Raw genomic sequence first — 72,089 nt, forward strand, 5'->3', positions numbered from 1 at the left:
TTTTTCCAAAACAAAATGCATTGATACATGCACATGTTATTTAATAAGCATGTAAGAGTTTTCTTGATTTTGGATACCTATTCATGTTTTATTGCTGTTACACACAGAGGCGGTTTAAATCATGTACATGTGTCTTTTGGGTTTAATGTCAAAAATTGACGATGACCTCACTAAATTTCAATTAAATGGAACCTACCAGTTTATGATTTGATTTAGGTATTTTCGATTGGAAGTTCTGATATTGTGAATTTCACCAATTTCACGTTGTAGATACAAATTTTAACAAAGTAAAAAGCGAGTTTCTGTGATAATTATAAAAAACATTTTACAACAAACACACAAGTGAATAGCACCTTTGATATTAAATTAGAGTTATGTACAGGAGAGCCAAACAATGAATTAAACTGTATCATAAAGATGTCTTTTCCTTCTAGGACATATCAATGATGCTAAGGAGCCCAGGAGGCAACCGAGAAAAATACAAAGTGATCAAAAGAAAAGTTAAAATCTAAACTGGATTGAGCACTAACCCCAGATAAGATCATTTTATAACAGCGTCAAGTACATGTGTGTTTTCTTTTCTGTGCCACTATTCAAATGAATGAAACAACATTGGAGTTATTATGATGAAACCTGTAAATGGAGTAAAACCGTGAAAGAAATATGTTAAAATTTATAAAAACAGGTAAGAATTCTCCATTCACTGAAATATAGAAGTTTACGTGCGGTTTTTCCTCTAAATATTACCAAATAAATATACAAATACCTTTTTTTTCTCATTTCTAAATTTGCATTCAATAAAATATTCACTTGTATGTCTCTTGTGCAATCTTCCCATAGATTTCCATTAAAACAAAGGAATAAACCTATTATTAGCATCGAAAAGGGAATGATAATTATGAGCAAACGGAATTTCTGGGACGAGATTTCTGAAGCAATATAAAATGTTAACATGTTCTGGGCCTGAAATTCAAACGTTTTCGTGATTGATAACATTGGCGTCATATTCAAGTAGTGCCATGATTCTCCGCTCTGGCAAAGTATTTGATCTGTTTCCAATATACCAAAGGTCGTCATGCTCCGTCTTTGAATAAATCCAGGTCATATTGATGTATTTATTCTTTTATTATTATTTTTTTCTATTTTGAGGGTGTGGCTTGTTTACATAGAAGAAAAAGCTCATACATGATCAAACACGTCGTTTTACAAATGTTAGAAGTAGAACATGTAACAGCCTATTGACCTTTTTAACGATGATGTCGATTCATGATTATCCTTTCAAAAGAAAAAAAAAAACAGATAATCAACAGGCTCCTGAATATCACTTGTTACAATGCCATTTTATCATCTTATGTCATTTGATAAAACGAAATAAGATCTATTGACATTTGGGTCCAATTGCCTTATTTTAAGATGGCAAATGTTGAAACAATGTCTGGAAACATATTTCTAGTAATATCGCTGTCAGCCAGTGGTTAATAATTAAATTGTTTTGATATCAACGACCAACATTCTACAAATAAACTATATGATTACCTGACCTTGGGTAGTTGAAAGTTCTGTGCCATTTTTTCTCCAAGGAGGCCATTATGTTATGTGATCACACGACATTGAACTATAGCCAACTGCATAATTATGTTTCTTTATTTCGAATTTCGATATAAACGTCAAAGTTACCTCATCCATTGACGACTCCAAGAAGAGCCTATATCGAGTGTCATTTTTAGCGAGTGGAAATGATTCTAGAAATACATCTCCAACGATTTCACTAAAACAAACAAGGAAGCCTCCAAGGCTAATGACAAATTGTCAAAGTGAATGGCAGTTCTACATTAATTCATCAATTAAGCAAATATATTGGTAGCTTGCATCGTACCACTGATTCGTCCTTCCTGGTCTCGTCAGTGATGCTAGGGCATAAATATTGAAAGTTACATGGCGACTGAGGAAAATCCCAAGTGATTGAAAGAAATATCAACATATAGATCGGGGCATGCAAATGTCCACACATAGACTAAATTTCGATATTTCCATATATATGATAATTTTTGAAGAATGTAAAGTACAAGATACGTCAAACATCGATTTCTAAAATTCAACCAGCAGTGATCTCAATCTCTAAAATCATGTAAAAGACAAAGAAGTGATAAGCTCCTTTTAACAGGAAATCGAGATCAGTTTTGGTTCAATTCTAAAACATGTATATTTCCAAATTTGCGTCTTATAAAATCATATTTTATTATTGCCCATTGTTAGATCAATTAATTCATAAATAAAGGGGATAAAAATAATTTATCAGGTAATATTTAAAAGCTGACGGTACTAAATGCTCACCATGATAATTCACATGTGTAGACAACTTAACGTTAACAAAATTGTTGGCAGTGAAATAAGGACTTGTCAAAATGCCATCACGTTACGCCTGTTATAGTCAGTAATTATACTTATAAATACAGCCCTGTAATCAACTGATAGTCGGTATCATTTTGTACTTGATTGTTACCATTTCTATAATTACGGAAAATTATTAAATTATCTGCTAATAACCTATAGACAGAAGGATATAAAGACCATGTGATTGGTGATTTATCGTATTTATTGTGTCGGCAAACATTTGTACTTTTCTTTCGAAAGGAAAAATTGGCCATATTCTGAATGCCTAGGTCGGATACGTATAATTTGATATCCCACCGCTTTGCTTGTGAACATGACTTGGATTCAACAGAAATTTCGTATCTAATGTATTTGTTTTCACTTGCTGTACAGATACCTTTTATAAGAAACCAAGTTTTCATATGATAAAGAACAAGCTACAAGAGTTCATAGTATATATCTGGTATACAGCAAATCAACGAAGTTTTAATCTTCTTGAAATGACAGTAACAGAAATTATTAAAAATATAGATATTATCTTTCTTCATTTCAGGTGTCCAAATAGTTTTTTAACGATATTTAATTAAAGCGACTATAATCTTAAAAACCAACGAGAAAACGATAAAAAACGTTCTATTTTCCAATAGTCATCATCTCTTTGTTTCCTCATTTCTGAGATACATACATATAATGGTAATAAGAAGGTAATGTACATTGCCCAGTATACTTATGTTATAATTATAAACTCTGTTATTATACTGTATCTTTAAGGAACAAGTTGTTCAGGTACACACATATATATATATTTGTCACAATTATATGTGTATAAATACAAATGTGTATAATTGAATTATCTCTTATCTTCAGAACAAGCTCGTATCCAGTATAATAAAGAACGTAAACAGTGCGGTCATGATCTAATTCATACATTACCGCTCAAAACCCTGATGTTGCGCATTCGTATAGGCCTAGAAAGAAGCAATATGGCGGACGCAAATACGAAAAGTCGACGAGGAGCCAAAACAAAACGAATTACTAAGATTGATTGTTAAAAGATATATATCAGAACACTATAGAATAATTTACTGCAAAACAAGAATTAGGAGAAAGGCGCAAAAGCAAGTGTCATACATAAGACACGAGCGTTTGTTTACACTTTCCTCGTAATCCATTTTTTCTTTGTGGCGGAAGTAAATGACTTCGTCACGTGACAAGCCATATGACCCACCCGGCTTTCCTCGTGATAAACTGAGCGTGAACATGTTAATAAACAATAGTCCAGATAAACAATGTTCCGACGACGCAAATATGTACAAAAATAACAGATCTGACGTTATAGACGCGGGTATCGCTTTATTATAGATATATTTTATTATTCATAAGCCAAATTCTCTCCGATGTTGAAATCTAAGGTAATAACCGCTTTAAAATCTGATAACGTTAGACAATGTATGTTGTACCACGTGAAACGGAAGACTGGAACTCAGATTGAAAAAAACAACTCTCAAGTCTGAGCGACAAATATATGAAGGTTTATGAATGGTAAACTTTTATATAACTAAAAGTTATGTGGATGTATATAAAATGTGAGAAAATTGAAACCATACACACTTACGCGACGAGTGTGCGTTGCCATAAAGCACGATATTAAAATGTCATACGGACAACACCAGAATAATGATATTTCTACCAATTCACCTTTCTCAACACTCATAAATAAACGATAGAAAAAGTAAAAAGAACATGTCTGGATTTATTTTCAAAGTTTGTTTGATTTCTGGAAATCCTAACTGGCTCAACTGCCAATCAACTCTGTTAAAATCCCATAGGGTAAGATTTATGAATGATTTTTATTGCTATAAGGGACTGGAGTATGTTCGGTTGCATAATCTTCAGATAATTGTCCATATGGGATTTCATTTATCTTTATTTTTTTCGCAAATTGATAAAAGCACGGTAATTAGTTTTGTCATGAAGTAACGGAGATTTCAGCTTTAGCCAAATTTTCATCCCTCAAAGGAGACTTATCAGTTTAGCTTGGGAAACAGTTTTGTGACAGAGACAACTAGGTATTATCAGACAGCCGAAACGATGTGTTCATGGCTACATAACCTGGGTGTACAAATCCAATCTTTAAGAGATAAAGTCAGTACTTAATCGGGTTTCGTCGTTTTTTTTTCTTCGGATAAAATGGCTTTAATGAATCGAAAAAGTGTCGCCTACAAGAAATACTTTACTCATTTAGCATTTATTTCTACAAGAATGTAATAAGCTTATTTCATAAAAATCGCATGTTCACCCATATGACAAAACTACAGAATGTCAAAATAGATTGTAGACATAAAGCGGAGCATGTAACCAAACCGTGTCGGACAGAATTGAAATCATCTGAGGCATTTTAATTCAGTTTTTTAAGATAATATTTATGTGAAAATCTTATTTTATGCTCTAGATTGAGCTATTTTTAGTTTTTAAACTCGTATTAAAGATGTTATTAGGAAATCAGGCAGTTATTTTCCAATATGGGGATGTATCTGTACTTAAATTCAAGGTCGCTGAAGATATTGATTCCTCGGTGGGTTTCCTTGCTTAGTAACGCGAAAGTAATACGAGTAAAAGTATATAGGTCAGTATATCACAGAACTACAAATCTAATATGTTATTTTATTTTAAGGAACGAATGCATTTTAAAAGGTTTCATTGAACGATCTTTTTAAAAATGGACAAAAAATATCTGAACGCATTTTTCCTATAAATAGAAACAGCTCATACATGATTATTTCAATTAAGGCAAATTTGTGTGTGTGTGTGTGTGTGTGTGTGTGTGTGTGTGTGTGTGTGTGTGTGTGTGTGTGTGTGTGTGTGTGTGTGTGTGTGTGTGTGTGTGTGTGTGTGTGTGTGTGTGTAAGGGTGTGTGTGTGTGTGTGTGTGTGTGTGTGTGTGTGTGTGTGTGTGTGTGTGTGTGTGTGTGTGTGTGTGTGTGTGTGTGACATAGTCATAAGCAGATATATGAATATGATTACTTGAATCTGGACTGATTATGATACAAGCCATTGTAAATTTCCGCCATATGTTGAACGAATATTCTAGTATCGCTATTGTTACAGAACGTTTTAGAAGGATAATCTGAAATGTCAGTGAACACAGTCGCATGACTCTTAAATTCAATTAGACCCAACATGTATATCCTTTAGATAAGTCCGAAACAAAGTTGCGAAAAGCTTTGGCTTTGACGGGCTGGTAGCAAGTCTAATTCTAAGGTCAGAAACAGCTAAGGTCAGAGACAGCAAATCAGTAACAGTCCGGTAATGAATGTTTGAAGTTATCTATCTTGATAGGTCGCCAGAGGGCGGACGTTTTACAGTTCCAGGGTATAGAGGCCGGGCGAAACAAGATTTTCAAAAGGGATTCAATTTTCGTAGTTTAAAAAAAAAACCTTTTGTTGACACTCTATTTCGTGGCTAAATGTAGCTCAGTGAATTTACTTATATCAATAAGTCAAATTAATATGGAATTTTGAATTTCGCGCAAAGTTCGCCCCGAATTTGGTCAACACCCTATCAACTTCTGAAACAAGCACGATGCCAACCGATGGTCACACTATGTCACCCGAACCACACACGAATGTTACAAAAAGATGTTAATTTCTGTTAAGAAGCTTTCCCGAAGGACACATGAAAGTCACATGATGGATACACTAAGTCGTGTTGAAAGTACGATGCGTTCGAACTAGGTCATTAAGGCGTTATCTCTTGATGGTATAAAACCGTCGGTCGACCAATGGAAACTACTGAGCGGAGATTATTGGAACCAATCGAACACACAGAACATTTTATGTTTTTTTTTTTTTTTTAATTGCATCAACTTAAGTGTAACTTGAACGTGTCACCCAAGGCAGGGATAGGCAGGGGGAGAATTACGCTGGTAAATATAGAACTAGGATTTCGTCTTGGGAATGAACAATGACCTATGATATTTAAAATGCTCTGTTACAAAGTTGCACAGAATTGAATAAAGGATGACGTATACTGGGACAACACCATGAAGTCAGTGCATAAGGTTCAAGGTCACCAATAAGGATGACAAATATGACATAAAATGAGGTCGGGTAACACGGATGTGTGTATCACAATGATACAACGATAATGGTGATGATGGCGGAGATGGCGGTGGCAACAACGACGACGACGACGATGACGATAATGATAATGATGAAGTGAGTTTCCATGAATTGTGAAACTTCAACAAAAAAAAAGAGAAACGATTTAAATTAGACTTATTTCTCCATCGAAAGAATGCAGTTTAAACCGAATATTTAGCCTGGATACACCAGATAATTACAAGCTCACAGCTGAAATAACTTCATTGTTACCAAATTACTTCAGAAAGTAAGAAACGTTCCGCGATACTGGAAAATTTTAGTTACTGGCGCTGTTTTGACATAATAATTTCTTATTACATACGAGTTATTCCTGCACTAAATAATTTAATTGCCTCATTTGGACGAGTTGGATGGCAAATATGTCTCTTCCAATGAATAGATCGGAGAATTTGTTTACGCAATTAGCTCAGTAAACAAGATAAGGAACTTGACACCAAGCAATAAAAGCTCACTTAGAATGTCTTTTCTCTCCATTTCGGGGATTTTAACTTTCATCTTTACTGTGAGCAGATAAATTATATGCAAATTGATTCAAATGGAAATACCCACCCATCCACCTGTCAACCACTTGATACTATTCAAGGTATATCCATCATGAAAATATGATAACTTAACAAAAAATATCATTCATAGATATTATACAAAATTTGTTACAGAAGAATTTGTACATACATTTCAATATTACAAAGACTTGATACTTTATTTTATGTAGACGAAGTAAACATTTCACAATACTACAGCAAGGATAACTTCCTTGATTTAAATGTTAGTCTCTTTATCGGTATTTATTTTGATAATGATAAATCCTTATATCTAAGATGCAAAAATCGTTTTATGTAAGAAAAACGGTAACAACAAATACGACATCATTCAACTGGCGGGAACCAAATTGTTCAAATTGTGTTTGCATTCAGTACTGTGCATGCCTTTTAATATACTGTAAAACCATGAATTTTTGGGGTTGATGCATTTTCATTGATTTCGTGAGTTCTTGTAATCTACGTCATCATATACATGTTCACAAATCGTTAAAATTCCAATAAGTAGATTTATTGAAATAAATCTACGCACGAAATCAAGTATCAACCAAGAACTATTTTTCTAAAGGAAAAAATACACGAAAATTCAGCCTCACTATTAACATATGATTTTGCCGTAATCAACAGTGTCTCTCTAACAAGAAAGGCACGGTAGTTATCAATAACGAACATGTTATTTGTTTGATTTGTTTCGTTATCTAATCGGAAACACTTAACAAAATATCAGCAGCCCACGTAATGTGAAGTTCTCAAATTAAGAACAATGGCAGTGAAAACGAAACCGGCAGATATACTTGAGGGAGTGTAAACACTTTCAATCTCATTTAGATTGGAATGTTCTCTAATAAAAACAACTCAACAAAAATCTCGATCATAATGTTTTCAGTTTATCATCATTCAAATACAAATGCACTGTAAACAATTGAAAGTGACACTTTTCAGAACGGAGGGATGTCATTATCAAGCAAATGAAATTTTTAATGGTAAATTGGAATCCCTGTTGGTTATGTTGTAATTAAACTCGAGGTGAGTGGCAGATTTAACGATAAGTAAGGGATGTATTTTAAAATTGTTATACAGACGAGATTTCAGAGCTTCATATCATTCCAAATAATTATTCCTATGTCGCGATCATAAATGTCTCCCTCATGACAATTTGATTTATGTTTAAAGCACATGGAAAATTGCTTCTACGCTTGTAGATGGTAGAAGCAGCACAAAAGCATTACTCAATGGAGATTAGAATTTACGATTGGTCATTTACTATATTCATAATGTTTCAATGATTTTGTGATATATTCATCGTTTTAACATTTATTTTCATAAATTTTGTAATCCATTACAAATTGGAAACCTCTATGCATATTTATAGCTCATTTGTTTTTGTTTTTCTTTCAAAATGATTTAAGAAGCATAGTTTGTAAAATTCTTTGAACTACCACAAAGCTGACATTACTTTCCCTGATACTGAGGTGTTATTCTACTGCTGTTCGCGTGCCAGATTTTTTTATTGTCGTCTCCACCCCCACATGGAATAATTAGTTTGGCTATAACTACAACTTTATCGGACACTAGAGATACATAAATCGAAAATTAGGATTCTGAAACAAAATAGGTTTTCATTCATATCAGTACAATTAGAGCAGGTTTGTTATCGAAAGAGTCGATTTTTACCAGTAAGATGTAACCAATCTGGAATTGTCTTTACTTCCAAGACCCTACAATGTATATACATATGTCTGTACGAGATCCGAGTACAGCTGTGCGCTTCACCAGTTAAGTCTTTTCGATCTGTCGAATTGTATACATCTACGATCTTTCCAACTCCCAGAGGTACTTCCGGTATGTCCTTTCGGTTTAATTCCAGAGCGAGGCTCTCTTTAGTTACTATAGTGGCTATATTAAGTTGTTCTTAGTCGGTCCCCTGGTAGTTATTCAGCAACAAAAAGCCCTATCTTGCAATGTAAAGTAAGACCAATGTGTAGTGTGTGGTGTGTTGTACAGGATTTGGTCTTTAATAGAGGAACATTTCTACTCAAGTATAGTTCAAGTCCACCGAACACGCATATAGTATTACATTTATTTTACGTTTTAAATCTCGCACATTACATCTTAATAAAAAAAGCAATGTTTTCTTCATATTCAGTAGAGAGTAACTCGAGTTCATATCGATAACTTTACTCCTGCTTTCTGGGAGCAATACGCGAAGATATTTTCTGTTAAGTTATATAATTAAGCCCAGAAAGCATGAAGAATGCTATAACGTTTACATTGTACGTGATTTTTTCCGTCGCTGTTTTCTGTAATGACAGTTTAATTGAAAGTCACATTTTACATTGTTATATTCGAGGGACACGTGCGAATTTAGCTGTCATCTTTTCATCTATGCGGCGTACAAATATCTAAAGTCATTTAAAGAGATTGAAGTTTCCTTCCAACATACAGCAACAGAACGCTAATTGGAAGTGAAAATATAGACAATTTACTGCGTTCATTTGACATTTATGGGTATTTAACAAGGGCAAATTTAATGGAGCGATTCATTTAATTTGCCCTTATCTTGTTGACATTCATACGCCCATGAATGCCAACTGAATGCAGTTCAACACGTAATTGTAATTGATGAAAGAGACACGAATGAAATGTGTTTACTCTGTTGAATTGGTGATGCTATGACGACAAATGCCAAAATTGAAATTAGAAAAAAAAAGATAAGTACGAGCACCCTTATCTGTTTTGTTATGATATGTGTCCAATCTTAAATAATTAACTTTGTTTTTGAGAGAAGAACGGCATCATTAATGTTATATAGAGTTTGCGTTTGAAGATAGGAGCTTTCAGTTTTGTACCGTACAATATATGTAGTATATTACATACATAGTATTGACAAATGTGCGTGAGCAGTTATCAGATATGTGAACAGAGATCAATAGGTACGGAAACATTTCAAAAGCAGAAATGAGGCCAGTGAACAAATAAGCGTGCAAGTGATCTTGATAGCATTTCAACATGCATCAAAAAACACGCTTTATCACACACAACACAATCCAATAGAGATTCATTAGTGTTGTCATTCAATTTTGTTGTGATGTGAAATTTCTATTTTAGAAACAGTAATACATTGTGTGCGATATTTGACAAAAAAATGGATTTTTTATTTCCATTGCTAAAATTGATTTCGAGAAAAGTTGTCGATGAGTTCGTTTTCTATCTTAATCGCCAAGTGCACACTGTAGTTACATCAGCATGGTCGGATATAGGAATGTCATTCACGTTCTTTAGGCGCCTATACAAGGTCAAACTGTTTTTGTTTCTAGGATTTCAAGGTCGATGATATACCGTTTTGACTTGGCCGAGTGTTAGATTTATATACAAGCATTTGTAGATAAGAATAGAGTCTGTATGTATGTATTTTCTAACATCACATTCTTGACTTCCTTTATTTACACAAGGAAAGATAACTCATGTATCTTCTACACTTAAAGATCGCTACTCACAATCGGTACTCCCCTTTATGCAGTGTAACCATTACAGGAATCGAATAACATCAATTCTATTACATATTACATACGCCAATTCATAACGCTACTATACCTATGTACATCAAAACAATTATGACTATTTAAAAGGCATGAAAGTACAGGTGTGAGAAATCAATTTTGCACCTGTATATGTTGTCAACAGAAAAATATCGATATAACTTTAAAAAGATTAACATTTGACTTCAGATTTTGATATCGCGTTTAGATACGTCTTCTCCATAAGCGGAAGTAAATTAGCACAGTACTTCCCCGGTTACCAAGGCTACAACACACCTTAAATAAATAAAGGACCTTACATACGTTTCAATTGGATATGAAATTAACGAAACAAGAGAGAGATTTTTCATTTTACCATGTCTCTGGCAAGATAACCTGAGCATTTCTGACAAGTTTCTTAGATCTGTGAATAAAGATATGATTTCTTTTTGAGTTTTGATCAAATCCTGTTTCAAGTTATGAAATCGTTAATGGGGTACTCAATACCTCTTAAAAGCAAGGATCAAACAAGACCCCTTGGCGAACCCCAGTTAACAGAATAATATGCACGTGTTTGTACCTATTAGTACAGTATCTAAACATAACAAATTACAATTTGTATAGATACTTTAAAACGTTATGTAAGTGAACTCCGATAAACCTTTAAATAATGGAAGAAAACACACCAGCTATCGCCATCGGTATCTCAACACAGTATTCACAAGGTCGCTATGGCAAGTACATCACTGAGATTATCAAGCCAGCAAGAATATTGCAATTGATTTCATTACGTAAAAGATGTTTTCTGGAGGGACAAAAACACATTCCATTATATATCTGTTCAGGTAGAAATATTTCAACGCAAGTTTTGGTATTTACTAAAACTTCATGATTTGCATGCCAGAAAGACGAGATAAAATGTTTCGAAACGGATTCACGTCAGCGTAGAAATATCAGTGCATGATTAATATCTCTATAGACGACAGCGTCAGTAATAAACAGTAAAATTGACCACAGTTATCAACAATGATACCGGAATAGAAAAAAAAATGGTTTCTATTCTGACACAGACATAGGGATATCAGTACTGAAACAGTCACAGGGATATCAGTACTGAAACAGTCACAGGGATATCAGTACTGAAACAGACACAGAGATATCAGTACTGACACAGACACAGAGATATCAGTACTGAAACAGACACAGGGATATCAGTACTGAAACAGACACATAGATATCAGTACTGAAACAGACACAGGGATATCAGTACTGAAACAGTCACAGGGATATCAGTACTGAAACAGACACAGGGATATCAGTACTGAAACAGACACAGGGATATCAGTACTGACACAGACACACGGATATCAGTACTGAAACATACACAGATATATCAGTACTGAAACAGACACAGATATATCAATACTGACACAGACACAGGGATATCAGTACTGAAACAGACACAGGGATATCAGTACTGAAACAGACACAGAGATATCAGTACTGACACAGACACAGGGATATCAGTACTGACACAGACACAGGGATATCCATACTGACACAGACACAGGGATATCAGTACTGACACAGACACAGGGATATCCATACTGAAACAGACACAGAGATATCAGTACTGAAACAGACACAGAGATATCCATACTGAAACAGACACATGGATATCAGTACTGACACAGACACAGGGATATCAGTACTGAAACAGACACAGAGATATCCATACTGAAACAGACACAGGAATATCAGTACTGAAACAGACACAGGGATATCAGTACTGACACAGACACAGGGATATCAGTACTGAAACAGACACAGAGATATCAGTACTGACACAGACACAGGGATATCAGTACTGAAACAGACACAGAGATATCAGTACTGACACAGACACAGGGATATCAGTACTGAAACAGACACAGTGAGCTATTTTAATTGGGGTTGAAATCCCTGCATCTCACCAACAAGGAGGATGAATAATTAGTTTTCTCGTCTCCTGCCGATCTTCTTAAGTATATGTTTTCGTTGCCCCAATAGCATCGTTCATTTGACCCAAAGATTTGAAAAGGAAACCACCACACTTAATCTTACAGTGAGACAAGAAACACTTTAAACATTTTCAAATCATGGATCTACGTGTCAGGAGTAAGATCCGTATTTAAGTGTGTTTTTGGTGTACTTAAAAAGGAACAAATTACAAGATGTGGAACATTTTCATTGTGCCATCTTCAATATACCATTAAATGTACGCCGAAATTGATGACGTTTTTAACTTCCGAGGTGGTTACACTACATAAAATGATGACGTTAACCCCACTACGAGTAACGTGAAAGCGAGTGTTAGCTGTCCCTACCAGTGAATTATGAAAGATTAACATTTCAATAGAGCTGTCTGTTACAAGAAAACAACATGTCGATGAACATTAGATTTACCAACATGCGTTCAAATAAATTGTTTATTAACCTGCCGTGCAGTAATATGATACATAACATTAGTAACCAGTTGCTGTATAACCTAATGGCTGGAGTATCCTGTGTTGTTAGATAAATTAGATATTGAATACATGTTTACGATATACATTTTATCTAGAATTCTATTTTACAGCGATAAGCGCGAATAAGTCACATCACATAATACTATTGTTAGCCCGGTTGTAGGCGAACGAGATATAGTAATTGGAGAGCACGGACGAACGTGGTAGGGCAGGTGCCCTACCTTTTCAGGTCCGTTCAGGAAATTGAACCTCAGACGGCTAGGAGAAAGGCAAGCGCATCACCACTGTGTCATCCGACCAATCAAATGAATTAAAATACCATTAGCAATCTTGTTCTTTCCTTTTAGTTTTTTTTCTTTGGACAACTGAATACTGGAAAAAAAATGTCCTTCTGCGAGCAGCGTGATGTTTGGTCTGTTAGATATATCATCTTGTCGACAGCCTCGGTCACCTGAGGCTGTGCTTCCTTGTAGTAGTCGGTGACAACCTCACTGAACAACGAGGATGTCGACGAATTTCCTTCGGAGTAAATTAATTGGCATCAGGTCCTGCACACGGACGCACGCTCAACAGCACAAAGCAGTCCATTTTTCAGGTTCTTGAGAAATAAAACCCGCGACAGATATTGAACGCCGATGTACGTATTTTGTCGGATCTCGCATAACAATTGAACTTCGATCGTGCCACGGCATCTGGTTCCAAATGAAAAAATAAAAAGAAATGCTCTATATCTATGACAGAATATTGGTTAAAATTCGATGCGATGTTGTATGTCGTTGATCCGACAAACCCTACGTGACAATCTTAATGACTTGGGTTTTTGTCCAATGACGTTTGATTTAATATCTTTATAAATCACAATCATACGTTTGTCACGTGACAATTAAGTTTTATCAGAACGTAATAGTTTAAACAAGCCCCAAGGAAGGATTTCGTTATTCTTGTTGAAAATAATTTTACATGTAACTCACAATGTCATTGGGTTTCATCTTTAAATCCGATCAGACTAATGTCAGTCGGCAGATTTTTCAACTATATTTGTATTTAACAATGCAGTTTCTACAGTTTAGATTAAATAACCTGGTATTCAGTACGACACAGATATCGTAACATTCCTATACTCAAAGGCTTATCATTGTTTACATTTATTATTTCTGGTAGTACAAACTAATTAATGACATACATAAACATAAACAAAAGATGGTATCTGTTTTACATACAACACAAGAATAATTTATTATATTAAGATAATAATGCATATTATGACGTACTTGCTGTTTACATATGGTCATGAAATGACGTCACACACTCGTTGATTACGTCATTATGTTACCATGGCAATAAAAGATAAAGACGAACACCTTAAGAATCACATAGTAAAGCATGTAACCTTAAACATCTTTAAAAATCGTAGGAAAAAAAGTTTTCGGTCGGAAGCGATTTAGGAAATGTGAACTCTTGTAATATATTATATTTATGTAAATTCAAGTCGATATAAACGAAATGGTTTGCAGGTAAACATCATATTGTATGATCATGTTGTTAGAGAAGCGGTGACGTTGACGTTTCTATGGCAACAATACTGACGTCATAATCACATGTTCCATACAATTTATTGTGCATATATTAACATTTCTGTTGATAAGTTAACATGGTCGTATTGTTGTGCATATGTAGATCCTAAACCAAATTATTGTAAAGTTATGGATTGTATAACAGGCGTGAGGCAGATTTCAACCACACACATGAACAGTACTTTCCTTCTAAATAGTTGAAATTCACAACGTGTTTCTGTCTCGTGACGTAAGTAAACGAAAGTTTCCTTAGATTTACGTGTAATCTGCCTAAAGAAAAAAACGTCCCTGATCTTAGTAGACATAGGGTTAAGTAATTCAGTGGAAATCAAGATTATGTCTTACAGATGTATAGACCAGTAACAGGTGCCCGTCAGTACTACAGACAATAAATCATTACTTCCATACCTAGTCCTCACTCGATCTGCATCATCTGCCTCTCAGTATACACAATATATTAGACCTAATTCCATAATTAGATCTTAGATGGGTAAAGTAGAAAGAGGAAGTGACGTAATAGTCATCTTCAACATATGTTTGGCCGCAGAATATAAGGTACGGTAGCCTAAATATCAATTAGACTGACGGTGACGCAAGACTAGCACTTGTACTCAACCTACTACTAAATAGTAGTCGTCAAAAACCTTCTGTTTTCCAGTTTTGTTTATTGCAAAGAAGGCTAGTTTCTATTGTATTCACTTCATATCCAAGCAGAGTCTTTAACCCGGAACTTAGTAGTAAAGTTTAACTGCTCGATGATTAAAGCCACTGTGGATTGGTGTAGAACGCGGAAGTTTGAGTTCGGCTATTTCCTATTTTTACTTATTCGTCAGTTCAAAGTCATCATTTACAGTGACATTGTTCCGTCATAACAAAATAAATAGGTCATGGCTGTAACACGATATCCACATTTTACAAGTGGTTGAAGTCATCCCGCTTCACTTAAAAATGAGCTACTTCTTAGACTGACAACATGTCTAACTTAGACAAAAACAAAACTAGATTCCTACGAAAATTTGTTTGTTTTCTTTTGTTTGCGTTGCTAGGTTCCTTGCCCCGTGAACAACCGGATTCATTCTTATGGTCGCTGAGGGCTACCTCTCTGAATATTTTACAGAAGGTGCGTCGCATTTCATCCAAAGGATTTTAAGTAAAGTGTGGTGCCAAATGACACAACTATGTAAGCACAGACCGGTCCGTTTCTCGGCTTCCTGAGAAAGGCAAACCGCCGTGGGGAAGGAACATCAGCTACTGCTTTCTATTATCACGTGACGTTACGTTCGCCGCCGTCGGAACCTCTAAACAACAACAGAATGGGTGATAGGTAGGCAATACATGCTGCAAAACGTGTTTGTTTCGTGAAAATCTATTTTCATTCTTTCCCAGGATGCAGTATAAACTCGAAAAGACAATAGAGAAAATAATGGTGTTTCATGATTACCACGAAAACTACATCATATTCTATATTATTTAAAATTTAAATATAAAAAATTTAAAACATTTTAAAAGTGATTTAAAAGATCACTTTTGACTGTAATAAACTTATTTCGTTATTACAACAATAATAGTGCTGGGATTGGGAAGTCGCTAAATCAGCAGTCACGTGACTGATACTATGGACCTGAATGAGGTACAATGTTAACAACGGTGTGATGTTCATAGACTTGATAAAAGCCAGATCTATAGACGTTTCCTTTACAAGGTAGTCTAAGAGAAACTGACATCATACAGGTAAAATCTTCTTGTTTTATGCTTAAAAGACTTTCATACGCAAGAGCATCCCTGTAATATAATTCCCCCGACTGGCTGTAACATGGAACTTATTTCAAAATCAAACCCTTTGAAGTTTAGAACACTTAAACGTTTTGTTTATACTAAATAGTTTGATTCGTGCCAGACTCCAAAGCTTTTACACTATCGCCGTGTTTTTGCTCTGGTCCGTTTTTCATTTGTCATAATGAATTGTACGAGAAAGCATCCCGCGAAAACTGAAAAATACATTAGCACAAAACAGTTTTCCCAACGAAACTCTGTTACCTCGACCCTCCACATAATCGAATGTTATTTCATTTTCTGGACTTTTCTTGTTTGTTTGTTTGGTTTGATGTTTTTTTTTTATTTATTGTCTTAATTTTTTTAAATTTTTTCTTGGCATCTGTCGAACGATAGACAGGGATTGATAGTGCATGTAGCAGTACAGACCTTATTGAAGTATTACTGAAGCATGTATTATACTGATGCATGTACATTCATCTCTTAACACAGTTCAACCTTATAGCTTAATCCTCCACGCAACTGTTTCTGTAGGTGGTTCAGCAAACCCTATCCATCAACAAATGCATTCATTATGAAATCCATGAGAGGTATGTACACCATATACATTATTGTATAGCTGTATACGTGATAAAGATCAGAGTACTTACGAACGGCATGCTGTCTGTTTTTGGTGAGCGAGAGATTGGCGAGAGACTAACTCCTACATCCACCTGAATGTCCTATTACCTCCAATCATTGTTAACTTAACTAAATCCATAATGTTACAGATGTACGTTTAAGACTACTGAGCCTACACAGATAACTCATAGTTCTACATACTCCAAGATCGAGAAGACCAACAGAACACAAGCAGCCTTTACTTTTTAAGATGTAACGTAGAAGATGTTTAAAGATGTTATACGAACGACTTAATAGACGCTCTACTGCGATGATGGTTTTTCATAGTTGGCATTGTGCCAACGGAGCAAAAAGCAACATTGCTTTTTCATCATAGCTTTATTTCTATAGCTTCTGTAGGAAGGTAAGGAGTGACTTGGCTTAACATTTCTCTTTTTTTTAATATTGGTATAAAAAATTAAGGTATGGAGCCGATACGTCATACATGTCAGATTTACTGCATTCTATGTTGAATAATATGCCAAACCGAACGAAGTACAACATATTGCAGGTTACAAATCCGATAGCAAGTTAGGATAACTTGAATAAATCCGCTTCCAAAAATTATCCGTTTTATGTAACTTGTTTCGAATCTATCTTTTTTGGTTAGCTGATCTAATCAAGACAAAAATGACATATCATTGTTGTCATGAAACCAATTTTCTATCGATCTATTTTGATTTTTTATTTTATTCGACTCTTACATTTAAACCGAATCAATGACAATGTGTACTAAGTCCTGTAAACTGGGTGTCTGATTAGACACACAGGGAGGTCACTCTGTACTTGAAATATAGAGATATTGACGGAATATTACATTGTGTTTATTGTTTACCATTCGCAAAATGTTCAATCGCATATGTGTTTTATTGGGAGACAATGTCAATTCCCCCTCCCTCCCTCCGAGCCACCGAATCGTTTCTCACGTTGAGACAAAAGACAATTTCGATATTTGAGCGATATCAGTTGAATATAATACTCAAGTTGGCTGACGTCATGGAAAAAAGCAGTTTCAATCAAAGATGACTTGTTTCACAGATCGAGAAAAATATGGCGAGTGTTCTGTGAGAATCTATTAGAATATTCATTTGATCACTGTCAACTTAGGAATAACGAACATCAGCACTGCAGATAGATGTAACTTAAATGTCAACTTACGGCCAGTCTGATTACTCCATTGTACAGAATATCAAGGAGGTCCCCTGACGTTGATGCTTGCAATCTATTTGTTTCTGCCATGGTTACCACTCCTCGCTGTTGTCAGCAGTGTTTTGTATAATTGACGTATTATAAAAACAATAATTGGTTATTACCAACCCTCGGTGAATATCACTTTTCTAGAACTGTTAATAAATATTGATAATGACCTCGTATAAAGTTAATAATTGGATAACGATCACACAAATGTACATGCAGAGACCTTTATAAACATGTAAAAAACACCGTGTCAAATCTCTTAACCCCTAACCAGATTAATTGATTATATGTACAACATGAAACCACGCAGAATCCTGTGGAAGATCATTTTAAAAATTGTAATACTAATTGGATATCACTAATGTATTATCTATACTGGTGTACAGGTAGTTCGGAAGTGTATGGTTCCAGTTGGTATGATCAAATCTTACTACAATGTTTGTTACTGACAGTTTTACCTGTACATAACTTCAGTCAGATTTTTTTTCTGACTATGACCGACAAAGATAAATTTTACACCCGTTGATTATATGCTAATAACTTTCCAAACTTGGATTTTTATAATCCGGATTTGTGCATCAATAGTAAGAATTGACACCAAATGACGTCAATGTAAAAATTTTAACCATGACTCGTGACACCGGTAAATGTACGGAAGCCTATAAAAGCAGTGTCTATCACGACATCTAGCTTTTATCCTCAGGAAAAAGTCCACCTCTGCCCAAACGGGTTTGTTAATTTGATAATTTCAGTTATGAAACACAAACGTACATTATCAGGATCATAACATTTCTATTTTAGCAGAAAATCTTTCATTTCATTTCTACTTGCGTGTTTATAGAATGTGTCTTGTCTTTTAAGATGTCAATGAGAAATTACCTGTTTAAAGAATGTTTAATGAGTTTATCGCCCCGGGAACAACCGATGTATTTCTGAGGCAGGATTTCCCAGTAATGGCTGGTTATTACCTCACTGAGAAACAGATGGGAGGCCCATTACAGGCCATCCAGCACAATCAGAGTAAAATACCTTACCCCACTGAAACAAGTGTGTCATCACAGACCGGTCCGCTAATCTTAGTTTGAAGCTTGGCGGGTGGTGGTGGTGGTGGTGGAGGGGGGGGCGTTAATGTAAAATGAGAAATGTTCAGATCAAGATTCCAGTCTAGTGTCGATGCTGTCGTTTTATTTTCCTACTATCTACATTGTAACGCAGCTGCATACTGCAAACGACTGAATACAGAAACGGTAAATATTCATGTATTTGCTTGTGGTCTACCGAAATACATTGCGAGGATAAAACACATGTCATGTTTGATGAAAATACCAAAGATTATAAAAGCGCAAACGTTTACAATTTCTGAATCACATCAATAAACAAATTATTCAAAATATGAGATAAAATATGTATAATGTGCATGTTGGTAACTTACATGTCAATCATACGTGTCGTATGTATATGACGCCTGTCACAATATTATAATCACTATCACTTCAACAAACATCAACAAACTGCCAGATGTACATACTCAGGATGCTTGCACTGAAATGTTCTGTCAAACCACGTGACGCAATATTAAAAAATTCGGCTCTGTTTTAAATATTTTTAATTGAGTTCCATTTCAGCTGACGTAGAAGTTAAGTTTCCTGTGATGTATTAGTAAAAGTTTTACACGAATCGTATGATATACACAGAGATTTTTCTTTCCGAAATAGTGGCTTCGTTATGAAGTCACAACTTGATACAAAAAAGGCTAAAAAAGGCTAAAGCGATGATGTAAACTTTAAATGGTATAAAAACAAATTAGATGAAATAGAATACCAGCTGATATTTCTATTCAGACACTCTTTGAAGAGAGTAATTCATAATACGTTGTTTATCCACGGGGACAAATGTGGTTAAAATTTGGGATCTAATATTAGTCTAAATGTACAAAACAAACAAAAAATGAACGAAGATTTTTCTTTTTCTGTTTAAATTTTCTTTTTATCTTTTAAAAGTAATACGATCTTAAATGCGTGATATGATTTCAGAACGTATCACGCATGAAGAAATCAGTATTAAAATTACCATAGGTTCTAAAAATAAATAAAATTTAATAGTTTTATGACGTAGGTAGGACGGTTTTATGAACGTGGGATACATTACATGTGTAGTGTTAATTGACATCGGGTCAACAAAACAGCTTTTGTGCTGTTTCGGGTGGCACAAAAGCATTTATGTAGGTCATAGTTCTAAAAAAAACTCAAACTTCAACGTTTGACGTCAGAGCCTTTAGACCCGGGTATCACATTGACAACCGCTTCAATTGTACGGAATCTCATAATCGCAATGTACAAACTAACAAATTAATATGCATTTTGTTTGGTCTGATGATTACGGAATTAAGGAAATGAATATTCCGAGCAAAAGAAACGGGTTTCAAATGTACTGACATTTTTCCTTTCTTCGTTTACTAAGTTCGTCTCCCTGAAAACGGCCAGGGCGATTTTTGAGGCTGGTGGCTACTTTACTGAACGACATACAGGAGGCTGGTCGAATGCGATCCAGATTAATTAGGGTTAGTCGCTTTGCCAAAGACGCAATAATGAACACAGACATTTTGTTTTTCCTCAGCTTTTCATGAAACACAGAGGGTCAAGGGTCGGGAGTTCGAAACACTTGTCGGATCTTCACCTCAGGTTATGTTTACCAATATTCAAACCGACTAGGCCGTCGCAGCTTCACATGAACCAAGATATTGTTAGCTGATATTTTATCATGTAAAACAAACATTGCAATTTTTGCATGTTTAAATAACAAACATTTTAATGAAAAAAAAATAAAGGCATGAAAAGGTGTTTTTAAACACATAATGAGAATTAGTCATAAAACAATGCTTTGATATCTGCAATTGTGAAAATTACCAAGCACGTTTAAACTTGTTGATACAGCAAAACTCCGATTAACAGTGAATATATTCTTAATTATTCGGATAAAGGAGACTTCATTATTCAAATATATTCATTTATCCAGATTAGCAAGGCAAAATGATATTTTGTTCTTTCAATTGAAAAAAATTCTAGGAAATGGAATATGGTTGTAAATAAACATCTGATTGCCCGCTCTAATAAAGTCATAATGCAAATAACAAAAAGGATCCGGATTAATACAACCTTACCGTAAAAAAAAGTTGGATCCTGACTAATACAACCTTACTGTAAAAATACATCACAGGATCCGGACTAATACAACCTTACTGTAAAAATACATCACAGGATCCGGACTAATACAACCTTACTGTAAAAATAAAACAAAGGATCCGGACTAACACAACCTTACTGTAAAAATACATCACAGGATCCGGACTAACACAACCTTACTGTAAAAATAAAACAAAGGATCCGGACTACTACAGCCTTACTGTAAAAATAAAACAAAGGATCCGGATTAATACAACCTTATCGTAAAAAAAAACAGCAACAAAGATTCCGGACTAGTGATGTTAGTGAATACACCGTACTGTAAGTATTAAGAAAATATCAAAATTCAATTAAAGAATAAACTTAATAAATTCTAAAATAATCGTGAACTACTTTTTGCGGCTTTTGATTTTCACGAGTGTGTGAAGAGCCCTTACCTCCGAATTGTCCCTACATTATCTATGAGTAAATACAAGGTACTTTCTGGTGTTCTTTAAGGCGCTGTCACACATTAGTGATTTGCAGAATTTATGCCAACGTTCGATCAAAATTCTCTTATTCACTTAAATGTTGGCATACACTGAACTATCGATGTTTTCTCCAGTTTTTGGCGCATGCGTACCGTATTTGATCGTATACATAGCGTGTAAGTAATGACAGAGTTTAAAGGTTCACTGGGGGACTCCGTCAATAGTCCATTTTCATTACAAGTCTATCAATAGATTTTGAATTAAGTGTTATTGATTTTTTTTCTTTTTTCTTTGAAGATCTATGTAACTTTCCAGTTTGTATATAATGATAGATTCATGACATCTTTATTTGACTAACGTTGTAATTGTAATCTATATTGAGAAATTGTTTAATTAACGTTGTGATGATTGTGTCCAATCCTGTTGCTGATAATTATGGCAATAAAATATGTTTAAATAAAACATCTATTTTATCCAAGAGAAAGAATCCGGCAAGAATATTTACTATCTAGTATCAATGACCCCACTGATTTTCAATTGTACCAGTTGCGTATTAATTGAGCCACGAGAAGATTGGGCGAAGGGCGGGGGTCAACTGGATGAAACAAAAAGGGATTTGGCACGACTTTCCGAACTACGGTACATATGTATGTATTATATTAACACTAAATATATCTATATATACCACGGATAGAGTATTCATACCAAATTTCTGTGGGTGAGACATTGCGTCAGAAGTTTGCTATATATGGCCAGCTTACTACGGTAGAACTACATGATGAGGACCATGCAACTGGTCGTCGGCGAAACGCTGTCACACGCTTTGTAGGGATGACAACAAACTTCAGTATTTGTTATTCACTTCCTAGAAACAAGTTTTGCGTAAGGTAGAAATAATATAAACGTATTTGGACGCACGCGTGGCTTCCCGGTAACGCAAGTGAGCGTGTGGCTACAACCGTTTACACGGAACATATGAGCCATACGCAAACATACGTTAAAAATACTTTAAACAACATTATTCAGCAACTTCGCCATACGAAAACTAATCGGCGTATACCAGAGTTCTTTTAATTATGCAAATTACACAATTAAACACGCATCGACATACACTGGTTAAACCGTTAGCTTAGCCAGTTAGATCAATCGAAAATCCTTTAAAGTATTGTCAGTCATAAAACAAGAGAATCAAAAGTCTTAACTCTACGGGGTTTTTTTTTAAATACTTAATTAACTTACACGTGGATTAATTGAAAGATTTTGTCAAACAACAGTGGTAATGCTTAAACGATACCTGGCGAGTTAAATAACACCCAGCTATTGGAGTAGAAAGATTTTATCTGACTAAATCATCGTTATCTACTGCCGTTGTAAGACAAAGGGACATAACTCCTAGAAATTCGTCTACAGTGATATTAAGCGTGCTATATAGTCAGCGTTCAGGTAGCAGTACACAGTTTCTCGGTGTGGCCATGGTGACTTTTTGTTCATTAGATTACCCCATTATAAAGGTTTTAATTAAAAATGAAAAAATAATCCTTGCTAAAATTGGTCCTGTCATGTTAAAGTGGACAATGTGAGGTTTCATTTTTTTTCAGAATAATATTTTAGCTTTGTGTTGGAGATTACTATTTGGGCAGTTTCGAATCTGTGTCTAGGCACCAAAAACAAGCTTTACAAAAAGGGAAATTTTCATAGTGTTTACATATGGTCAAGTTATGAAGGATTTCCGAGTTGGAATTTGCTGAAATGTAAGTACTTTGTAACCACGACAGTGTTGTTGATTTTAAGATAGGTGTTTAGAATTAAATTTCTTCTAGAAAGGTGTAGTGTTAGGTTGGAATTAACAGCAATTTTGCATTTTAAGCAGTTTTTCAGGAGGTAAACATGGCAATCACATGTCAGAAAACAGGAATTTTTTTATTTACACAAATTTCTTCTCTCTACTATTAATGCAATTGTTATGTTGTTTATAAATATATATATATACATGAAACGATGTACATGTATTTTTCTTAACCAATCTGCTATACCTGTATATCTCAAACATGACCAATAATTTCAGAAAAAATGCAAATCAACTGTTTCCTGCTACCTCTTGTAGAAAGGAAATGACTAAAAATAAGACAATACCGGATCAAGAGTTCCGGAATATGATAATGTTTCGTCATGTGATTCACTTTGTTTGATCTTTAAACTTATTTATGTCATGTTGAAGTGAGAAATATCCGGCTTTCCTATGCAACCTGTCACTTATATTTTGTCTTAATTAAGCAGTCATCCAGGGTTTATCTTTGGGTCTAGTGATAACTTCTGTTGTAGGAATATAAACATTGGCAACATCTAAATAGATTTCACAAAACTGTTCACATACAATATCCTCTGACTCACACTATGCTCAATCATCGTTTCCCAATCGTATGTAGAAATCAGCTCATTAAAATGGTTAAAATCAGCATGTTTAAAGATTAAAATTTTATGTATATAGATAGGAGATAGGATAAAAGTGACAGAAACATTGCTATAACTATGGTTACTCACTGATCTACATTTGTATCTATAGTTAAAACAGAAGAATCAATATGTTTTACCAGATTTCTCAAAAATACGGGGTCAGTTAAACTTGATCTGGTTATGCCGTTTCAAGTTGGCTCATTTTCAAGATCAAAAATTCCAATTACATCAGAAAATGAATTTCGTGAAGTGAACATTTCAACATTTAAATCACCATTGATAACTAAATCAGGACAGATATGAAATGTGTTTTGTCAATAGAAGAATGTGGATTTTGTCAGAAAGGGTTAACATCAGGTTTGCTTACTGTACATATGAGTAGAACGGAAAGTTTTAATTCAATTTTAGTTAAAAAAAATTTCTCCAACTTCCAGAAATTCCAGCTCACGGAGACATGTTGTCTCAAGTTTTGGCTCATGTACAAATACAAGGTTATCACCAACAGTAAAGGTTAATCAGACTGATTGTGATGACCATCCAATTAAAATCTGACATCCCAAAAAAAACTCTCTTCCGGTTCAAGGCCTCTACGGTGTGTAAAGGGCAATAATTGCGTTTAAGAATTGTTATCCGTTGTTTCTAGGAACGAAGGCACGAATGTATTTATATACCGTTGAAGATTCTATACACTGCATTTTGTCACGTCCAAGAAAAAACAGAAATCGATCGCAGCTCGGTCACTCCGTGTGCACGACCTCACATGCCAAATTATCACCGATCTAGTTAATTATCTATACTGATAACCACACAATCACCGATGTGAGTTTTCCGGACGAATCAACTATTTCTTTCGGACCACTAAGTGCATCTATACGTGTGTGTATATATGGATAGGAAACCACACTTTTAAATTAGGCTTTCACCACCACTTGCTGCCGCCTGGACGATTCTCACTGATCATTAAACATTTTCCCGAAACTGACCAGTGGCCAAGGTTACAGAATAGGACACAAAATGTAGCAGAACGTGATCATCAGCGGTTACACTGCCTATACATTGAAAAAGATGTTTTATTAGTAGCACAGTTCTGTAACACGTTCTATATATTTGTACTGTTATGTTACACGTTCTATATATTTGTACTGTATGTTACACGTTCTATATATTTGTACTGTATGTTACACGTTCTATATATTTGTACTGTTTTGTTACACGTTCTATATATTTGTAATGTATGTTACACGTTCTATATATTTGTACTGTTTTGTTACAAGTTTTATATATTTGTACTGTTTTGTTACACGTTCTATATATTTGTACTGTTTTGTTACACGTTCTATAGATTTGTCATGTATGTTACACGTTCTATATATTTGTACTGTTTTGTTACAAGTTTTATATATTTGTACTGTTTTGTTACACGTTCTATATATTTGTACTGTTTTGTTACACGTTCTATATATTTGTACTGTTCTGTAACACGTTCTATATATTTGTACTGTATGTTACACATTCTATATATTTGTACTGTATGTGACACGTTCTATATATTTGTACAGTATGTTACACGTTCTACATATTTGTACTGTATGTTACACGTTCTATATATTTGTACTGTTTTGTTACACGTTCTATATATTTGTACTGTTTTGTTACACGTTCTATATATTTGTACTGCTTTGTTACACGTTCTATATATTTGTACTGTATGTTACACGTTCTATATATTTGTACTGTTTTGTTACAAGTTTTATATATTTGTACTGTTTTGTTACACGTTCTATATATTTGTACTGTTTTGTTACACGTTCTATATATTTGTACTGTATGTTACACGTTCTATATATTTTTACTGTTTTGTTACAAGTTTTATATATTTGTACTGTTTTGTTACAAGTTTTATATATTTGTACTGTTTTGTTACAAGTTTTATATATTTGTACTGTATGTTACACGTTCTATATATTTGTACTGTTTTGTTACAAGTTTTATATATTTGTACTGTTTTGTTAGAAGTTTTATATATTTGTACTGTTTTGTTACACGTTCTATATATTTGTACTGTATGTTACACGTTCTATATATTTGTACTGTTTTGTTACACGTTCTATATATTTGTACTGTTTTGTTACACGTTCTATATATTTGTACTGTTTTGTTACACGTTCTATATATTTGTACTGTATGTTACACGTTCTATATATTTGTACTGTTTTGTTACAAGTTTTATATATTTGTACTGTTTTGTTACACGTTCTATATATTTGTACTGTTTTGTTACACGTTCTATATATTTGTACTGTTTTGTTACACGTTCTATATATTTGTACTGTATGTTACACGTTCTATATATTTGTACTGTTTTGTTACAAGTTTTATATATTTGTACTGTTTTGTTACACGTTCTATATATTTGTACTGTTTTGTTACACGTTCTATATATTTGTACTGTTCTGTAACACGTTCTATATATTTGTACTGTATGTTACACATTCTATATATTTGTACTGTATGTGACACGTTCTATATATTTGTACAGTATGTTACACGTTCTACATATTTGTACTGTATGTTACACGTTCTATATATTTGTACAGTATGTTACACGTTCTACATATTTGTACTGTATGTTACACGTTCTATATATTTGTACAGTATGTTACACATTCTATGTATTTGTACTGTATGTGACACGTTCTATATATTTGTACAGTATGTTACACGTCTATATATTTGTACTGTATGTTACACGTTCTATATATTTGTACAGCATGTTACACGTTCTATATATTTGTACTATATGTTACACGTTCTATATATTTGTACAGTATGTTACACGTTCTACATATTTGTACTGTATGTGACACGTTCTATATATTTGTACTGTATGTTACACGTTCTATATATTTGTACTGTATGTTACACGTTCTATATATTTGTACTGTATGTTACACGTTCTATATATTTGTACTGTTTTGTTACACGTTCTATATATTTGTACTGTTTTGTTACACGTTCTTTATATTTGTAATGTATGTGACACGTTCTATATATTTGTACTGTATGTTACACGTTCTATATATTTGTACTGTATGTGACACGTTCCATATATTTGTACTGTATGTTACACGTTCTATATATTTGTACAGTATGTTACACATTCTATATATTTGTACTGTTATGTTACACGTTCTATATATTTGTACTGTATGTTACACGTTCTATATATTTGTACTGTATGTTACACGTTCTATATATTTGTACTGTATGTGACACGTTCTATATATTTGTACTGTTTTGTTACACATTCTATATATTTGTACTGTATGTTACACGTTTTATATATTTGTACAGTATGTTACACGTTCTATATATTTGTAATGTATGTTATACGTTCTATATATTTGTACTGTTTTGTTACACGTTCTATATATTTGTACTGTATGTTACACGTTCTATATATTTGTAATGTATGTTACACGTTCTATATATTTGTACTGTATGTTACACGTTTTATATATTTGTACTGTATGTTACACGTTTTATATATTTGTATGTATGTTACACGTTCTATATATTTGTAATGTATGTTACACGTTCTATATATTTGTAATGTATGTTACACGTTCTATATATTTGTACTGTATGTTACACGTTTTATATATATGTATGTTACACGTTTTATATATTTGTAATGTATGTTACACGTTCTATATATTTGTACTGTATGTTACACGTTTTATATATTTGTACTGTATGTTACACGTTTTATATATTTGTACTGTTTTGTTACAAGTTATAAAAATATGTAATGAAATGTAACACGTTCTATAAAGTTGTACTGTATGTTAAACATTCTATATATTTGTACTGTATGTTACACATTCTATATATTTGTACTGTTATATTACACGTTCTATATATTTGTAATGTATGTTACACGTTCTATATATTTGTACTGTATGTTACACGTTTTATATATTTGTAATGTATGTTACACGTTCTATATATTTGTACTGTTTTGTTACACATTCTATATATTGGTACTGTATGTTACACGTTCTATATATTTGTACTGTTTAATTTCACGTCCTATATATATGTCACACACAGATTTTATCATTATTTTAAACTGAAAAATCTATATTTTTCGCTGGATGATTAAAAAACATATTTGATTAAGAAAATCTGACCTGGTGTTACCAATTTAACTTTGCTTATTGATGACGTTCGCGAGACCAAAGTTTACCATTTTGTCATTATCAGTCACTGCACGTCGTACAGTAATAATCAAAACAGTTTTTATTCTATATCATTCACTTGAAAAGAAACCATATTTCACCTTGTCTGATAAAGCCCAATGCTTTGTAAATACACAACACAGCGATTGCCGGATTTCTCACGATCAAGAAATAAATCTGGACAAAGCAATAATACACTGTAGTTGTTATTGAGTGGAAACGTCTAACTGACTGGGAATCACATCCGGGTAATATAATGGCGGCTTATAGGGTTGGATCTACATATTGTATACGTGCAATATAATCTGCTTAATTTGGATGGATCTTTAACAAACACTTCATGTTCACGGCCGAATGACTAAATTAGAATGTCATTGACAGGACAAAATGTTCATTTTGTTGAAAATTGCGGAAATATCTGACAGCTGCAGACTCGTGTCTGATTTGGTATTTTTTGTAATCCATACTATTATGAAGACAGCACAGACTCGTTGACATAATTCACACAGGTCATTGACCTATAATCAGGGTTTTTTTGTATTTTTAATTCTTATTTTATTTTGATACCGTTCTATTTGCATTAATACATTATTCTGTTTCTTCTTCTAATTTTTGTGTTCTTTTGTTTGCTTTTAATTGTGGATTTTATTTCCGTTATTCCCCTCCCCCCTCCAATCCCCCCTACTTTTTTTTTATCTCATGCAATTAAAGACTAAAGTATACTAGAAATCTCAGAAACACACACAAATAATGTCGAGTAATTTCTTTTTAAAAAACTGAAGCAACCTGACAATTTATTTTGTTTCTGACTCGCGAAAATGAAAATATGTTTGGTTTGGGGAACAATTATGGGACTCGAATGTAACAAACTTTGACATTATCTTGTATATTACTTTTAGTATCTTGTTATCTTAGTTTTAAACTGAAATGAAACGGAAACTGTTGGGGGAAAAGAACCTCGAGAATAGATTCTGTTAAACAGGAAAGATTACACAGCTGTCTCTCACTGGTATTTTCTATTGGATTAGAACCCGTATAAATGAGGGAGAAATCCAATCGACTACACAAAACAATTACATTGTTAAGTTGAAGTTTACAAAAAGCGTCTGGGAAAGTACATTTTTGTCGTTAAAATAATTATCTAAAAATACCACGGGATAATGGGCGCCATTGGTTTCCAGTAATGCCACATGTACGCGCTTAAACAATGATTGTTGTAAATCACAACGTAATTGATGACGTATGCCTCATTTCGTGTACGTCGAACATTACTGTGTACTATCAAAGCGGCAAATGGTACGTTTCGTTTTAACATGAATTCCGTCGCTGACAGCGAATGAGTTGTTAACAGGAAGGACGGAAACTAGGATATGAAGCCTCGTTTAAGAGATAAAAAAGATAGACACACGTGTTTCGCCTACAGCATCGTATGCCGTCTTATTTGGCACTGATCATTTTGGAAGCTCAAAGAATTGTCGTGATGAAATGCGAATCGTTCTCTGGAAAGATTATTTAACAAATCTGATATAATCTTTATGAGTAAATTAAAAACAAATATTGATTTTGTTTGCTTTGTTCTAACGACGGGCACTCGTTAACTAAGTGATCCCTATGTGCTTAATGCTCTGACTTGTATACTTCTTTCATATTGAAAACACCATTTTATCAGACCTTCTACTGTAGTTAAGTGCTGTTGAAAATTTACGAAAACAAAGCCTTGGTTAAACTCCACGGTGACATACAGATCGAATTGTTCGACTGATATGACGATTTTTTATTACTTTTATATGTGGTTCAATACTATGATATGCCGCTTTAGCTAAATATTACGTCCTTGAGTCATTTTTTTCAGACTAGATATATCTATCGATTCCTCAGTGCTTGTTAATTTGAGATTACATTCGATATTAGACACACTTGTTACTGCCCACAGAGGTTTACAATGATAGCTCCTAACGAGGACAGGATTATCTCCCTTAGTGAAGCTATTCCGTATCGTATCGTTTTGTGTTTAGTATATCCCTCGCTTTAACTAGGAATTAAAACCAACAGGCAAATCGAACGTGATTTGATCCTGATTGTTTAACGCTATCCCTAGACACCTTTTGTTAGAGAGGGAGCAAACAATGATTAATCTCCCACCTTTTTTATTTAAAATGTTCCAACTATAATTCAATAAAGAAATGTAACAGTTATTCATGTAAAACATATGTAATTCTTTGTCGAGAAACTAAATTTACTAATAACACTGCGTGACCACCAGCAGTCAGTTAAAATTAGAATAGATCTAAGAACTTTAACGTTATTTCCGCTTTCGTATAATATCAATGTGAAGATGGCAATACAGGATTTCAATCATTTATGCCAGATTGGCGGCGTTGATGAATGTCCGAAAATTTTCTCTTTTCAGTCTTAGGATGATTCAAACATTTATACAACAAATTACCTATAATGACTACCATTGATGTGTAAATCAAAGAATCTGTTGTGTTGAAGAGGATAATGATCAGTATAATTATTGATAAAAGTTTGGATTGAATCAATTTTAGAAGGACGATATATGTTGTTTAGAATGTTATATTACAGCCATTGTGAAGCAACTATCTTCTTTCTACTTGTGGAATCGGACCAGATTCCTGAAACAGGATAGTATGGTTTGTGTCCCGCCTCTAACCAGTTGTTATGGGTATTGCCTCTATTGACTCCAAGATGTTGCATTCTTTTCTGTAGTTTAATCATACTTTATCCTACTATATCAGTGTATAATAAAATAGGACGATTGCATTAAGTTTATATCAACTCAAGTGACTTTCTGTCAATCTTATTTTAACGATCTACGTATGCTTTATCACATGGTTAACGTGGTTAGACCAATAAGGACAGTTGTTAAAAGTAACCCAAGGTTTTTAACACTACTAATATATTTATGATGAAAGCGTTAAAACACAGGTCAGACTGCAACACCTCAGAGTCAATTAAACTGAAAAGATTCATATTTCAGTCTTTTCTGAATAAATAATGATACCCCATCTGCTAGTTCATATACATTTTTCTGAAGTCAACCATCCGTAACATGTCTACTTTCCACGATTAGACCATAGAATTTGTCATTAGTCACAACATGTCTACTTTCCAGTTAGACCATAGAATGTGTCATTAGTCACAACATGTCTACTTTCCACGATTGGACCATAGAATTTGTCATTAGTCACAACATGTCTACTTTCCACAGTTAAACCATTGAGTTTGTCATTAGTCACAACATGTCTACTTTCCACAGTTAAACCATTGAGTTTGTCATTAGTCACAACATGTCTACTTTCCACAGTTAAACCATTGAGTTTGTCATTAGTCACAACATGTCTACTTTCCACAGTTAAACCATTGAGTTTGTCATTAGTCACAACATGTCTACTTTCCACGATTGGACCATAGAATTTGTCATTAGTCACAAAATGTCTACTTTCCACAGTTAAACCATTGAGTTTGTCATCAGCAAATAACTTCACATCTGAATATTAATCATTAAACACAGATGTGGGCCTAGAACTGAACCTTGATGTATCCTGTCCTGTAAGGTTATCCAATTTTATCATATCATTATTGGTGCCACACTTTTTTTTGAATTTGTAGATCATCATGCCAAACCCTATCAAATGCTTCACTTTTATCACAAAATACCATTCTTACTCTTTACCTTTGCCCAAATGCTTAACAACTGCTTCAAAAGATGACTGACAGTGAATCTTTAACAAGAAACCTGACAGGTTTCTCAATATGATGTCATAGTAACATCTTGAGAGATACATGTATTTGCACCTCACTAAAGAAACAAATAACAGTGACTGACTTTTAAATCTTCGACTTGTCTACATAGCTATAGAGTTTAAATAAACTCTGAGAATATGAGCCTGGCATTGCAAAAGAAAATGCTAGTCAAACACTAGAACTTAATTATTACATGTGCCCTTGTTTTAACTACTAAAACTACAGAATTTGTCATTGTCGATATCTTTAACTTTTGCGGGGACGTGTATGGCTTTACACGTCATTTTGACTGTATTTCTTGCGTTATGATTGCTCTGGTCGCAGACGAAATGTTAATCATTGTTACCATAGCTGTCATTGCAGCGAATAATTATAAAATTGCTGTGATGTAAATATTAGGTTTGAACTGCATTTTTGACTCTGGCGCGCTCGCAAAATTGTAAATACCAATTGTAAAAGTACACATGCTTTGCTATCTGCTATCTTCATTATACCGTGCAGGCTGTCAAAACCACTTTAAATCCTATTAGTGACAAGCCATCTTGTGATGTCTACAATCATTTAAATCAAAAGAGCTATTTTGAAATAAAAAAAAATGAAGATTGATCGACATTCCGTGATAGATTTTTGTATCGACATGTACTGCTAAGGTAAACAGAATGGATGTTCTAAGTTAATAGTCAAAGCAACTTCTCGGTTGGTTTATGCTTCAGATATATATCGTCAATTGATTCATAGAAGAGTACAGCGACTTCAATCATAAACTATTGATCCATCAAACGTGGGACGGAAAAAAACTATTTACGTCAACGTAAGGCGTTAAGGTACATGCTACCTACACACAGAATGCCTCTGGTTTGAGGTACAAAATGATATGTTTAAAGTAATTTTTGTTACACCGGATATCAAGTACATATGTTTAATCACAATCGTCCTGTAATATGCATATCCCTTAGCCGACTTGCTTATTTATTTATTTATCTTTTTTTTTTTGGCCAGGCGAAGTTTTAAAAATACGTCATTATTGTTACAATGTATATCGCTGAATTAAAAGAAAAAAATGAATAAAAAAAATAAAATTATTTTGAGTTTTTGTCATAAACTGTTGAATGTACGTCAATATTTCGTGTATAAAATCATCAAATATATTTTCGTAAAATTTGACCAGCATACAGATTACTAACTAGCTCTTATGAAAGCGTGATGATTTCAATAATCTTTTCATTCATTCATACTCTTATCTTCTATGAAACAAGCCTTTTCATTGGCAATTTTCTATGTTTCATAAAAATCGACACAGTTTTGTAACGTCACGTTTGAATGGACAAGGTATTATCAAAGAAAAAAGTCCATTATAAATGTCAAAAATAATTATACTTTCAATCTTACATGTCAGGTATTTAACCATTAAAACGGTACCCTAAGTACAGCGCGAGAAGCAGTTAATACTGAGTGTTTTATGATAGGGTTCAATAACATGAAAATAAAACTTAAGTTAAGCCTCAACACCTTTCTTTTACAGCTACATTTCGACTCCAAAGTACGATATTTCAGAACATAACTGTAACAATCAGCGGGGAAGTACTTTAGGGCATGCTTCCAGCATTTCTAATGAACCGATTGAGAAACATTGTGTTTCGGGAGAAGCTAATCGAAGAAGATGTCGTCGGGTTGTGATATTGAATATAATTTTCTGTACAAATTGATATTAACGACAAATTAATGTTAAGAAAATTTTAGACTCTTAAGAAACTGCAGACATGTACCAGAAAATCCATTTCATTCACAACTATGGTCGCTGTTAGCAGTACATTTTTAGGCAGACCACATGCATTATTGATTTTCAAACATCCCATAGAAACTGAATTTAAACGGTTTGATGAATGACTTTGTACCGCTATCAGAAAATGCAGCTGCTGGGAGCTAGAGACAGTATGTTAAGTGTTCTTTACATTGTTTATCTGTTTTCCAATGACAGATGGCTAATGTGAAAGTTCACAAGCGTCTAAATGATTGAGATGTTGAGTCAAAGTTCTTGCTGCCTTGTTGCTTGAACGTTGACGATGTTAAAGGTTACAAGCCTGTGACTGATTGTGATTAAATGTCAAAAGTCAACAGTGTCGTTTAAAGGATTAAAGTAAACAACTTTACCTCATTTAGTGAGGAGAGAACTACTCTATTTAACCTGCCATTTGTGAGACGCCATTACGGAGTAAATGAGATACCAACGATTTTGTGTTTACTCAAAGTGTCTTCATTTTAACTTTCCGAATTACAATTACTGAAATCGATTTTTTAAGAAGAGAAATAATTCTTTTGTCCATGAAATGTGTAAAACAATTCAGTTTATACATAGATATTGTCGTTATGTTTTCGTTTTATGTATTTATTGCAGTACATATACATGACATCTAAGAAAATACTGTAAATGTTGCATTTTTTCAACGGTTACTATGCTTGTGTGTCTTTGGAACAATATTCAAGATTGCAGGTGGTAGACACTGCTGGTGGACTTTTAGTCCCCGAGGTTTGCCGTAACCTGCGTGCCACGTTACATATGAATAATTCATTTGAATAGTGGTTAAAAACATATACCTGATTTTCTTATCGGATATAAGAATTTACGAAAATGATTGAATTATAGGGTTAGTGCACTTTTCCACCTGGATTTTGACATTTATTTCGAGTTCTTTTGATTTTCTTCAGTGGCTTCCTAGGTCATTAGCATCACTGGCGAATCATATAAGGACGAAACAGGTGTTTGATGCAGGTTCACATTCAAAATTTATATTGAAAGGCGCTGTTCAATTGTGTGCCTTTTGTACAATTTTGATGCAAAAAAAATGTATTTGTCATGGTCATCAAAAAAATCGACTGATATATCCTTTAATAAGTTTGCTGTTTTTTTCTTAATTTAATTTCTTCCTCGAAAAATATCACCACATCGAAAATACACAGATTTTTTGTAAAACAGTGCATACCTCGTATGAAATTAAATTAGAGATATGATTTTAATGATATGTATCCAAATTTTTAAGTGAGCATTTGTCTCTGTTTTACTAGAGCTGGAACTCCGCTTACAATATATACATACCAACAACACAGACTTTCTTCCAGACTGTATGATTAGGGTGACGATTTCAACACTTTACTGTTAATTTATTCCATTTCTAGTAACAAACTTGCTTTCCAAACGATATGACATTGATCGTTACATTTTTCAGGTAATTGACTTTCCAGCGAATATCTTGATCATCACGATAACAGTAAATGATGTTGACAACTCTTAAATAAACAAACAAAACAGGGCTTCGAGATATGCAAATCGACTCATACGTAGCATTTGATATTTCTCTACTTCGACTTTTTCAATGTCTTTCTAAGACGCATTATGGTTTCGTTTTCTTTTTGTTTTATCGATTTGGAGCTTGAATCAACATTTCGGCGATCTGTTATTATTTGAATGAAATATTCGTTTTAAGGCATGTATATATGTTCACACATAAAGACATCAGCAGCTTTTTAAGTTTCGTTTGACTCTTCTTCGGAAATGATGCTTTTTAAGACGTCAAAAGATATGTGTCATTACATTACTCAAATCGACTATATCTTAAAGTGAAATTTCTTGTTGAAACAACTTTCTCTGGTATATCAAAGCGAACTGCGTGAGGAAAAATTGATATTTCGTTCAGGAAGTAATGTTAAGTTTCGTAAGGCTGTGATACATTGTTTAATACATTGTGGTAGTATGTAGGCTATAGCAGTTTGTTTGTCTCTGTTACAAAAATTAGCGACTGATTCGGTGAGAATAAGATGTCAGTTTAAGTCTCACTCGCCATCTACAAATGTTACATTGTCTACAGTTGTTTCCTTCGTGTTTTCTGTTTTTTTAAACAGCACGATTGAATAATTTAAAAAAAGCCCTGTTAATCGTCTTATATTATATTGATTTGAAATCACTATTTTTCAGGCAAGCGGTTTATTCCTTATGAAATAGTCATAGGCGTCTCTTTTTGCACGCAAAATTCCATAGCCAGCATATCTTTATTAAACAATAGTTTTTACATAAACACTTCTGTCCACTTTTTTGTAACTTTTTTTATCATTTATTTTTTTCTTCTTATCTAAGTTACGTTAGCATTACCTAATATATATCCTGCTGGCATTGCGTCATTCTGTTATTTGCTTTCAGCTTGCTAGAAAAGGATATAAACAAGAGTCAACGAAAATTTTAGAATGCATACAGCTGTAACACAAGTATTACCAGGTTTTTTTCTATGAAGAAAATAACACTCGGAAATTGATAAGGACAGTCTTGTTTATTAACACTTCTTGAATATCGGTTAGTGTCTTAGAGGCCAGTGTTCTTAATTTTATTTCATATCTGTATATCCGAATGCTCTTAAAACAGTCTTCATGCGGTTTCTGCATTATAATTAAATATGTTCTATGGCGCGTTTTGACGTTTTCTAATTCACCAGGCATTTAAAACGTCAAAATGATATTAGAAAAATTTTCAAAAACAAATCAAAATCGATTAAATTTGAAGAAGACTATTCAGGCGCAAGTGTTTCATCGACTACTGTCACCAAGTCAATTAAAGAAATGCAACGTTCTCAAAATGAGAACCAGGCTAATACAAAGAATTTCAACACATGCTTTTGTTGCAAATAAGCACCGAGAATACCTATATTGTTTTCGTCTTGTTACAATAAAAATATAATATTCCCTGGTGAGATAATTATTGCGACCTTTGAACTTTTCCATAGCCACCACAAAGTCACAAAGTCAGTATCTGAATCAAAGTGATAAATCTAATCGTAAAACCCATATGCATTCTACCTCGAAAAACTTCCTGGTGTAGAATTCACACAGATAATTTCTTATCTACGGTCAATGGCCAAAAATGCTACGTAATACATTGCATCTTTTACTTCAAGTAATATGATAATTCGTCCGTCTCTCATATTAAGTCTGTCTTTCGTTCATTTCAATTGATTATAAGCATGAATTGTCAATGTGTCTATTCGGTTGTCGTCCCATACCAGAAAAAAATTGAATTACAATTCTTACCGAATGCAACATCTGGCTGGGTTTAGCAAGGTGTGCCCACCTTCTAAACCAATTATAACACAAAGTATTGATCTAGCGTCTTCCCTCCGAACTCCTAGCGGAGAAAATGGTTGTGACTATTCCACGTAAAATACCATCTAGTAAATGTTTTTTGGGATACTTTTCTTGTTTCCTCTTTTTATGGATTCAAAAAACCAGAATTACTTAGATTTGATTACCCGGGGTGATTTTCTGTTCTTTTGAAGAGGATTATGATCAGTATTGAAATTCATATTTCTATGTACCATGAATTTGTTTAGTTCTTAGTTGTTTTGTCCGGGGTGGTTGTCGTTGAAATATTGATTGTATTGGTCAATAGATCTCTATGATCACAAAATTTGTGTGGGTGGGTAGGAGGATATATGCCATTAATGGTAATTGAAACAAAAAGAGAAAGCTTCGTAATTCTTCTTTGTTAGGAGAAGAGAATAAAAATGATATGATTTAACTCAATAAATCAAATACGAACAGAGATATCGTATTATGAAGTTGTTTTCGTTACTGTTGACAAATGTTTTATCATCTTAATCATCCTATTTATTTAGATAGAAACCTCTATACAATAAACATACATTTATCTAGACGTGTGGGCACGTGCCGATGTTCTACAGTTTTGATTGTTGACTGGTTCATTACGATTTTAAAGCAATTTTCCCAGGAAATAGTGAAAAATGATTAACAATCCGCGTAGAGGCAACGCAATTTATTTCTTCCCCAAGAAAGATCCTAATTATTGCTGAATATTTCTGTGTCTAATTTTCCTACAAACATAAGAAATGGTTGGGGATTGGGCTGTTATAACCTCTAACTGTTATTGGAGAATAAAATCTTAATACGTAATTAGATAAATGGTTTCTATTCATTCAAATATCTTATCAGATCAATGATTCCAATTCTCTGTATAAAGGTAGATGGGTTTAGCAGAATCTTGTTTATTCACCAAATGCTTTCAGGTTAAAGATATATTCTGAGGAAATAAAGAAACTATTGGCTTTGTTTTAAAGGTTCTGACATCACTGAAAGTAAATGATGAAAATACTTTTATCGTATAGTCGAAAATTATCATCCAGTCGAGACAGACGCCCTTTCAAGAAGCGGAAGTGATCAAGAATATTTAAAAAATGAAATGTACAATGCATTGAAATACCAATGTGTTTGATTTCTTATTTTACTATTTTTAATATTAAATTTTTACCGACAAAATTTTGAGATTTCCCCTTTCATGGTAATAAATTTCTGAAAACCTGTCTAGATTCATCATATACAGAGAGAGTATCTTAACTATAAAAACCATCATTTACATTTTTAACTTTGATTGTCTTCAGTGAGTCATAGATCGCGAAAAGGATCTAGAATGACGAAACAGCTATATGATGCGATTTTTTTCAATGTTTGTCTCTATTGTATGAAAAGATGTTATTCACTTTTGTGTCTTTTGTGCAACCTTTTAAATACATTTAATTAACCACTGTGTACAGAGAAAATATATATAATGGAGTATATATACATTAAGTTTCGATGACATTCATTGCCGTAACAGTGTGTGGATTTCTCCTTTGTTTTTCTTATCATTATTAATACCAATGCTCAATGAAAGCACCACCCCAATCAATAAATCACATGAATAAAATAAAATAGAAATAACGTGAAATAGCAATTATCTATTGGTGATATTTTAGAGGTAAAGGTAAAGGATATGAGTAATTTTAAAGAAAGATTTATGTGTGTCACGAAAATGACGCTTTCTGTAACTCTAGAGTGTATAATATGTCTTTGTGCTTCTGTTTTGGCATCTTGTTACAAATTTACTAATGATCGATGTAGTAATGTACCTGGTTGTCTTGTCCTCGCTTTACAAATTGTTCTTTTTGATACATATTGAATATGTGTAAGTTCGCTTTGTCAACAACTAGTTACTCTGTGTGTTTTATACAATTTGTTTGGTCAAGACAAATCTGTATACCTTGATATTCTACAGAATGATGACAATATTTTGACCTTTCAATACTAAGATGAAACAATGTGTGGTACATCTGTGTTTGTCCATTGTCTCCAAATAACTGCGAGTGCAGGTGCAGTCCTACACAAATTATGGCGTCTGCTTCTTCTTCGACTGGTTTTGTGTCATTAAAAAGCTAGAGCCATATCCAAACTGGCGCCAAGAGAGAAGATAATGGAAAGGTATGGGAAAACGATAGCAGACACAGGTGTTGGAATCGGAGCGACTTAACAATTTTAGTTCCCTAACGTCTTCTCAGCAGATGACTCAATACGAACCTGTAGGTGGTGTTTACATTACGGGTTGGTACATGCATCAGAATATACAACATCTATATAAGAATTGGTCTGTTTTTTATCTTTGAACATAAAGAAACAAGTTTGAGACTCCAACAGAACTTTGGAGAAGTTGTTTGTTATATATTTCATCTTTATAAATTCAACTATTAAATACTGATTACGTAATGATCTCCCTTAAACGTCCATATCTTTTCTGGAGTTACATGACATAAGGAAGAATTACAGGGAAACATTATTGGACATTTGAACATAAACAACTACAGGTATAAATATATTTCCCGTCAGGAAATATTATATGATGGTTTAATTGTTGTTTTGTCTGTTCAAGAAACCAAGTTTTCTACTTATTTTGCCCAGTTTCATGTTCCCGGCTTCAAGATGAATAGTGAAGACACACGGAGGGGATATTTTGTCTGATGTATCCTCACTACGGATGGTAGATGTGCAGCTTAACTGTTCTGAGGAATTTACGATTGCACTAACAGTAAACAAAATGAAATGGCTTGTAAAACCTGTGTACAGACCCTGTGGATAAACTGACAGGGAAATTACTAAGTATGGAAATATTTTGTTCCTAGGTGATCCCAATCTGGGAATCAGAATGAGAAATAAAAAAATCATTGTCAATTTCTGTGATGTGTTTTGAGGAACATTGTTACAAATGCAACATGTTATATGTAAAAATTGTATTCGGTCACTTGTTGATGTGCCCTTAACCAACAAACCACCATCATTCTATTGTTGAAGGAACATAGACACTGGTATAAGTGACTGCCATTATTTCATCATTATCGTCTGAAAGTAGCATTGCCAAATTCAAGCGAACTAAGATTTCATTTAGAAGTTTCGAGGATCTGGACGAAGAGACGAGGAAGACCTCCAAGCAGTGCTCTTTTACGTGGAACAATTCTTTGAGGACCCAAGTGACATCGATCGGGCACATGAGACACTATAGAGTGAGATAAGAGACAAACGTTTACCTTTTAAAACACAAATATTAGAGAAAATACAAAGCACCATTTATGAAGGATGAGCTCAGAAGAGCAATCCACATTTGGAAAATATCTACGATCGAAGCAAACATGATGTTAAAGAATGGCGTGCTTTTAAAATACAACGAAATTATATTACAAAACGTAAACGTCAGGCCAGGGACCAATACTTTCTAGAAAGCTGTGGAGGAGGAGGGGGGGGGGGTTACAAAATCTTGTGGTTTTATTCCACTATTCACCCTTTTATCACTAATAAAGTTGGTAGTACTGATAATAATATTGTGTTGCATGGTAACCAGATGAAATGTGTAATATTTAAGTGATTTCATTATCAATATAGCTTTAGAGATAGGTATTAGTGAACTGCCAAAGAAGGCAAAGAAGACCGCTGTGTACAGGTGATTAAAAACTGCGTAACAGTTCCTCAGACAATTTGCCTTTAAACAAACTGATGAGAACTTTGTCAAACGAGGTATTGGTCATATTGCTGTAAAAGTCTAGATGATATATCACCTTGGATCAGAAGTGTTGTGGGCCTATCAGTCTTGCTAATTGCATATTACAGAGTGGGGGATTTTCCAAACAGCTAAAAATAACCATGGTATCCCTAATCTACAGTAACTGATAATGCTCTAGATAAAATAGGTCATAAAGTACAGAATTCGAGTCCAGAGGCATACTCTATTTATAATTTTTTTTGCATTCAGAAACGGATACAACTGTCAGGCAACACTGATGTACTCACTGAAGATTATCAAATGACATTGGAAAGGAACAATTAAGCGTAATCATATTGATAGAATTGTGCAAATTGTTTGATTGTATTCCCCATAGACTCTTATTGGAAAAGTGAAGGCGTATGGACTGGTTGGTGGGGGGTTGGGGGTTGCTGTGAGGCTTATCGAGAGTTACCTGACTGGCAGACGTATGGATGGGGGGTTGCTGTGAGGCTTATCGAAAGTCACCTGACTGGCAGACGTATGGACTAGGAATGTTGCTGTGAGGCTTATCGAGACTTACCTGACTGGCAGACGTATGGATGGGGGTTGCTGTGAGGCTTATCGAGACTTACCTGACTGGCAGACGTATGGATGGGGGGTTGCTGTGAGGCTTATCGAGAGTCGCCTGACTGGCAGACGTATGGATGGGGGGTTGCTGTGAGACTTATCGAGACTTACCTGACTGGCAGACGTATGGATGGGGGTTGCTGTGAGGCTTATCGAGAGTAACCTGACTGGCAGACGTATGGACTGGGGATATTGCTTTGAGGTTTATCGAGACTTACCTGACTGGCAGACGTATAGATGGGGGTTGCTGTGAGGCTTATCGAGAGTCACCTGACTGGCAGACGTATGGACTGGGAATGTTGCTGTGAGGCTTATCGAGAGTCACCTGACTGGAAGACGTATGGACTGGGGATATTGCTTTGAGGCTTATCGAGACTTACCTGACTGGCAGACGTATAGATGGGGGTTGCTGTGAGGCTTATCGAGACTTACCTGACTGGTAGATGTATGGACTAGGGATGTTGCTGTGAGGCTTATCGAGAGTTACCTGACTGGCAGACGTATGGACTGGAGGATGTTGCTGTGAGGCTTATCGAGAGTTACCTGACTGGTAGATGTATGGAATAGGGGACGTTGCTGTGAGGCTTATCGAGACTTACCTGACTGGTAGGAAACAATGTGTCTAGGTAGGCTCAAGTGCAAGCCTGCTAGAAAAACATCATCAAAGGTGTCCCTCAAGGCTTAGTATAAGGGCCATGGATTCTAAACATTTCTGTCAATGATATATTCTTCTTCTTTACTAAATAATACACACTATTTAACTGTGTATATGACAATTCACTTACGTATTTTAATAAAACATTCTATATGATTGTTTGGTTTACAAACAATTAAATGAAAGCCAACCTGGACAAATTTCAAGCAATACGTTTAGGCAAGGAATCAGTAAATGTTTTAGTAAATGACGTAGTGATCAGATGCGAAATAATGTACAATATTGGGTGTGGATATTGATTTGCTTTCAAACTTTGATGTCGACATTAAATGCATCTGTTCCAAAGTCTCCAGACAAATAAATGTCCTGGCAAGAATCGCTAAAGATTTGACGCTACAAAGGGGAAAAGGCAATTTACATAGCTTTTATTTTATCAAATTTCTGTCCATTTGTTCGGCATTCTTGCTCATAAACAAACACACAGAAGTCAAAAGCGAGTACATTTTTTAGGGCACTGAAGTTTGTTTATCGAAAATTCAATTAATCATATGAAGAACCATTTAGAAAATGCAACCAGTATACACTTGGAATAAACAGAATAAAAACATGCTATAAAAATAATTCATCGTGTTGTTTTTAGGATTTTATTCATGTAAAACCTAATTTAGACCTACCGAGTAGCATGACCATAAGGTATGGTACAAATAATGTAGGAAATTTTTGCTGCAAGTGTTTAGAATTCCCTATCTGAACTCATGCGCAAACTTATAATGATTTCAAAACTGAGATTGTAGTGGTTACACTGACTTCCAGATGTGTAGCTTGTATCTCTCCTTCTTCTCGCTTGTCTTACTGTATGCTTTATGCTTGGTTTATAGCTGTTTTAATGTTCCTTACTATTTTTGTACATTAGTAACACCTGTAGTATTAGAACTGATGATTAATTTTGTTAATTTATTTTTGAGTAATTCAATATCTTTTGCTTTATTCATTTTGTTTAGTTTAATTTAAGTTGCTTTATTGAATCTATTTTGATAAAATTAAATATTTGCTTTATTGAAATTTTCATTTCAGATTTTTTCGTAGTTCAATGTTTTGCTTATTTAATTCATTTTGCTTGAGTTATGCATTTATTTCAATTTTTACCAGCATTATGTATATCTCATGTTTTAAATCATTATTATATTCAATTGTTTGAGTTGTATTGCGTGTAAATATTTATAGCTTTGATTCGTAGCTTTTGTATGTAATGGAATGAGTGTATTATTATATTTTATGAACCAGTACCAGTCCTAAATATTTTGTAGGTATGTTATCTTGCCGCCTGTTGTTTCAAAATATCTTATATATGTTTACAGTCGGTCGTAAAAACTTTGGCTTGTGATTATTTTTATCAGTATCATTGTTATCATTATATATATGTACTGACATAAAACTGACTTGACTTGAACCGGCCTACAGTGAGAGGTAGAATGATTGATCATTGATATAAAAATACCTGAGCATATATCTAATGATTCTATGGATTTTAGTGATGTACCGGACTGCATCCCATGTTACACATATTTTGCTGTATTCGTCTTTCCCTGATTTTCAACCGAAGTGTCTTTGTTAATGCAGCCTTCTTGTTCTCGTTGTTAGATTTATTTTTGCTTTTAGAATGATTCCTTTTTAACACGTTTTTCTCTTCTTCAATCGAAATTGATATTAAAATATCCGTTTGCAATTCGTTAAGCGTTACGTGAGTTGTGCTAATCAGTCATAGGTTCATAACAAGAAGCTTCTTTTTCCATTGTTTAGCAATGGAAAAATGTAGAATATTATTTTTTTTTATTTACATTTGATATTGAAATATATTTTCACTCAAAATCTAAAACATACCAATTGCTAATCACCATTCTGAAAGATGAGCCTTGTATTTATGATGCATAACGAAATAGAAAGTTATCAGGACTTGGCTATTGAATTATTGAATAGTCCTATCTTGTCTGTTCAATCATTATCCACCTTTATCATGACGCAGCAAGCCGCTGGCCGAAAGTCAAGCTTTCAGAACTAGTTTCTCAATTGATCAAGATATCTACTGAATGATATAGTGACTAGCAAGTGCAGAGGTTGACAAGGAGCCATTAAAACTACCGGCATGAAAAGACTGCGTTGTTTCGTGTTTCAGAGAAGTGTATCATTTTCTTTGCCTTAGTTTATTTTAGCGATGACATTCTTTAAAAAAAGTCGTATAATCTGATATCATGTGTTGTTATTATTGTTTCAAATACAACGGCTATTTTTCGGAGAAGTTTCAGATGTTGTTGGCAAAGATAACGGATTGTTCAGTCGATACACTGGGAGGGGAGCTGAAAAAGCGGAGAAGGATGGTAGTGGTGCAGTGTTTATAGGTGGCTTAGAATTGACGATTTAAATGTGTAGTGAATAAGATTTATATGATTTTAATGATATATGCAAATATATAAACAATCAATAACGAAGCAATTCTACCTATTGAAATATTTTGTTGATAATTCTTTGTTATTCATGTTATTTTATGAACGTGCTGGTGTATAATGACGGTATTGCAGTGGACATTTGTACATATTGACACTGATACTGTTAGAATGTTTTAAAAAATACCATGTATGAAATGATGATATCAGAATGAATAAGTTGATGCTTCACAAAACAACACACGCGTACACAAATACAATGTATATACATGACAGTAATCGCATTGCTGTACTTACCTCAAAATCAGCTAATTGTCACATCTAGTGACGGTACACGTGCTATTCACGAGCCTATTCTTCAGAGTCTTACGAACTAAGCACCTAGTCAATAATTCCTCGATATCACTACACGCGAGCGTCAGACCTGCTCTGTAGTAACCTCCAGGAAGACTTGCAATATATGGTAAAGGTGATAGAACATCGACAATATATCTCCAATAACAACTAATTACTGACAGTAAGAATTAACGATACTCCGATAAAAGGTATATTTCATTAACATAGATATAAAGGTTTGTCGAATTTAGTGAATGGATATATATATTGATACGTTGTGGTATATCTCATGATCGGCTTGATACATAGTGGATTCGTCCATGTAATATATCTTTATATGTCAATAGCGCAGTTTTTCCAACAGCGTTTTCACTGGTTGCGCCAAACAGACTCGATCATGATATGGACATTGAAGTTACGTAATTAAATGAAATCGGCGCAATCAAATGGATGTCATCTTTTAATTTTATCCTCCGCCATTTGATTTAAAACCCTGTCAAAAAGTAAACCTTTTAAATTTCTATGATTGTACTCGTTTTCATTTCACCTCAGCATTTATAACAAAACATTACAGTCCAGTAAAAGCTTAATGTAGAATTTTTTGAAAGATAAATACTATTGATATCATCTCTAAATGTTGTACAAGTGACTGTTAATACATATGTAGAAGTAAGATAAAGCAAACAAACTCAATTCAAACTGCATAACTTCATTAAGTAACAGTTACATGGTATAGTAATAAACTTCACGGTTATGATTTATACTCAAATTTACAAAAATACGTTATTAAAAAAATCAACAAAGTCACCAAAACACAATTACTCAATAAGACTACCTGACAGAAAAGGAGAGACTATCATCGAGCTATTTGAAAACAAGCACTTTCTGAAATGAACAGGCAAACTAACAAGCATCAACTTCGAGCTAAATAAATAGAGTATTTCTCAGTGAGGTCACTATGACGACCGTGAAACTTCACCACAATTTTCATCAGCCAGCATTCTTTGAAGACATGTGTAATGCGTTTGTCCGTCAGCTGACGGCTTCTGGTGGGGAAATCGTGATAATGTGAACAAGTTCGAATCAACTGCGACATGTAAATACCATAATAGTCCAGTGGCAGATACCATCAGGCGTACATCGCGGTCCGTGCAAAGTTTTTTTTTTTGCTGTTTCTATATCTCTGATATGTGCTCTTTCAAAATCTGTATGATGCCACTCTATCATCCTTGCGCAATCCGAACAATATGCAAATGAAAGCCGCCATTACTAAAAATCTTGTTTTTGTCGATTTCTCAGTAGCATTGAATGGCACCGAAATAATTTTGGTGTCTATCCCCATGTTTTGAGGGGTGAAGAATCAGAATAATTCATTTCAGTTAAGAATGCTCCAATCATTTAATGGTGAATATTGAGGCGGTCATTACTGAAAATCTTGTTTTTGTCAATATCTCAATAATTACAAGTGGTATCAAAATAATTTTCGTGTTCCTACCTATGTTCTAAGCATCGGATTAGGCCATTCAAGTATTGATCATCATGGAGAAAACCACATCTCCGTTTACTTGATTCAATGATAGTCTGTATCCTATCAGTGCTTGCTAAGCTATGCTCCTTCTGGCTTCCATCTTCATTACAGAAGAAGCAACACCCTTCCATATCTAAACTCTACCTTGAAGATATATTTTTGTTTTCTTCCGATTAATGTTTGCTGATCAATTACTGAATGTGAAGCAAAGAAGTCAGAACTCTAGTTCTCTAACAAATGTCTTTATACGATGCCCGAGTTCCAAATACCATCTGAACGACCTGTTTCACTACCTTCAGTTTATGAAGTAGCTAGGATGGCCCTGTCAACTTTGGTGACTCTGTACATATTGTCACTGTTTAATGTCTCATCCGATAAACGGTGCTGCACACGTGGACATGGTTTAACGTATTATCGGAACAACGGTGCTGCAGTTCGTCTGCTCCTTCACCTTCATATAGGTTTTTCAACAGTAGACTTTGTCAGATTGGGTAACTTTGTACACGTGGACACGGTTTAACGTCTTATCCGAACGACGGTGCTGCGAGTCGTCTGTTCCTTCCCTTTCATATCAGTTTAGGCGCTTAACTATCAGAACAGTTTCTGCTTTACATGGTCGTTACAGCTGAGATTATCAATGATGGAGGTCCTCATTTGCACATTTCGTGGGAAACAGTTTTGTAGTTATTTATGAAATGGCCTAATCTGATTCTGTGCCCCTCAAAACATGGGGTTGAACGTCCATTTTTTTAATTTCTTTTTTTGTTTTTTGTTTTTTTGTTTTTTTTTTTTGTTTTTTTGTTTTTTGTTTTTTGTTTTTTTTTTTTGATACTATGTGATCTTTACTGAAATGACTTAATCTGATTCGTTGCCCCTCATAACATAGGAATAGAACAAAAAACGTTTTGACACCATTAATGGTTACTGAGAAATTGATGGACTTCATTTGCATATTGTACGGATTGCCCAAGGATGACAGAGTGGCATCATACAGATTCTTGAAGAGCACACTTCAGAGGAATAGAAAAGACAAAAAATCTTTGTATGGACAGCATTGCAAGGTTCTCCAAAAATCTTTGGTTTGGCAACCGGAATATAAGGATGCAGGGTTGTCGCAAAATAGAAAATTTACAATAATAAGTAGATAAAATTTTATCATCTAGGAGACTTTCAGGAACAGATGTTTATCACAAATCTCTTCAGGAGTCTTTAAAAAATCATCAAGAAAATACTAACATGGCATATTCATAATGCATACTTAAATTCCATAAAACTAGTGGGAAATAAGAACAAATGAAAGATTTATACTGATATTCATGAAAAGGTAAAAGGAAAATAAGACCAGGTGTTACAGAGGATTATGCGTCTTCTGCTTCATCGGCGACATCTGCCATGTAAAATCCCACCAAATCCACTGTATATGTATATATCATAATAAGCCTACAACCTTGACTTGTCAGCACCAAGAACGGTTTGAGTAAGACTTTGGTTGAACAATTAGAGGAATAGCAATAACACACTGTCTTCTTGCATCAGGCAAGAACGCAGTAAATCAAGGAATTACAAAATATAAACGAGAAAGTGTGAGCAAGATTCATAGTTACACTGTATTTCGTCATGGTTTGGAGGCAATATTTGAAGAATTTGTTGTTCAGGAATGCGTACATACGGAACGAATGATAGTATATGATAGGATGACAAAGAAGGATGAGGTAGATGATAACGAAAAAGAACGGAATGGTACATACCTGCTTCATTAACATATGTTTATTTAAAAGCTTATGTTAAATATCTCAAAATATGTCGAAACTGACGAACACACCTGCAAAATGTACAACATTGGATATCAAGAAATAGCGGTTGATTGAGATCATGAGATGTGGAATCATTCTGTATGTTTAATGGATAAGGGTTGAATATGTTGTTGTTGACTCGGTTCTCACTTTCCGTGTAGATATTTCCGTTATTCATATATATCCCTTGTTTCATCGATCTTGGTCTTGATCTTGATTTCGACATTCCGAAATTCCATGTGACAGCCGTTGTGAAATGATAATTGATTTTTGGGTAGATATAAAGCACAGACATTAAAAAAGAAATATCGGAGAAGATTGAAAGAGGATTTACAATTTGGTAAGCAAATCAATAGTGGATTGTTCAATAATCTTTAAATATCAGGATTATAAGAAGCTCTTGAATATGCAAATGCGTTCTATAATCTACCTTTTTCAACATGTCTTATATTGGTTGCTCTGAACTTCCCCTAAACTACACAGAGAGGAGCGAGGAAGCTAACCCCGATCATGCAAGGGTCTATACTACGACACAATTTACTGATATACATATCTGTAACAGTAATACATATCGATCGGGATGAAATGTACATTCATCCGGAAATATATTAATTTAGATTCCGGAAACTTTCCAGATATTAGAATATCGCTTCTTCTCCCTTTGATCTATCAATACACTTCCCCGATGAAAATGTTATCAATTGAAAGACTTGGCATCTCGTAGTGGAATCTGTCTCGGACGACTGAGGCGTTAAACCATCCTGATATATACAATCCGTAATTTAAGGCTGCTTTATTGACATACTGATATGAAGATCAACACCAACAGTAAAACCGAGTGTCCTTAATCAACGTATATTGATTTGTTCGGAGAAGATGTCAACAGCTTATTCTGATTTATCTTAGAAAAATATCTCAGTGTGTATTTTCCTAGAGATACGAGAAACAGCACATAAATATGTGAACGTTTCTAAACAAACACTATAAATAGGTTTCTCGTAAACATGACGGTATTGAGTTGATAACTGATTGGTTTAATTAGTATTATAAGCACGACTACTGAAATGGTGCAGTGGTTTACATTTACTTACGTTTATTTTACATGAACACAAATTTTCCGAATCAGTTGCCAGATAAAAATAGCATGATAGTTCATTTATCGACCGATTTTTTAAAACTTTACATTTGATGTAAGTTTGAAAAAAATGTAAGCATTTAAACAATAGTTTTATCACTCTGGTACACAGTTAAAGGAGATAAAGCTGATTAAAAGTAGTACACCCATGTAACAAATATTTGCGATCTTTTTTTTTTTTTTTTTTTTCAAATTTCTATGAATCACAATCAGTGGTTATTCTTTCATAACATGAATATACAGCTTTTTATGACATTGTGTAACTGCAGTTTTTCTTGCTGAATATACACAATCATCTGCTTTGATCCATGCTGTTCCTGGGGTGATAAACTCAACAAACGAACAACTATCACCCGGATGATAGTATGGTAAATCATAATAACATGCTGAATGTGAAAATACCCGGTAAGATATGTCGGGAGCAACCACGTGATATATTACAAATATCATGACCACTGTGGCAGTTGTTACTATGTGGACTCTAGCAACATGACTATTCATTGGCAGTAGAAATAGATGTACAAACTGTATCTTGTTGCAGTTGGTTTGATAGTCCATGTTAACTGGTGTACAAGCTCACAGCACGGGGTTTCAGGAGATGCAGGTTGATAACAATGATGGGAATGTTTTACACTCGTCACTGCAACTTTATTAGGAAATATTCTCTTTCTCTGTGCGATATGAAACGAAACGTTAATGCTCGCTAGTTTCCCCGTTAGTTCATTTATCGTGTATCTTGTTGAGAAAGTGACATATCTTGCTTAAAGTGACCAAGACGAACAAAGCAGGTGTCATCGAAGATGCAGAAAACGCTCATTTATCGGGAACAACTGGTTTATATCTCAATGACTTTCTCAGGGACTTTTTTTTTCTTTAGCTTGCGCTGAATAAGAGTTTTGATTATGATTCTGTTAATCTGCTGGTATCTCACTGTTGTTCTTAAAATCCTTTGCAACAATGAAAACATCTTCACGATGAAATTGCTTCAGATGTAAGAAGGCCACGAGGAAGATTTTTCACTGAGAAAATAGCATGGCCATACGCCAGTTTCACTGCGCTCGGTCCCAGCTGCCTCGGACTCTGGAAACAAGTCCCAGACAACCATGTGTTAAGATATTAAACCGAAATTGGATGACCGTTCCTTGTAAGGCCGCGTCTGATTTGATTGACTGTATCAGTTTTCACTATGTGAATGGTTTGGCCTTTCAACGGAAAGTCATATTTCAAAAAATTAGGGATGGGATCAGGACAGAGTAAATACCTCGAAGCCATCACACCAACCATCTATCGGACCTGATGCAATGAAATCATCAATCATTGGCTACATAAGTTACTTAGATCTACTGATAATCGATGTTAAGGCTGCCATGTAGTGACAAGAACGCCAACATCTAATCTACAATGTTGAGCATACGTACGATACAGAATTACGTTATTGACTTGTTTTACGATATTCATGTCGTACAGTAGAGAAGGAACGTTCTCCCAGGAGATTTGTGTATCCTGAAGTGGCTAATATTTTGATAGAATGTATCCATCTTTTACCAAATCATTACAATATTGATTGATTGATTAATTGATTGATTGATTGATTGATTTTTGTTCTAAGCATGACAACATGATGAGGTATTACTGTTTCAAAGTCGTGTTTATTGTTATAGTACGGAGTACAATACTAGAACAGTTCAATATATTTAAAGTGTTTTATCCATTGCGATTAGTTCAGTCATTGTCAATACATTAAATTTAAAAAAAAACTCAAAAATGTACATGTAGATTCTCATCTTGCCTACATCATTGCTCAACAAATTATTCGTCAAAATTGATGGCGTTATCAATTTGCGACATATTTTATCTACTTTAAATGATGACGTTATCCTTTTGTGAGCAGCACCACATGAGATTAATCCCATCACCATCGCAACCATGAGATCACCCTGTGAAGTATGTAAAAAAATCATATCTGTACGATACCTTAAAAGGTTTGAATTTTAGAGAATTGTATGTTCTGCTAGTATCGAGCATGATATGAAACCGTACGAAAGCAGCAACCTATTGCATGACTTCTAAGAAAAATAATCAATCCCCTTTGCGTGAAATCGGAATAAAATCTTAGCCACCGGAATAAAGTGTTCACTGCGCTCGCTAATGTCAATACGTACTTGACGCTCTTTTGCAATTATTCGTAACCGTGTCGTTAATTATTTTCGCGGGGAGAATGTTTTCGTTATCAAGCGCCATGAACGTGATTGCGAAATTGTGATACGTGAAAAAAAAGAACGCGTGTAAAATTCATCATAGACAAGAAGAGCAAGATATAGAGATGTTCAAATTTCCAGCAAATTATTTGTTTCGTGGTACAGTATTCGTGCGTATAAAAGCATATTTCTGGTTCTTCTTAACGGTGTCTGTTGAATTACCGATCATGTAATTGTAAAATGGCATCAGGATATTCGCGATCATTACATATCCTCTTATATAACGGTCGCGCAATTTTAATGTGATAAAATTTGATTTTCCCGTTTCACATGAAAATGACAGTAACCGGCTACTGGGTATATATATTGAATTAAGGTGCTAATCCATCTCCTATTCTGGATTTTGCAAAAATCGTTTCAATCTACAGCCCCTTTGCATCACTGATAAGTCCATTAAGGACAAAATAGCTGTATGATACATTCAGATTGATTCTTTGTCTTTATATAATTTTTATATTTGTATTGAAAAATGCAATTCACTTGTTTATACTTTGTATAATCTCTAATGTTTATTTTCCGTGAGTGTATACATACAAATGTAAACGGTGACGTTACAATAATATGGATCCTGTCTGTGTTCCGTTTGAAGTTGTGCGTGCTGGTTGTTGTCAAAGACCTTCCGCGATTGACTGATGGTCGAGTTCATGCGCGTTATTTATGTATGTATATATGTGTAGATTCCATCCAATACGTTATTTATGAATCTCAATCCATTACACTCTATCATACTTATGCATACTGCAATACATTATAGGTCATATAAACCAGAAACGGCAGACAGAAATGACAAAACATAAAAAAAAAAATCGGATAGTATTTTGTGCTATCATAAGCGTTAAAATCTCGTTTGTAACATTAAATATATGTCGTCATAACGTTTGTATTATTTATTGATAACGGTTACAAACCGGAAAATTTCTATGTACAACTTCAACAGTTGAAACACTTACATGGAAATATGCTCATCCGCAGTGAAGAATGGTTGAGGTTTATGTTTCTTGGTATGATGAAGGGACAGGAAACGCTTTTTCCTCGGGAAAACCATGGAAACTTTTGTATTTATTTGTAGTTTCATTGATATTTTCGTTAAACTTCCAGACTGTTTGTCATAATTTTATGATGATTGGACTAACAAAATAACGGTCGACCCTGAGGAAGTTTAAGGTCTAGATTTGTCCACGTACAACGTCCCTATATTTGAGAAGTGAGTTCACGTGTTAAAAATGCATGTGTTTTCATGAGGTTGTGATAATACACTGACATGCATTGTATGATACCACCGCAAGCTACCGGCAATACATATTGCCTGGTCTCGGTCAGCGGACGGGACTTAACGCTATCCTCACAAGGCTCGACTATAGCCCCAATGTTCAGCAGGGCCAAGGGACACAACCGGAAAATATCAGTGGTTTATAAAGAAGATATAACTTAAAATCTCAGATGTGCATAACTCAGTCTTGTCTTACAAATCATGCGAGGTACAATTTCCATGCTCTACCTGTAAGGCAACGTCTGATGGAGTGAAATAACATAAATAGAAATTGTGCTCTTTCGTCATCAATTGCCATCCCCTTCCTATGGTAACCTGATTTTCAACGATTTCATTAACAAAGCAATTTTTTTTTTCATTTCAGTATTCTTCATCAATTTTCCTTTAATGTCTGCCTGTTACGTTTTATATATTGCCGCAACCCGTTCTCCTTGATATCACAAAGGAAATTTCTAACCGATATATGGTGTATTACACTTTCAGCGGCAATGTTGGACCTTGCTTTAAGTAAGACATAATCTAGTCCCTTTGCCACCAATGATCAAACCAATGTCTTGCCTTGCGTTTGATGACCAATGCTTTTTCGATTTCCTCATGTTCTACTAGTTTTGATAAAGAACTGATTTAATTCGTCATCAATCACATATCATATAAAATCATTTATATCACCATCTATCTACAAGATCTTTCAAGCTTTTGGAATCGCTTAGAACATACCTATTGTGTACTTGTTCACTTTGTTTCCTACAGCCAGTTTTTCAAAGCCATATTGTGTTCCACTTTATTTGGAATTCAACACAGAATTCCGTTTGTCTTCCACTGAAATCTGTTGCGGAGGGCAACTGTTTACTCGTAAAAAAGAAGAAAATGACAACGAAATATTTACAAAATATATATAAATGAAAAATACCTTCAGTGTATTGTGATAATGTTTTATGTCTTGGTTGTCCCCCTTTACACATAGACGGCATCATAGTCTGACAATATAGCGCATCACGCATGCGCGGAAAGGAAAGCAAAAGAATATATAGCATTTTTAATAATTCTAAAACTTACATTCTAATGATAATACATGAAAAAAACATGTGTCATATCATTTGGTACACATCTTAAAATATATGTTTATCCTTAAAACAAATAGCTTATTAAAACTCGACCTTAATATTAAGTGTCATGTGTTCGGGAACTTGGATAGATTCTTGATAGGGAAATATTTTTGTTGAGATATTTGACTTTAAATAAACATTCCATAGCCTCACGAGCGAAGAAATAAACACAAATTTGTAACGTAAATCACCTGGCAACCATCCATCAGCGGGCGTCCGCAATTTCACTCATGACAAACAATCGTGATCATTCACTATACCTAAGTGTTAAAATTCAGACAGATGGGTGTTGAAGTGAATGTGTGTCATTCAGAGGCCCACGCCATCTCTGAGAACTACCCTGATCAATACCGTGTTCTGTATAATGACGAATCTTTATGGGAAGTACAGAAGATTCCACTATAATGACTGTCAGAGCGCACTGTCTATTTGATTCATACCTTGCAAAAGCTAAAATCTTGTGAATTTCACAGATGAGGTGACCACTGATGACTGACCTGTTACATAACCAACCAAAACCTATACAACAACCTGGACTCTATAATACTACATCTTGTCACATTTTACTGACGATAGGCGAGCTATTTTGTATCACTAACGCATCTGAAGATGAACAGACGTTAAAAGCAATTATCTTAAACCCATTCCAGTGTGGGGATATCATTCATAATATCCATACCCAGGGAAAGACCACAATGTTTAAAATCAACCAGATGTATGTCATATAAAGCGTTTTGGAAGGAAAACAAGTTGTAAATTTTAATGGGTGAATTGATAAGCATGAATATAAAGCATGTACATGGAGAGTACTACCAGATGTTGCGGAAGGGAAAGCGTCATTTGCTTCATGAATCATAGACATCCGCCTGTGTGAAGGCCGGTCAACCCAGGTAAGTAATGACAAGATGCTTGATGAGAACAGGGTATACAACAAAAGAGCCACTGGCAAACTAAGGAGCATCTTATCACTCTGGATATCATTACATCAGCTGATATATATGTGTATATATATATATATCAAAATAGAATCTTCAAACTTTTCCAGTGATGGTATTATGAAGCTTATGAAACTTCCGAATAATCTTCATCAACAAACATATTAACTCGCTAGTTGTTTGAGGCTAATACCCGGTGGACATTGTAGGAATATCTATTGAAAATGTTCCCTTACTTTTTGGAAGTATGGTTTATTTGATAATTTGGATCGTGCCAAAATAGTTCAGAATTGAGCAAACTCGTTAAATACATTGATATACCACAATTAGACGAGGACATTTATGTGGTTCCAAGTTATCTAAATCGTTTTAAGTTTATAACATATGTAATAACTGCTGATTACTTCCTAAAGAGAAATGATAATCGTAACGGCAACATTCGCCCTTTCAGGATGGATATTGTTTCAACGACAACAACATCTCCTATCACCAAAAACAGATTCGTGCATTTTTTAAGATGTCAGGACGATGAAATCAACGTTTCCCCAAATTGTATCTGTCATTACACTAGGGACCAAACCCGTTTCCCCATTTACACGCAGAAAACGGCTCAAAACCATACCCAAACGTGATTTGAATGTTCAACGACACCATTTATTTTTTGTAATTATTTTTTATCGCAACTTCCACGGTGATGGTGTCGAAAATAATGTGATTTTGATTTACCTCAGAGAATATGAAATGTAGTTATTGCGTGATGTACACAGAGAAAATCTGTTATAATCACTTAGAAGTTGTTAATATCCGTCTGAATGTTACTTTAAATGCTATTGAGAATGTTTTCAATATAAAAGGAAGTTTTAATCAATAGGACACCTAATTCACAGGACATGTGTGATGAGTGATTATCAGTATAATTTGGAGTGTTTTATTTCAATTTTGGCAAAGTCTCCTGTAAGCTTCAGTAACCAGACATACAGAATTTTCGTTTTTTTAATGTGCGTTTGATTTCATAAATAAAAAGAGCTCTATTAATCCATTTATAATAATTGTAATAGTCCATGGATAGGTGGGGATTCATGGATGAAGAGTATCCTAGAAATCAACGAAAAAAATCACCCACGAAAATTGTCTATTTTTATAGTACTCACTTGTCAATAGATCTAAAACACTTGTAGTATAACATTACGTATGCACAGACGTTCACAAATATCTCCTACATTCTTAAAGGGACAATCCTTCGTTCTAATGGCAGAATATACTGGTATTGTATTATTTTCAGCTTTATGCAATAAAATACGGTCATATGTCTATTAGGTATGATATTATCATCCAAGTGTACAGCAAATGTCATGTACAAACCCTGTAGTTTTAAAACTTTATGATAACAAGGTTGTGTAGTTTAATAACATCGGTTTATTATGAGACCATAGCTGTTTTATAATTATACAGTCACTAGTTTTTTTTCGGAAAAAAATACACGTTTTCCATTTTATTGGTATTTTTCTATGACCTCAATCAATTTCAAGAAAGAAATGCTTTCTTACGTAATAGTGTTGTTTTTTCCACTTTTCACTTACAAAATTACATTTTTAATGGGTTTTTTTCAAAATATGTAATTTTGACAAAAAACCATCAAACATTTGCTGTTTTGATGCTGTTTTGCTGCTCTTTATAGCTGTTTTGCTTTTGTTTTCCTGCAGTTTGCATTTGTTTTGCTATTGTTTGCTGCTGTTTCCAGTCGTTTGCTGCTGTTAATTCACGTACACTCACAAAGAACTTGCAGTACGTCAACACCCAACCACTTTGTACGTCAACTTATTGGATTGTGTGACATCATCGATTATGTTTACCTATCATCTGATGACTTGTATAGTGTGTATGGCGTGTTTTGGCGTATATTGGTGGTATTACATTTCCTCGAATTATCACATTTGCTATTTGCAAAATTTATATTTTTTTTTCAAAAATATGTTATGATGACAAGAAATCAAACTGTGAATGCCGCGTGCTGATGTTTTGCTGTTGTTTTGCTGCCGTTTGCTGGTGTTTTTTGGAGTTTTTTTTCAAAATTTTACTATTTTACAATTTTACTAACAAAATATTACTGTTTTACATTTTATGCTGAAAAAACTTAATTCTTTTGTTTTTGTGATAAGAAATACCAATATCATACTTTTCTTATTTATAAAACATTTTCAACATTCAGTAATATTCGGATAATGGATACGGGTCCCCTGGATTGATCGCAATTGTTGGAAAATTTAAGGTTGAAGATAAACGATAAGAAATAACCCATTTAGAGAGAATATGTGTCATTTCTACTGTTTTCTGTGATAAAGAAAAGACCTTGATATCTGCCATAGTGTGTATTCAGACGAAGAATGATTATTGGAATGTGTTAAATGACGTTGACCACGATAGTTACCATGGATCATTGATTTTGCAAAATATTTACCAAAGATTTGTGTGAAGTACAAAGGACAGATTCATTCTAAAACAATTTAAAATGTAAGTAACATGCATAAAGAAAATGTGTTTGTCAGTTGTCAATAAAGCATGAAAATTACCTGTGGAATATATAGCTTTATCCCAAGCACGTTTTTAGTTTTAGAGGGTCACAGATTGTCGATTGGCTACAAAACCAATATCTCTACAGCGTTCCAAGACAAACGAGAAACAAGTTCCTTCCGGTCAAAACCAGATTTGGTCGACCTGTATAACATCAAGGAGCATAACGACGATATATACGTTTTACTCGTCGTCATCGATCATTTTCCCGGTAACCTTGGGTAAAGCATCTAAAAAACAAGAAAGTCAAAACCGTTTTGGAAGATTTCAAAGAAAGAAATACTTGCGAAAGAAAACCAGACCTCGTCAGATCGGACCACGGAAGGAGTTTCTGAACGACTCGTTTAAACACTATTGTAAATCCAAGGGCGTCACACAGAAAGCAAGTCACAGTGGTCAGAAAGCTGCTTTTTCCGAATCTTTCACAGGACAATTGAAAAATATCATGTATAGGTACTTCCACTCGAATCAGACATACAGGTTCACCGACAAGTTTCCGATCTCGTTCGAAGCTACAACACATTCGATGCTGCACGGTTTGGCTTCCAAGGATGTAAACGAGTAAACGAAGACACCTTATTCTAATCAGAAGAAGTGATGAGAAGCCTGTGAAGAGAAGGCCGTATCAATTTAAGAAATTGGATCAGGTGAGATTGAGTTATAAGAAACATCAGTTTCGTCATGGATGGCAACGGAAGTGGACCGTAGAAATATTCGTAGTTTCTCACAAGTATTACCGAGGGATTATCCCCGTATATTAAGTCAGAGATTTCGACAACGAGCAAATAGACGGTTCTATGGTCAATAATTACAGAAAGTAAATAAAGACACGGTCTGAAAGATAGAAAAAAGAAAAAGTACGAGGAACGAAATTAGTATTAGTCCGGTTGATAGCCTGACCAAAAATAATCCATTCCTGGATCGATACCAAAGATGTATCCACGTAAAAAAAGCATAAATATGATGTTTGAAAATATTTTTACTCCATGATCACGTTTGTCCGATTTGTTTTTCAAAATATTCTAAGACAGCTCACACCCGTCAAGTGATGTCTCAATGAAAACATCTATACGACGATACGCATCTCCCTGACATTTCACCGCAGAAAGTGTATCGATCAAAGACAAACATCCTTTCGAAATCAGCGACGTACCCGAACCCGTACCTGTCCGTCATTTCTTACCTTGGATACATCCTCTGACGTGCCTGAATGCAGGCTCTACAGAAGTGGAAAGACTAAAGCAGAATAGAAATGAAAGCTGCTTCCATTCCTAGGTTAACCTCGACTTCGTAAAAGTCAAATCTGTTTATAGGAAAAAATGCACAAGAGATTGGTCGTGGGCTGCGTAGACAGCGATGCCTACAGCGGCGTCGTTACCAAAAATCCATTCAAAACATTACAGAATCAATTACGTATTCATGAACGTGGGAGGCTTCAGGTTCCAACAAAGCCTTTAAAACCCAAGTTATGCAAGGAGCAACATGGGTTCATTCAGTGGTACTGGCAAAAGTTTTCACGACGAGGATAAAAACATCTCTAGGGAAGAGTATGGCGACGGTTTTACTTAGCTGGGATTCGACCCGACACCTGATCTTACCGAATTAGGCCCATTTCACCTTATAAAGACATGAAATCTGTCTCTGGAAATTCATTTCGGTTAAGCCTTGACCGAAACCAACAACGTCATCGTGCCGAATTCGACAACGTTATTAGAAATCAACAGGTGTTATTTGATTTCAATGCTACCCGTTTGGATTACCTCCCTTTCACAACAATTTTGTTAACATTTTAAACAGTGTAGAACATTGACATAAAACCTTATTCGAATACAGGAACTGAACTGGATGGCAATGTCTGATTAACAGATATTCTTAGAAAAGATGCAACCGTTTATGTATACAGTTTCGTCGTTCAAAATCGGATAAGAGGTCAACAAAGTAAACAGGAATATTTATGTAAAACAAACAAACAAACAAACAAATGTTCCGTCAGCAATCAACAGCATAACAGCAGCAGTTAAATAGCAGAAAACAGCAGCAAACAACAACAAACAACGGGAAACGGCAGCAAACAAGAGCATCAAACAGCAGCAAAAATATGATTTCTTTGTCATCATTTCATATTGTAAAAAAAAAATAATAAAAAAGGAATGTAATTTTGTAAGTAGAAAATGTAAATTTTACAAATAGAAAATGTGTTGATTTAAGAAAATGTAATCATTTTATGTTTTTTTTTTTTTTTTTTGTCAGTAAAAAAGTAATATTGTTTAATAAGACAACTGATTTTGTATGCACAATACTAAAAATACACACGAAAACACGCCATACACCGATGTATAAAATGTACAGCCGAAAAATTAATGACGTCAGAACCAACCCGTCAGTCGAAATACATACTTTACTATAGCTAAAAATATCAAATCTGACTCTTTTACGGTGTGATAATAATGGGCAAGGTTAACATTGACGACAAACAAATAGACAACACATAAACAATAAGTCACTGATCGTGCGATCAGGGGCCATAAAAGTCTCGGTGGTTTTCATGTATGGAATGGCCATTTTCCCCCAGATCCAAATGTGAGTAACGCAATAACAAATCAAATTATATTTATCACACACTGTATTCTAAAAAAGGTATATCTCAGAATGGAACGATTGATTGACGCTAGAATGAAATACCTTTAAAATGATTAATGGTAATAATAATATTACAGCATAACGGTTTTATATGAAATAAAAATGACCGAGATTGTACACGTCAGTGTATAACAGCCAACAAACCTATTTGTAGATATATAAGAAGCATAATTTCAAATGTGTCAATATCTTCGCCTACATAGGAAGGGAAATAACTCGTGTACCCAAAGAATTAAATCAACACATGTTAACACAGTGTAAAACATTTCAGTTTTATCTAACTTTATTTACGTGTTTAAAAAAAAACCTTACGTGAGGAAATTATTCAACGCCAAGGTATACTGCAACCCTTCTTGTCAAATTATGGCTGTTTCATTTCATGAGACGACAAATGGGGTCTTCACCTGTTTTTTCTCTAAAAATCCACTGCTGATGAAGCAATGAAAAGTACCATTCACTCTATAGTTCATCTCAATAACGTACATCTTCCTTTTACGAACATTACATTTGCAACCTAACTATTTATATTTCCGTATTTTGCATACCACGAGTAATTTGGATCTCATGGCATAAGACGTTTTGTTGGATGACTTTTGTCTACAAGACAAATGAACGTCAGAAAAAAAATTACTTGTAGTAACAAAACACGATAATGTTGTTTCAGCAAAATTGTGCTTATTAATACAACTATGGAACGATCATCAAACAATTAACAAAAGACAGAATTGAACAAATCAGAAAAAGAAGATACATGTAATAATGTAATTAATTAACTGAGCTCAAACCATGGTAAGCAGGTATTCAAAATGAGAACCGTGAAAAAATCTGTTTTGTTGAAAATTGAATGGATGTTTCATCTTATTTTATTTTGCGTTCGAATATATTTCTGACCTATAAACGAATCATAAAGTTTGAGAAATGAACAGTAAATGTTTGATGCAAATGAAATTATGAATATTTTTGTCAATTCCTGAAATTCCTTGTATCTATCACATCTTGTTTTCAGGTAATGTTCGCATTCGTCTAAAATGTCAAAAATATCGTTTCTTATTGAAAGTTTGAATCACACAAAATGTTGATAAATAAAGACTTTACAGAAAGGATTAATACGTGCTGTAATTTTTTTCTCTTTTTTTTTTTTAAGTTAAAAGTGTGTTTAGTTGTATGTTTGGTGCTTTTGTTAACATTGTTCTTATTTGAGAACGTGACATTATTTTCATGGATTGAACTAGTTTTTCATATCGTCGATAAACCAAATGACACTTCCCCTTCCGTAACACCTGGTCGTAATTACCTTAAAAGTTATCAAGAGGTTTTCTTTTGTTATGTTTCAACACCATTTCTCTTATCTGAGTTTGTATTAGGTTTATGTTGAAAAATCGTTATTTTTAGTGAACATATTGTAACTTTATTGTGGAAATTAATTGATCATATGCTAATAGATTATTGAGGAGCAACATGGAGTATGTTTTCATGGATACCGAGATGAAATTGGCAGAAAACGAGATATCTATAGATTGTTTGACCATCTATAACAAACTTGAACACATTCTTGTTTAAGATTATGATATGGTTACTAGAACTATATCCACCTCCTCTTTACTTTGTCCTGTGGTATGGCGTCATACCAATCGGATCACTGGTTACAATCTCAAGCTCAAGCATGGAAATGGAAATCTTAGGATTTATTCATTCATATTAACGATATGAAAGCAGATAATTAATATTTTCCTTTAAAGAAATATAAAACCAATAAACAAAAACAAAACAAAAAAAGAACCAAACAAACAAAAGCAATAGACTTTTGGTTCCGTTATGTAGACCTTGTTCTCATTAAAGAATGTGACATTGCGTACTTGGATTATCAAAGATTTACATGGCGATAAAACAGAAAACGCTTACTTGACTGGAACACCTGGTCTTATTCTCCTTTGTAAATGTTCGTGAATCTCCGTGTAAATCGTTCTTGAGTTTGAGTTTGAATTATGATAATGTTGACATGTTGATTTTCTTGTTTTTGTATGTGATCCGGGCTGAATAAGTCTTGAAATGGACTATTAATAGTTTTATGGTGACAGAGATAGGTCAGGTTGCATGGATTTGATCCAGAAACGAGTGCAAAGAAGGTAGAATTATTGGTAATAAGACGATTCCTAGAATACTTGTGGCTACGATAAAGAAGAACAAATATCCCCGGCTAAGATAGAGAAGGAACACAATTCCTGGGTAAGATAGAGGAGGAAGACAATTCCTGGGTAAGATAGAGGAGGAAGACAATTCCTGGGTATGATAGAGGAGGAAGACAATTCCTGGGTAAGATAGAGGAGGAAGACAATTCCTGGGTAAGATAGAGGAGGAAGACAATTCCTGGGTATGATAGAGGAGGAAGACAATTCCTGGGTAAGATAGAGGAGGAAGACGATTTCTGCCTAAGATAGAGGAGGAAGACAATTCCTGGGTAAGATAGAGGAGGAAGACGATTTCTGCCTAAGATAGAGGAGGAAGACAATTCCTGGGTAAGATAGAGGAGGAACACAATTCATGGGTAAGATAGAGGAGGAAGACAATTCCTGGGTAAGATAGAGGAGGAAGACGATTTCTGCCTAAGATAGAGGAGGAAGACAATTCCTGGGTAAGATAGAGGAGGAAGACAATTCCTGGGTAAGATAGAGGAGGAAGACAATTCCTGGGTAAGATAGAGGAGGAAGGCAATTCCTGGGTAAGATGGAGGGGGAAGACGATTTCTGGGTAAGATAGAGGAGGAAGACAATTCCTGGGTAAGATAGAGGAGGAAGACAATTCCTGGGTAAGATAGAGGAGGAACACAATTCCTGGGTAAGATACAGGAGGAAGACAATTTCTGGGTAGGATAGAGGAGGAAGACAATTCCTGGGTAAGATAGAGAAGGAAGACGATTTCTGCCTAAGATAGAGGAGGAAGACAATTCCTGGGTAAGATAGAGGAGGAAGACGATTTCTGCCTAAGATAGAGGAGGAAGACAATTCCTGGGTAAGATAGAGGAGGAAGACAATTTCTGGGTAGGATAGAGGAGAAAGACAATTCTTGGGTAAGATAGAGGAGGAAGACAATTCCTGGGTAAGATACAGGAGGAAGACAATTCCTGGGTAAGATACAGGAGGAAGACAATTCTGGGTAAGATAGAGGAGGAAGACGATTTCTGCCTCAGATAGAGGAGGAAAACAATTCCTGGGTAAGATAGAGGAGGAAGACGATTTCTGGGTAGGATAGAGGAGGAAGACAATTCCTGGGTAAGATAGAGGAGGAAGACAATTCCTGGGTAAGATAGAGGAGGAAGACAATTCCTGGGTAAGATAGAGGAGGAAGACAATTCCTGGGTAAGATAGAGGAGGAACACAATTCCTGGGTAAGATAGAGGAGGAAGACAATTCCTGGGTAAGATACAGGAGGAAGACAATTCCTGTGTAAGATAGAGGAGGAAGACGATTCCTGCCTCAGATAGAGGAGGAAGACAATTCCTGGGTAAGATAGAGGAGGAAGACAACTCCTGGGTAAGATACAGGAGGAAGACAATGCCTGGGTAAGATAGAGGAGGAACACAGTTCCTGGGTAAGATAAAGGAGGAAGACAATTCCTGGGTAAGATAGAGGAGGAAGACAATTCCTGGGTAAGATAGAGGAGGAAGACAATTCCTGGGTAAGATAGAGGAGGAAGACTATTTCTGCGTAAGATAGAGGAGGAAGACAATTCCTGGGTAAGAAGATTCCTGGGTAAGATAGAGGAGGAAGACAATTCCTGGGTAAGATAGAGGAGGAAGACAATTCTGGGTAAGATAGAGGAGGAAGACAATTCCTGGGTAAGATAGAGGAGGAAGACAATTCCTGGGTAAGATAGAGGAGGAAGACAATTCCTGGGTAAGATAGAGGAGGAAGACAATTCCTGGGTAAGATAGAGGAGGAAGACAATTCCTGGGTAAGATAGAGGAGGAAGACAATTCCTGGGTAAGATAGAGGAGGAAGACAATTCCTGGGTAAGATAGAGGAGGAAGACAATTCCTGGGTAAGATAGAGGAGGAAGACAATTCCTGGGTAAGATAGAGGAGGAAGACAATTCCTGGGTAAGATAGAGGAGGAAGACAATTCCTGGGTAAGATAGAGGAGGAAGACAATTCCTGGGTAAGATAGAGGAGGAAGACAATTCCTGGGTAAGATAGTGGAGGAAGAAGATTTCTGCCTATTTTAGTGGAGGAAGACAATTCCTGGGTAAGATAGAGGAGGAAGACAATTCCTGGGTAAGATAGAGGAGGAAGACAATTCCTGGGTAAGATAGAGGAGGAAGACAATTCCTGGGTAAGATAGAGGAGGAAGACAATTCCTGGGTAAGATAGAGGAGGAAGACAATTCCTGGGTAGGATAGAGGAGGAAGACAATTTCTGGGTAGGATAGAGGAGGAAGACAATTCCTGGGTAAGATACAGGAGGAAGACGATTTCTGGGTAAGATAGAGGAGGAAGACAATTCCTGGGTAAGATAGAGGAGGAAGACAATTCCTGGGTAAGATAGAGGAGGAAGACAATTCCTGGGTAAGATAGAGGAGGAAGACAATTCCTGGGTAAGATAAAGGAGGAAGACAATGCCTGGGTAAGATAGAGGAGGAACACAATTCCTGGGTAAGATAGAGGAGGAAGACAATTCCTGGGTAAGATAGAGGAGGAAGACAATTCCTGGGTAAGATAGAGGAGGAAGACAATTCCTGGGTAAGATAGAGGAGGAAGACAATTCCTGGGTAAGATAGAGGAGGAAGACAATTCCTCGGTAAGATAGAGGAGGAAGACAATTCCTGGGTTAGATAGAGGAGGAAGACAATTCCTGGGTAAGATAGAGGAGGAAGACAATTCCTGGGTAAGATAGAGGAGGAAGACAATACCTGTGCAAGATAGAGTAGGAAGAAAATTCCTGGGTAAGATAGAGGAGGAAGACAATTCCTGGGTAAGATAGAGGAGGAAGACAATGCCTGGGTAAGATAGAGGAGGAAGACAATTCCTGGGTAAGATAGAGGAGGAAGACAATTCCTGGGTAAGATAGAGGAGGAAGACAATTCCTGGGTAAGATAGAGGAGGAAGACAATTCCTGGGTAAGATAGAGGAGGAAGACAATTCCTGGGTAAGATAGAGGAGGAAGACAATTCCTGGGTAAGATAGAGGAGGAACACAATTCCTGGGTAAGATAAGGAGGAAGACAAAGATAGAGGAGGAAGACAATTCCTGGGTAAGATAGAGGAGGAAGACAATTCCTGGGTAAGATAGAGGAGGAAGACAATTCCTGGGTAAGATAGAGGAGGAAGACAATTCCTGGGTAAGATAGAGGAGGAAGACAATTCCTGGGTAAGATAGAGGAGGAAGACAATTCCTGGGTAAGATAGAGGAGGAAGACAATTCCTGGGTAAGATAGAGGAGGAAGACAATTCCTGGGTAAGATAGAGGAGGAAGACAATTTCTGGGTAAGATAGAGGAGGAAGACAATTCCTGGGTAAGATAGAGGAGGAGGGTAAGATAGAGGAGGAAGACAATTCCTGGGTAAGATAGAGGAGGAAGACAATTCCTGGGTAAGATAGAGGAGGAAGACAATTCCTGGGTAAGATAGAGGAGGAAGACAATTCATGGGTAAGATAGAGGAGGAACACAATTCCTGGGTAAGATAGAGGAGGAAGACAATTCTTGGGTAAGATAGAGGAGGAAGACAATTCATGGGTAAGATAGAGAGGGAGTAAGAAGGAAGACAATTCCTGGGTAAGATAGGAGGAGGAAGACAATTCCTGGGTAAGATAGAGGAGGAAGACAATTCCTGGGTAAGATAGAGGAGGAAGACAATTCCTGGGTAAGATAGAGGAGGAAGACAATTCCTGGGTAAGATAGAGGAGGAAGGCAATTCCTGGGTAAGATAGAGGGGGAAGACGATTTCTGGGTAGGATAGAGGAGGAAGACAATTCCTGGGTAAGATAGAGGAGGAAGACAATTCATGGGTAAGATAGAGGAGGAAGACAATTCCTGGGTAAGATAGAGGAGGAAGACAATTCCTGGGTAAGATAGAGGAGGAAGACAATTCCTGGGTAAGATTCCTGGGTAAGATAGAGGAGGAAGACAATTCCTGGGTAAGATAGAGGAGGAAGACAATTCCTGGGTAAGATAAACAAGCAAGACAAATCCAGTCACAGAGAGAGGACGAAGACAATTCCTGGGTAAGATAGAGGATGAAGACAATTCCTGGGTAAGATAGAGGAGGAAGACAATTCCTGGGTAAGATAGAGGAGGAAGACAATTCCTGGGTAAGATAGAGGAGGAAGACAATTCCTGGGTAAGATAGAGGAGGAAGACAATTCCTGGGTAAGATAGAGGAGGAAGACAATTCCTGGGTAAGATAGAGGAGGAAGACAATTCCTGGGTAAGATAGAGGAGGAAGACAATTCCTGGGTAAGATAGAGGAGGAAGACAATTCCTGGGTAAGATAGAGGAGGAAGACAATTCCTGGGTAAGATAGAGGAGGAAGACAATTCCTGGGTAAGATAGAGGAGGAAGACAATTCCTGGGTAAGATAGAGGAGGAAGACAATTCCTGGGTAAGATAGAGGAGGAAGACAATTCCTGGGTAAGATAGAGGAGGAAGACAATTCCTGGGTAAGATAGAGGAAGAGGAAGACAATTCCTGGGTAAGATAGAGGAGGAAGACAATTCCTGGGTAAGATAGAGGAGGAAGACAATTCCTGGGTAAGATAGAGGAGGAAGACAATTCCTGGGTAAGATAGAGGAGGAAGACAATTCCTGGGTAAGATAGAGGAGGAAGACAATTCCTGGGTAGGATAGAGGAGGAAGACAATTCATGGGTAAGATAGAGGAGGAAGACAATTCCTGGGTAAGATAGAGGAGGAAGACAATTCCTGGGTAAGATAGAGGAGGAAGACAATTCCTGGGTAAGATAGAGGAGGAAGACAATTCCTGGGTAAGATAGAGGAGGAAGACAATTCCTGGGTAAGATGGAGGAGGAAGACAATTCCTGGGTAAGATAGAGGAGGAAGACAATTCCTGGGTAAGATAGAGGAGGAAGACAATTCCTGGGTAAGATAGAGGAGGAAGACAATTCCTGGGTAAGATAGAGGAGGAAGGAGTAAGATGGAGGAGGAAACAATTCCTGGGTAAGATAGAGGAGGAAGACAATTCCTGGGTAAGATAGAGGAGGAAGACAATTCCTGGGTAAGATAGAGGAGGAAGACAATTCCTGGGTAAGATAGAGGAGGAAGACAATTCCTGGGTAAGATAGAGGAGGAAGACAATTCCTGGGTAAGATAGAGGAGGAAGACAATTCCTGGGTAAGATAGAGGAGGAAGACAATTCCTGGGTAAGATAGAGGAGGAAGACAATTCCTGGGTAAGATAGAGCAGGAACACAATTCCTGGGTAAGATACAGGAGGAACACAATTCCTGGGTAAGATAGAGGAGGAAGACAATTCCTTGGTAAGATACAGGAGGAAGACAATTCCTGGGTAAGATACAGGAGGTAGACAATTCCTGGGTAAGATAAAGGAGGAAGACAATTCCTGGGTAAGATAGAGGAGGAAGACAATTCCTGGGTAAGATAGAGGAGGAAGACGATTCCTGGGTAAGATAGAGGAGGAAGACAATTCCTGGGTAAGATAGAGGAGGAAGACAATTCCTGGGTAAGATAGAGGAGGAAGACAATTCCTGGGTAAGATAGAGGAGTAAGACAATTCCTGGGTAAGATAGAGGAGGAAGACAATTCCTGGGTAAGATAGAGGAGGAAGACAATTCCTGGGTAAGATAGAGGAGGAAGACAATTCCTGGGTAAGATAGAGGAGGAAGACAATTCCTGGGTAAGATAGAGGAGGAAGACAATTCCTGGGGTAGAGGAGGAAGAGATTCCTGGGTAAGATAGAGGAGGAAGACAATTCCTGGGTAAGATAGAGGAGGAAGACAATTCCTGGGTAAGATAGAGGAGGAAGACAATTCCTGGGTAAGATAGAGGAGGAAGACAATTCCTGGGTAAGATAGAGGAGGAAGACAATTCCTGGGTAAGATAGAGGAGGAAGACAATTCCTGAGTAAGATAGAGGAGGAAGACAATTCCTGGGTAAGATAGAGGAGGAAGACAATTCCTGGGTAAGATAGAGGAGGAAGACAATTCCTGGGTAAGATGGAGGGGGAAGACAATTCCTGGGTAAGATAGAGGAGGAAGACAATTCCTGGGTAAGATAGAGGAGGAAGACAATTCCTGGGTAAGATAGAGGAGGAAGACAATTCCTGGGTAAGATAGAGGAGGAAGACAATTCCTGGGTAAGATAGAGGAGGAAGACAATTCCGGGGTAAGATAGAGGAGGAAGACAATTCCTGGGTAAGATGGAGGAGGAAGACAATTCCTGGGTAAGATAGAGGAGGAACACAATTCCTGGGTAAGATAGAGGAGGAAGACAATTCCTGGGTAAGATAGAGGAGGAAGACAATTCCTGGGTAAGATAGAGGAGGAAGACAATTCCTGGGTAAGATAGAGGAGGAAGACAATTCCTGGGTAAGATACAGGAGGAACACAATTCCAGGAGGAACACAATTCCTGGGTAAGATGGAGGAGGAAGACAATTCCTGGGTAAGATAGAGGAGGAAGACAATTCCTGGGAAAGATACAGGAGTAAGACAATGCCTGGGTAAGATAGAGGAGGAACACAATTCTTGGGTAAGATAGAGGAGGAAGACAATTCCTGGGTAAGATAGAGGAGGAAGACAATTCCTTGGTAAGATACAGGAGGAAGACAATTCCTGGGTAAGATAGAGGAGGAAGACAATTCCTGGGTAAGATAAAGGAGGAAGACAATGCCTGGGTAAGATAGAGGAGGAACACAGTTCCTGGGTAAGATAAAGGAGGAAGACAATTCCTGGGTAAGATAGAGGAGGAAGACAATTCCTGGGTAAGATAGAGGAGGAAGACAATTCCTCGGTAAGATGGAGGAGGAAGACAATTCCTGGGTAAGATAGAGGAGGAAGACAATTCCTGGGTAAGATAGAGGAGGAAGACAATTCCTGGGTAAGATAGAGGAGGAAGACAATTCCTGGGTAAGATAGAGGAGGAAGACAATTCCTGGGTAAGATAGAGGAGGAAGACAATTCCTGGGTAAGATAGAGGAGGAAGACAATTCCTGGGTAAGATAGAGGAAGACAATTCCTGGGTAAGATAGAGGAGGAAGACAATTCCTGGGTAAGATAGAGGAGGAAGACAATTCCTGGGTAAGATAGAGGAGGAAGACAATTCCTGGGTAAGATAGAGGAGGAAGACAATTCCTGGGTAAGATAGAGGAGGAAGACAATTCCTGGTAAGATAGGAGATTCCTGGGTAGAGGAGGAAGACAATTCCTGGGTAAGATAGAGGAGGAAGACAATTCCTAGGTAAGATAGAGGAGGAAGACAATTCCTGGGTAAGATAGAGGAGGAAGAATTCCTGGGTAAGATAGAGGAGGAAGACAATTCCTGGGTAAGATAGAGGAGGAAGACAATTCCTGGGTAAGATAGAGGAGGAAGACAATTCCTGGGTAAGATAGAGGAGGAAGACAATTCCTGGGTAAGATACAGGAGGAAGACAATTCCTGGGTAAGATAGAGGAGGAAGACAATTCCTGGGTAAGATAGAGGAGGAAGACAATTCCTGGGTAAGATAGAGGAGGAAGACAATTCATGGGTAAGATAGAGGAGGAACACAATTCTTGAGTAAGATAGAGGAGGAAGACAATTCCTGGGTAAGATAGAGGAGGAAGACAATTCCTGGGTAAGATAGAGGAGGAAGACAATTCCTGGGTATGATAGAGGAGGAAGACAATTCCTGGGTAAGATAGAGGAGGAAGACAATTCCTGGGTAAGATAGAGGAGGAAGACAATTCCTGGGTAAGATAGAGGAGGAAGACAATTCCTGGGTAAGATAGAGGAGGAAGACAATTCCTGGGTAAGATAGAGGAGGAAGACGATTCCTGGGTAAGATAGAGGAGGAAGACAATTCCTGGGTAAGATAGAGGAGGAAGACAATTCCTGGGTAAGATAGAGGAGGAAGACAATTCCTGGGTAAGATAGAGGAGGAAGACAATTCCTGGGTAAGATAGAGGAGGAAGACAATTCTTGGGTAAGATAGAGGAGGAAGACAATTCCTGGGTAAGATAGAGGAGGAAGACAATTCCTGTAAGATAAAGGAGGAAGACAATGCCTGGGTAAGATAGAGGAGGAACACAATTCTTGGGTAAGATAGAGGAGGAAGACAATTCCTGGGTAAGATAGAGGAGGAAGACAATTCCTGGGTAAGATAGAGGAGGAAGACACTTCCTGGGTAAGATAAAGGAGGAAGACAATGCCTGGGTAAGATAGAGGAGGAACACAGTTCCTGGGTAAGATAAAAGAGGAAGACAATTCCTGGGTAAGATAGAGGAGGAAGACAATTCCTGGGTAAGATAGAGGAGGAAGACAATTCCTGGGTAAGATAGAGGAGGAACACAATTCCTGGGTAAGATAGAGGAGGAAGACAATTCCTGGGTAAGATAGAGGAGGAAGACAATTCCTGGGTAAGATAGAGGAGGAAGACAATTCCTGGGTAAGATAGACGAGGAAGACAATTCCTGGGTAAGATAGAGGAGGAAGACAATTCCTGGGTAAGATAGAGGAGGAAGACAATTCCTGGGTAAGATAGAATTCCTGGGGAGGAAGACAATTCCTGGGTAAGATAGAGGAGGAAGACAATTCCTGGGTAAGATAGAGGAGGAAGACAATTCCTGGGTAAGATAGAGGAGGAAGACAATTCCTGGGTAAGATAGAGGAAGACAATTCCTGGGTAAGATAGAGGAGGAAGACAATTCCTGGGTAAGATAGAGGAGGAACACAATTCCTGGGTAAGATACAGGAGGAACACAATTCCTGGGTAAGATAGAGGAGGAAGACAATTCCTTGGTAAGATACAGGAGGAAGACAATTCCTGGGTAAGATAGAGGAGGAAGACAATTCCTGGGTAAGATAGAGGAGGAAGACAATTCCTGGGTAAGATAGAGGAGGAAGACGATTCCTGGGTAAGATAGAGGAGGAACACAATTCCTGGGTAAGATAGAGGAGGAAGCCAATTCCTGGGTAAGATTGAGGTGGAAGACTATTCCTGGGTAAGATAGAGGAGGAAGACAATTCCTGGGTAAGATAGAGGAGGAAGACAATTCCTGGGTACGATAGAGGAGGAAGACAATTCCTGGGTCTGGGTAAGATAGAGGAGGAAGACAATTCCTGGGTAAGATAGAGGAGGAAGACAATTCATGGGTAAGATAGAGGAGGAAGACAATTCCTGGGTAAGATAGAGGAGGAACACAATTCCTGGGTAAGATAGAGGAGGAAGACAATTCCTGGGTAAGATCTTGGGTAAGATAGAGGAGGAAGACAATTCCTGGGTAAGATAGAGGAGGAAGACAATTCCTGGGGTAAGATAGATAGGAGGAAGACAATTCCTGGGTAAGATAGAGGAGGGACAATTCCTGGGTAAG

Source organism: Ylistrum balloti, unplaced genomic scaffold (genome assembly GCF_031769215.1).
Source record: "Ylistrum balloti isolate Yb309-2 unplaced genomic scaffold, AGI_CSIRO_Ybal_v1 Utg369866, whole genome shotgun sequence".
Taxonomy (NCBI): Eukaryota; Metazoa; Mollusca; class Bivalvia; order Pectinida; family Pectinidae; genus Ylistrum; species Ylistrum balloti.